This window comes from Lactuca virosa, chromosome 1 (genome assembly GCF_052849685.1).
Source record: "Lactuca virosa cultivar CGN04683 chromosome 1, Lactuca_virosa_CGN04683_v6, whole genome shotgun sequence".
Lineage (NCBI taxonomy): Eukaryota > Viridiplantae > Streptophyta > Magnoliopsida > Asterales > Asteraceae > Lactuca > Lactuca virosa.
In genome coordinates, this window is record NC_136426.1 from 216,520,109 (window position 1) to 216,592,197 (window position 72,089).

At 37.1% G+C, this 72,089-nt stretch overlaps 4 protein-coding genes across 4 annotated transcripts; 2 read left to right on the forward strand and 2 right to left on the reverse strand.

Moving 5' to 3' along the window:
- Positions 1 to 26,430: 26,430 nt before the first annotated feature.
- Positions 26,431 to 27,141, reverse strand: LOC145127403 (uncharacterized). The gene has a single exon (XM_079062609.1). The coding sequence runs from the start codon at positions 27,139 to 27,141 to the stop codon at positions 26,431 to 26,433; it is 711 nt and encodes a 236-aa protein (XP_078918735.1).
- A 1,350-nt stretch (positions 27,142 to 28,491) lies between these two features.
- On the reverse strand, positions 28,492 to 28,836 carry LOC145127411 (uncharacterized). Its single transcript, XM_079062615.1, has one exon. The coding sequence runs from the start codon at positions 28,834 to 28,836 to the stop codon at positions 28,492 to 28,494; it is 345 nt and encodes a 114-aa protein (XP_078918741.1).
- Positions 28,837 to 46,642: 17,806 nt separating this feature from the next.
- On the forward strand, positions 46,643 to 47,110 carry LOC145127417 (akuammiline synthase 2-like). Its single transcript, XM_079062622.1, has one exon. The coding sequence runs from the start codon at positions 46,643 to 46,645 to the stop codon at positions 47,108 to 47,110; it is 468 nt and encodes a 155-aa protein (XP_078918748.1).
- LOC145108659 (akuammiline synthase 1-like) lies at positions 46,651 to 48,191 on the forward strand. Its single transcript, XM_079045732.1, has one exon. It carries the CDS (start codon positions 47,111 to 47,113, stop codon positions 48,050 to 48,052), a length of 942 nt encoding a protein of 313 aa, XP_078901858.1. The 5' UTR covers positions 46,651 to 47,110; the 3' UTR covers positions 48,053 to 48,191.
- The last annotated feature ends 23,898 nt before the right edge of the window (positions 48,192 to 72,089 follow it).

Genomic DNA, 72,089 nt, shown 5'->3' on the forward strand with positions numbered 1-72,089 from the left:
TCAATATACGAACTTGATTGTTCGTATGAATCATTGCAAGAAGAACAATGAAGACGACAAGAAAGAGCTGAAGAAGATTATCTCCTGGTACACGGAGATTCGAAGAGTATTACCGTATTCCATCACACTTCTTACAAATTGAAGACTTCGACTATGATTACAAAGGGGGAGATTGTAAGGGTCGAATTGTTGTAATTAGTCGAAGTATGTTTTGGACTCTTCGAATATTTTCTGATGTATTTTACTAGGGCGCTTTTATTCGAAGCTTTAGAGTCAATGCCTTAGTATATTTTTTGTATGCTTTCAGTTCCCTATAAATAGGGTTATTTACTAGAGTTAGATAAGAACTTTTACAGACTTGTCTACTATTCTCTGTAAAGAATTTGAAAGCATAATAGAGCATAACAAGATCATATTTACATCGTGTGTTCAAATCTCATATTCTTACTTGAATTCATACTCTGATTAACTCATTACTCGATTCATTGATTCATCAGTGTGGTTAACCGGCACATTGAATTGGACTAGTAAGGATGGCAAAGGGTAGCTTAATGTTTATCATAAGGTCAATGGAGCGTGTTTGGTTAACCGGCACATTGATTAAGGTGATAAATGACATTGAGAAGTACCAAGTACATTTACATGGTTATTCACACCTTGTTTGTGATCCTCGGTATCCCAGTCAAAATCTGAAGGGCATAATCGAGATTTAAACATGACGTTGAATTGTTCAAGGAATCTCAAAGGATCTAGGAATTTCAATCCAATTAAAACTTAATAACTATTTCGTTTTTCATGGTAGAAATTGGTAAATCGTCATTTACCTACCTTCAAATATTTTGCAAGTTGGATTACGACATCCCTCTTCCAAGTTGTAAAATATTGCGTTGGGTCCTAGCCTTAATATTTCATTTTGGGTGTTATATTAAGGACTCTTTATCTAATCTAAACTTTATCTTTCTTTCTTTTCAGATGTCTTCCAACACTGCTTCTGGCTCAAACCCTACCGGCTCCTTCTCTCTAATGAACCTTTGTGGGAGAGTCATCTTTGATGGGACTAATTTCAATGATTGGATTAGGAACATCAGGATGGTCACTCGCTACGAAGACAAGGAATATGTCCTCGACAAGGAGCTTAAGGAAATCGATGAGTCTGCTGCTACTCCTCAGGAGATTACTGATTTCAGGGCACATGAGAAAGATGCCACCAAGACAGCTTGTGTCATGCTTGCCACCATGTCTCCTGAACTCCAAAAGTCCTATGAGGACTTCTAGCCTTTAGAGATGCACCAGGACCTGATGGAAAGATACCATCAGAGTACTCGTCAAGAGCGGTATGAAATCATCTACTCCGTGATTACAACAAAGATGAAGGATGGTGAACCCATCACGGGCCACTTGCAGAAAATGCAAAGGTTTGTAGATCGTCTTCTCAAATTGAATGTGAACTTTGATGAGGAGCTGGCTATAGATATTATTCTACACTCCTTACTTCCATGTTATGATCATTTCTGCATGACTTATCATATGAACAAGGAGGAAGTCACTCTGAGCAAGCTTCAGGGCCTTTTGAGGACTGCCGAAAGTGGTCTCAAAGATAAATCTGTTGTAACCACTCCTACTGCTAATGCCCCTGTTCTGGCAATTGGGCAAGGTAAGGGGAAGAAGAGGAAGGCTCCTTCCAAGAGCCGCAAGGGAAAGTCTCTTGATGGATCCTCTTCAAGTGGAACCAAAGGAGGTTCTGCTACTCCCTCGTCCATCCCAAAAGAAGCAGAGTGTTTCTATTGCCATGAAAAGGTGCACTGGAAGCGAACCTGCCCCAAGTACTTGCAGGATGTTAAGGATGGGAAGGTCAAACCCACCCATGCAGGTATTTATACTATTCTATCTAACAACTCATCACATTCTCTCTCTCGGGTTCTTGACACAGGTTGTGGAATTCACATTTGTTCTGATGTGCAAGGCCTAAAAAGAAGTAAGGATGTGGAGAACGGGAAGATAAACTTGATCATGGGGAATAAGAAGGTTTCACCTGTCACCAAGATTGGAGTTTACTCTTTATTGCTTAGTAGTGGGTTAGAAATAGATTTGAATAATTGTTGCTACTCGTCTGAAATGGCGAGAAATGTTATTTCCTTTCATGGTTTGTACAAACAAGGTTTCACATTTTCGTTTGATTATGAAATTGGTGCAATAAATGCTTATTATAATGGTGTTTTTTATTTTAGAGCATTACCTTGTAATTATGTATATGAAACTGTGATGGTTGTATACAACTTAGGAAATAATTTGTTTCATATCGATTCTTCTAATGATTTGGATAAGGCATCCTTGTGGCATTGTCGTCTTGGACATGTCAACAGGAAGCGCATACGCCAACTCCAGAAGGCTGGAGTCTTGGAGTCATTCGACTTAAGGTCGGATGACACTTGCGAGTCTTGTTGGCTTGAAAAAATGACTAAGTCATCCTTCACTGGTTCTTGTGAAAGGGGTGAGGGTTTGTTGGATCTCATACACACCGATGTGTGTGGGCCCTTCAGAACCACCACAAGGGATGCTAACTGCTTGTATATGACTTTTACTAATGATTACAACAGATATCGCTATATCTACTTAATCAAGCATAAGTCAGAAACCTTTGAGAAATTCAAAGTGTTTAAGCAAGAAGTGGAGACTCAGCTGGGCAGGAAGATAAAGATGCTCCGATCCGATCGGGGTGGTGAGTATCTTAGTATTGAATTCCAGGACTATCTTAAGGAGTGTGAAATTGTTTCACAGTTGACGCCACCTAGGACACCACAGCTTAATGGCGTGGCTGAGAGGCGCAACTGAACCTTGTTAGACATGGTTCGTTCCATGATGAGTCGAGCTTTGTTACCAATCTCATTCTGGGGGTATGCCTTGGAGACTACCGCCCATATCCTTAATCGAGTCCCAACTAAAAAGGTTGCCAAAACACCTCACGAGATGTGGACAGGGAAGGCTCCCTCGTTAGCACACATCAAGGTTTGGGATTGTGAGGCTTTCATGAGGCGCGAGACTCACGGCAAGCTCGAACCTCGGAGTGAGTGGTGTATATTCATCGGCTCCCGCAAAAATCCTTTGTTTATCTCTTCTACAGACCGAGTGACAATGTTGTCTTCGTTGCAAGGATAGTGGTTTTCTAAGAGAGGGAACTTATATTCCAAGGGGACAATGGGAGGCAAATTGATCTTGAAGAACTTCAAGAGTCAAGCGGTGAAGGAACCTCAAACACTAGCAATCAACCTGATGAGGGAACTCATGTTGATCCAATTGACAAGTATGTACCTCTAAGGCGCTCTAGTAGAGTTAGTGTTGCACCTGTGTTATATGGTTTTCATATAACATCTGAGGGTGATACATTTATCAGTGATAGCACACTGGTAAATCTGGATGAACCTAACAACTACAAGGAAGCCATGGCAGGCCCCGAGTCTGCTAAATGGAAAGAGGCTATGGACATCGAGATTCAGTCCATGTATGACAATCAAGTTTGGAACTTGGTTGACAATGTACCGGGTCGTAAGACAGTCGGGTGCAAATGGATCTTCAAGAAGAAGACCGACATGGATGGGAAAGTACACACTTACAAGGCGCAACTTTTTGCAAAGGGATTTACTCAAACTCCGGGAGTTGACTATGATGAGACCTTCTCACCAGTAGCGAAGATTGAGACTATTAGGGTTATGCTAGCCATTTCTGCATTTCATGACTATGAAATATGGCAAATGGATGTCAAAACCGCTTTCCTTAATGGGAAGTTGGCTGAGGATGTTTACATGAGTCATCCAGAGGGTTTTGTCGATGCTAAGTACCCTAATAAAGTGTGTAAGCTTGAGAAATCCATTTATGGATTGAAACAAGCATCTTGCAGATGGAATCTTTGTTTCTATGAGAAAGTCAAAGAGTTTGGCTTTTCGAGAAATGAGGATGAGTCATGTATATATGTCAGAGCTAGTAGGAGTATAGTTAGCTTTTTTGACTGTATGTGGAAGACATACTACTCATAGGAAATTACATCCCAACCTTGCAGGAGGTGAAATCCTGGCTTGAGAAGTGTTTGGCTATGAAGGACCTTGGAGAAGCTGCCTATATCCTAGGGATAAGGATATTGAGAGACAGGATTAAGAGACTAATTGGACTTAGTCAAAGTACCTATTTGGACAAAGTGTTGAAGAGGTTCAACATGCATAATTCCAAGAAAGGTGACCTACCGATCCAGAGCAATGCCAAACTGAGTAAAGCTCAAAGTCCGAGTACAGAGGCTGAGATAGCTGAGATGAGTCGATTACCATATGCTTCCGTTGTTGGCTCGATCATGTATGCTATGACTTGTACTCGCCCTGATGTGGCCTTTGCTTTGAGCATGGTCAACAGATATCAAGGGAATCCGGGCAAGGCTCACTGAACTGCGGTAAAAAACATTCTCAAGTACCTGTGGAGGACTAAGGACTGGGTCCTTACACTTGGTGGGAGTGATGACTTGAGAGTGGTGGGGTATAGTGACGCCAGCTTTCAAACCGACAGAGATAATTTCCGCTCTCAGTCGGGCTGGGTGTTTACCCTGAATGGAGGAGCAATAACTTGGAAAAGTTCCAAGCAGGAGACTGTAGCTGATTCAACGTGCGAATCAGAGTACATAGCAGCAAGCGAAGCGATGAAGGAGGCGATATGGCTGAAGAACTTCATCGGAGACCTTGGAGTTGTACCAACTATAAAGGAGCCTATGGAGATTTTCTGTGACAGCGATAGTGCGGTTGCCTTTGCAAAAGAACCAAGGGATCATGGTAGGTCCAAACACATCGACAGGAAATATCACTTCATAAGACACAAGATAGAAGGACTCCTAGTGAAAAAGAGGGTATCATCATATGAGAACCCGACAGATCTCCACACGAAGGGACTGAGTAGGGTTAAGCATTTACAGCATGCAAGGCGCATTGGGCTGAGGGATGATATTAGTTTTAATGATTAGATAGCTATTTCGAAACTTGTAATAGATAAACTGTAATTGACGTTTGATGCTTAAATAAAAGGTGTTTTTTATTTACTAGTATGGTATTGTCTCATGTCAATTGTTTTACTATTGTTTCATTTTTGCATGTTTTGACTTCCAGAATAATTGGATTATTCAAACCATCCAGAGTCGATCATACTTTGGAAGTAGGTATTGAATCAAGACTGTCATGAATTTGGCTTGTATATTGTCAGAAATAGTTAGACATTGATATGACATTCATGAGTGCTCATAAGGTTTGAGTATTGGATTCAACCCACGCTCACTTGTATCACTTCATGGAATTTATCTCGAGTGATCGTGAGATGATATTATCATATAATCTTCAAACCTAGATATATGAGTTGTTGACTATGAGTTGGTCGTACATTGATGGCACGAAACTACATCGGTAACTCGATGTTATAAAACGTCATATTATGTATGGTTCAGTAAATAGTTAGTGCAAGCATATACTATTAAAGTTTATCTGTTCCTTTTAGTCATTGGAGGATTAAAAGCGATATCTTGGGCCCCTCGATGATTTTGTTTTGACTTATGTGTCAGGCCCGGTCAGAACTAAATTGATGTGTTCGATTAAGTTCTATGCCAAACGAATCAGAAATCGGGAAACACACTGCTGGACAATAAGATTGACTGCATTCCATGTGTTGTCCGACTGATATCTTGAGAACAGAGGATTCTATGATCACTTATCTAAAATGGTACGTCTAAGTTCGATAAAGGTTTTTAAGAGCCACGATTGCTAGTCGGATCTTGAAGTTATACTATAGTTATTGGACTTATCCAAGTGGGAGACTGTTGGATAAGGTGTTTAAGTCCATAACTATATTTGGTATATACTTGACCCGAGAGTAGCATGGTCCATTTGGGTTGCACTTCGCGAGAACAATCTGAAGGATGGACTTTTGATAAGAGGATATTTATGATTTATTAATATATTATTAGTTCTAATATATTAATATGAAATCATATTATTTAATTAGTATTGATCAAGAATTAACTTGGAATTAATTTTGTGATCAAAATAGACTAATTAAATATAAGGGGTTGATTTGGTAAATCTTTCATTCTTATAAAGTGGGCTTATGAATCCATAGTTCTTTATGTTGGGCTAAACCCATGTGGTAACCCATGGATACTCCATGGAGGGTTAAAACCCATGGAGCATGAGGAATGTGGAAAGTCATGCACATTAGGGTTTGCATGGTGTAACCCTAATTAAGCCACACTATATAATAACCCCTCTAGCTTGCAAAATGGGCACCTAAGCATACACACAAGAGTGCTAGCCGAAACTGCGTACAAGTAATACTCTCTCAAGTTCATCCATTTGTTGGTGGTGATGTGTGGTTCCATTTGATGCATTCACATTATTGGTGCTAGGATCTTAAAGGCTTAAGGAATCAAGCTACAAGAAAAGGTATGTCATTCTACAAGATCTTTGTATTACATATACTTCATGGTATGCTAGTTAGGATGAAACGTTGGAAAAATGAAAGTTTGCATGTATAATAGAGAAACATAGATCCAGGGTTTATAGGGTTGCATGTACACCGTAGGAGTGTTAGAATTCTCAAAACCCATCAGGAAGTACGTAGGCCGTACTGGTGCAACAGTCGATATGCGAGGAGTAGATTGTGGATGCGAGACCTCGTACACTAGGCGTACGAGGATTACGTGGGGCGTACGAAGACTTAGTGGAAACCCCAATTTATGGTGTTGTACCCTATATAAGCACTTTAAGTCTTTAGGGATGGCCTCTTTACCAACCTCCAAGCCCCAAAAACCCTAGAAATCCTCCCTTGGCCTCCATTGTTGTGTTTTTGAGCTCATTGTGTGCATCTTGGTGTGTTGTGGTTCATATTCAAGAAGAAGGAGTTTGGTGCAAGGTTGTGAATCAAGGAAGAGTTTGTGGATCCTGATTCTCTACTTCATTTCCAGCTTGTTTGAGGTAAAAAGCTATGACCTTGCTCATTAGAAGCTTAGATTAAGTTTTTATGGGTTTTGGACACTTTTTGGCCCCGTGAATGAGATCTAGTTGTTTGGCACCACTCTAGGAGCTATGAGTTGCCACTCTTGGTGTTTCTGAGGTTCAAAGTCCATAAAGTTGGAACCTTTAGGGTTTATAATCACCCATGCATGATATTATGTCCAACTTAAGTTCTATATCTTGAAGTTAGGTCCTTTTTGGGGCATGCAAAGTCACCAAGTTAGTGACTTTATGGTTATGGACGTTTATTCGGGATTAGATCTGTGGTTTGGACTTCTGGTCTTAAGCATTAAGTGCTTAAAGAGGGTTTTGGCTTAATGGGTAAGTACATTGGACGTACAAGTCTGTACGCACGACATACAAGCCATTTAGCGTGTACGCTTAGCGTACAGATGAGTACGTCCCGCGTACTCAGCAGGATTGGACTTTGGTGTTTGGGCTTCAGTTTGGGCCATCTTTTGGGCTTAGTTGTTTTGGGCCCTGTTGGGCCATCAGGTTTTGAGCTGATAATTATTTCGAGAAGGCCTACAATGGGATGTGGGCCCAATTTGGAAAATTGGGCCATGTTTGGGCCTTGTGTGATTATTTGGTAATTGGGCCTTTTGGATTAAAGGTTTGGGCCTAAGTCTTGGTCCAAGCTAGGAGAAGGGGTAAAATGGTTATTTACCCTATTTATGGACTGATAGTGATGGATTGGAATCCAATTATTAATTGGATGTTACTTGATATTGTTAGCTCAGGGATTTGTTGGACCAGCAACCAAGGAGTTATCAGGGTGATTCGACAGTGCGAGTTAAGTCTCCTCACTAAGTTTAGCGGGTCGAAGGAACCAATGTCGACCCATGTTTCATATGTTAGGATGCTAGATGTCTTCATTACTCTTTCATGTAATATGTGATGGCATTTTTACCAGGCAGGTCCCGATGCTAGGTGGGGCCTGATGAGTATATTGTATGCTAGTTATCAGTATGTGTTTCTATGTTATCGGGCAAGGCCCGCTGCCAGGTGGGGCTCGATGATTGTATGGTATGCTATTGTTTTTATGATTATCGCATTTGTTAGTATGACTATATGTTTATATGATTATATGTATCAGGCGGAGCTCGATGTCAGGCGTGGCCTGGTGATTGACAGATCTGTAAACCAAGCGGGGCTCGATGTCAGGCGGGGCCCAAAGCCAAGTGGGACTCGATACCCGGCAGGGACCGATGGAGGGCGGGGGCCCGGTATGTGATTTATTATGTTTGGTATGTGGTATCTTGTGGAACTCACTAAGCTTTGTGCTTACGGTTTTCAGTTATGTTTCAGGTACTTCGAATTTCAAATGGAAGAGCCCAGGATGATTGCAGAGCAACCAAACCACCTCGTTCCGCATTTTCTTGATTTACTCTGATAAGAAATGGTGATTGATACAATTGTTTATTTGGATTTATATGATGATGTTTTGGGAATTCTAGTTTTATTAATTTAAAAATGAAATTTTTGGGTCTTATTTTTGGGACGTTACAAGTTGGTATCAGAGCCTTGGTTTGAGGGATTCGGGCACACTCTCGGGTGTGTCTAAACTCAAAATGAGGATTTGGTAAAGTTTTTCAAAAATGAAAGAAAAATGATTTAATAGGGGAAAAACAAGTTTTCTAATACAAGAAAGGGTGTGGTGCATGCAATCAACCGAGCTCAAGTAAGTTTCTCCCAAAATACCAATACATTTTATCTGGTATGATCTTATGTATGAATCTATGAATCGCATTCTAGTTAGGGCTAAGGATTTTTTCAGTTTTTTCATGGTAGAATGCTAGGAAAGATGCCTTTGTATGCCTGTTGTTTGAGCTTGTAGACTTGCATGCTAGTTCTGATCAGTCAGTGGTAGATTGGCCTTATATGTGATGCCTTGTAGCCTAGGAAGCATGGGATGCTAGATTGGGTATAATTTGTATGCATAAGGCAATTAGTAGTGGGAGTGGGAGCTCCTAGTATGAGTTGTAGTATGTGGGATTGGATGCTCGTGATTATTCTATGGATTGGAGTGCTACTGCATGAATATTGCTTGCTTTGTGCTTTCTGGAGCTCTTAGGTGATGGGAGTTAGCTACTAAGTGAATATGTTAAGTCATATGTGACAAAGGTTGAATAATCTAAGAGTCGTGGATTTGACCCTACTGTGCAGCTCTTGTTTGAGTCCAGCCGTTGTAGGGATGAGTCTGTTACTCGAAGGATTTTATATACTTTGTTGCATGTGATTGTATTCATGAGGTGGGTGACTGACATTATGAAGAGTTCTTCAGCAGCTGATGGCAGGGTGAGGTCGGGAACCTAGGAAAGCCTACGGATTGCTTCAGTAGGTTTTGTTGTGCTGGTTAGCGAGTGTTTGGTGTATGGATTAGAGAAGGTGGAATAAAGGATTCAAGATGATTCTTGAGGAAAGTATGGATAGGTGTGGAAGGTAGTATTGGGCCCGTACTACTGAAAGCACAGGATCCATACTCGAATCGGGGAGAGTCTTAGAGAATCTAGGAAGCTTGTGAGATGAGGATTCTTGGATATGTTATGATCTTTTGCATGTTTTTTTTGGTATGGTGTTGAGCATTTAGGAATGGGGTTCCAGTTATGGTTCCGGCTCAGGTGCAGGTACTGAGCCTATCGATGCCCGGATGCGGGAGTTCATCTCATTGGAGTTACTTGCAGTATTTTGGAATGGACCTTGGTGATCTTTGGTTCAGTCGAAGAAGGGATTTTGGAGCTCTGGGATGGTCGTCTTGGGCCATTCGGGCCGAGATTGTAGCAGGGAAGTTGGGCGCTCATCTGGAGCCCAAACCTTGTGGATCCCATAAATCCTTTACGAAGGAGGATCCTTTTGCTAGTTCTCGTCATATAGGATTAGAGGTGGGTTATGCACCATGTCCTCAGGAGGGTCGACTCCATGTTTGGATTTCCACGGAGGTTTCGCAAGCCTTACGTGAGGAGTTACCCGACATCATTGGGCGTGTCATTGATAAATTGGTCACCAGGTTCGAGGGTCGGACCTCGGCTATTCAGACGGTTAATAGGATGGTTGGGGTAACCCAGGAGGAGGGGGTCAGGATTCCAGCAGATGCTTCTGCGGGTATGTTATTTTTTGATTTCTTCTCGTTTATTGTCAGAATCTATATTGCTTTGGAATTTTGTTTTGGTTTGGGTAAGCTTTATCTCTGGTTTGGTTCTCTGCTATTGTCTAGGTTATATTATCAAGGATTGTTATATGCCATTCTACATGCCATAAATCAGTAGTGGGACGTATCTTGCTGAGAGGGTTTCAGCATGTTTGGTTGTTGTTCCAGGTCTTTGTCGGGATCAATTCAGGGGTATTGTTTGATAGTTCTATGATCGGATTAGCTGGTTAGTTCTCCAATGAAGTCAGCGTTCAGTCGTGTCATCATTTGTTCTGGTACGATCAACAGTTGTCCACGGAAGAACTTTTGGGTTTAATCACTACCATATCTAGGTAAGTAGCGATAGCAAGAGGATAGTGGTGGCAGTCGCATGAGTCGCTGGGTCTTTGGAAGTGCCAGGGGATATTTTTTATGGAAAGGATTGTAGATGGTTAGAATTCAATGATTCTCTGAGGATGGAAGTTAGGGTGAAGATTCGTCAGTTTAGAGCAAGGGTTATGGTTTTTAGTCTCCAGCATATGAACTTAAGGATTTGGTGTGGTATCATGGTAATCATTTGGGGTTATCGATATGTTGGAATCTCTGGGAATATCTATCTGAATTTCAGAAGTTAGGCGATCATTGAGTTTGCCTAGTAATGGAACGCTAGTATTGGTAGGCTCATATCATAGTCGGTTTCATGTTGTGCGAAGATAATATGGGTTGGGAATCCATCAAGTTTCATGGGATAGGAAAGCTTCGACGAGTCCAAGTGGGGGAGTATCGATTAGAATTTTTCCAAGAGTTGGATCGGGTGTGAAACTAGGGTAAGTTTCACATCCCAGACAGGAGGAGAGACGACCCAAGTGGCAGTCTGGATTGAAGTTGTGTAAGTTGAAATTTCAGGAAACTTCCAACAGCTGGTCGACGCCTTCTTTGTTATGCATAGCAGGCTTGTGGATGGATCCAGGTCGAGGGTTGTGTTAGAGTCTTGCTGCATGTTCTTGTATGATGAAGGATTTGGTGTTCGAAGCATGACCTGAACACCTGATTGCATGCAGTTGGATGCAGGTTTCGACTCAGGATGCGGGGGGTTGTGATGGTTTGGGTGTGGTAAGACCATGGGTGGTAACCATTGGTTAGAAGTGTTGTAAGATTGCGATGGGATCGTAACATTCACCTGTTTGAGGTCGACTATCGTTGGAGGTGGTCATGAGCGTAAAGAGGGATCAGTTTGTGCTTTGGGCACGACAAGCAAGACTGTCGAGGAGTATTTCTCTATTTTAGGTTGAGGAGCATTGGGGTCCGGGGCGGAGTCGGGCCTGTGTTGCTGTAGATGGGCGGGACCCGTGGGCGAGGCCCGCTCCATGGTATAGTTTGGGCGGGACCTGTGGGCGAGGCCCGTGTGTATATGGCAATACAGGTGGGACCTTGAAGAGACAGTTGGGTCAAGTAATTAGATCTTAGGTTTCATGATTGAATATGTGGTCAGTAAGTGACGCGGAGGGATGTTTAGACTGGGAACCTGGTGGCTGGACCAGGTGCGAGACTGGTAGTCTAAGCGATGGATTGGGAATTTGTATATCCCGGTTTAGTGAGGGGTTGCTATGAATCAGAAGGTTTCAGGTGAAATGCAAATGTAGACCTTTGGATCTCGGATTATGAGTCAAGTACCGGGTTAGTTTTGGGTGAGAACACGCGTTGGGAATCGCGACTGTTTATAAGCAGGATCTTTATTTCAGTAAGAATCAAATTAAGGAATTGGTATGTCAAGGGCATCAGTTGAAGTGTTCAGGGTTAAAGGGTGGTCTCAGTTTTGATCGTATATCAGGCTCTTGTGATGATGTTTTGGTTTAGTTCTTTCTGTGTGGGGGTCAGGAAAGTTTGGAATTTCAATATTTTTAGCGTCAGTGCGTTGGTTCGGCAGTTAAAGGAAGCAGTGTCTTGTTCAACACTATAAGGTTTATCTCCCATTTCTTCTCGCATTATTCATTGTGTTCATGGAAATGTTATCATCAGGATGAGTTTTCCCTCGAAGGAATATATGTCCCTTTGGTCAAGTGAAAGATTGTCGGAAACAACATATGATCTGTGGTTTTGTTTCTAGTGGGAACCTCATGTAATCAGAAGTTGAGTAGTCAGTTAGGAGATAAGTGGAATGGAATTAAAAACGGTTCAGTATGGGTGGTCTGTCAGGAGTCGGTCCAATTCAAAATTTCAAATTTTAGGTTGAGTAGACATGGTTATCTTGCATGGGATTATTTTAGGATGAGAAAGGATTTGTTCATCTTCGGGTTGGAGAGCCCTGCTAGGGTTGGTTTCGGTTGCCTTGGGAAGGTTGTGGTATGCTTTGCTAGGGTTATGGCTATGTTGCTCAAGTTGCCTGGCGTGTCGGGGATGGTAAGGAATGATTTCGAGGACGAAATCTAATTTAAGTGGGGGAGAGTTATAACGCCCTATTCCGAATCGTTTCCCATTTCGGGATGGTGATCAAAGATCGGGTATTAGAAGACTTAGGACCTTTGAGGAATTGAGATCTGGACTCATTGGGAGATGGGTGATGTAATTTAGATGATCCGGGTGTTCGGTTTGTGTTTTGGAGCCAAGGGGTATTTTGGTAATGTGTCAGCTCGGGGTTTTATGAAAATTGGATTTTTTTTCGGGAAATTCTATGAGTTGATTAAAGCATAGAGCTTCTCGTTACCTTTTCATGATAATATAAGGATCGTCGAAATAGGATTTATAATGAGGAAGTTATGGCCTTCGGAGTATATTAGGGTTTAAGGGAAACCCTAGTACGCGGGGCGTACCTTGGGAGTATGCAGGGCGTACTGGTGCGAGGGTCAGTATACGAGGCGTAGATCGTGGATGCGAGACCTCATACATTGGGCGTACGAGGATTACGCGGGGCGTACGAGGAGTTAGTGGAAACCCCAATTTATGGTGTTGTACCTTATATAAGCACTTTAAGTCTTTAGGGCTGGTCTCGTTACCGGCCTCCACAGACCCAAAACCCTAGAAATCGTCCCTTAGCATCCATTGTTGTGTTTTTGAGCTCATTGTGTGCATCTTGGTGTGTTTTTGTTCATATTCAAGAAGGAGTTTGGTGCAAGGTTGTGGATCAAGGAAGAGCATGTGGATCCTGATTTTCTACTTTATTTCCATCTTGTTTGAGGTAAGAAGCTATGACCTTGCTCATTAGAAGCATAGACCTAGTGTTTATGACACCACTCTAGGAGCTATGAGTTGCCACTATTAGTGTTTATGAGGTTCAAAGTCCATAAAGTTGGCACCTTTAGGGTTTAGAATCACCCATGCATGACATTATGTCCGAGTTAAGTGATATATCTTGAATTTCGGTCCTTTTTGGGGCATGCAACGTCACCAAGTCAGTGACTTTATGGTTATGGACGTTTATTGGGGATTACATCTATGGTTTGGACTTTTGGTCTTAAGCATTAAGTGCTTAAAGAGGGTTTTGGCTTAATGGGTGAGTACGTTGGGCATACAAGTCCATATGCATGACGTACAAGCCATTTAGCATGTACGCTTAGCGTACAGCTGAGTACGCCCCGCATACTCAGCAGTATTGGGCTTCGGTGTTTGGGCTTCGGTTTGGGCCATCTTTTGGGCTTAGTTGTTTTGGGCCCTGTTGGGCCATCAGGTTTTAGGCTGATAATTATTTCGAAAAGGCCTATTGTTGAGAGAAAAACTTTGAGACACACTTTAACAAATGTTAGAACAAGTATGATTGCAGAATAGTTTATCTCGAAGGATCTAAAAGCTCAACAATAATGTTAATAAGTTAGAGTTAGAAGGTTAGAAAGTCAGTTGCGGAAAAGTAAAGAAATGTAAATTACAACAATTGTTATATCAAGTATACACATAAGTTGATTCATAACGAGGAATGCATTCAGACCAAGTTAGTAAATGAGATCGAACTTAGTGATTATGTCATAAGTGACTTGCTCCGAAGAGAGATTGTATTCAGTTATGTTCTAGTGAATTTTGTGAGTAAGGAGAGATGTGTAATCAGATAGAGAGATAGAAAAGATAGCATTAAGAGTTGTATTGAGTAAGTGAGAATGAGCTCTATTTATAGAGTCTCAAGAATTACACTAGATCACGTCTCTAAGAGTAGCCATGCAAGGCATACTGGACAATAGAGAGTATTACAATAAAAGTAGACAAAGTAAAGTAATCTAGTAACTAAGTGTGACTGCGGTTGATGATGACTGCGGGTAAGGCTGCTGATGAAACCTTGATTGCGGATCCTTGTGGGCTGCGGTAGCTGAAGTTCAAGAGGGTCACTTTTCATGATTCAACACCTACAATGGGATTTGGGCCCAATTTGAAAGATTGGACCATGTTTGGCCCTTGTGTGATTATTTGGTAATTGGGCCTTTTGGATTAGAGGTTTGGGCCTAAGTCTTGGTCCAAACTAGGAGAAGAGGTAAAATGGTTATTTACCCTATTTATAGACTGACAGTGATCGATTGGAATCCAATTATTAATTGGATTTTATTTGATACTGTTAGCTCAGGGATTTGTCGGACCAGCAGCCAGGGAGTTATCAAATTGATTCGGCAGTGCGAGGTGAGTCTCCTCACAAAGTTTAGCGGGTCGAAGGCACCAATGTCGAACATGGTTCATATGTTAGGATGCTAGATGTCTGCGTGACTTTTTCATGTGTTATGTGATTTCATGTTTACGTCGAAAGGCCTGATGAGTATGTTGTATGCTACTTATCAGTATGTGTTTTTATGTTACCGGGCAAGGCTCGATGTCGGGCGGGGCTCGATGACTGTACGGTATGCTATTGTCTTTATGATTATCGTATGTGTTAGTATTCTTATATGTTTATATGATTATATGTATTGGGCGGGGCCCGATGTCAGGCAGGGCCTGGTGATTGACAGATCTGTAACCCGAGCGGGGCTCGATGCCGGACGGGGCCCGAAGCCGAGTGGAACTCGATAATGGGCGCGGCCCGATGGAGGGCGTGGGCCCAGTATGTGATTTATTATGTTTGGTATGTGGTATCTTGGGGAAATCACTAAGCTTTGTGCTTACGGCTTTCAGTTTTGTTTCGGGTACTTCGAATTTCAAATTGAAGAGCACAGGATGATTGCAGAGCACACACCACCTCGTTCCACATTTTCTTGATTTACTCTAATAAGAAATGGTGATTGATACAGTTGTTTATTTGTAGTTATATGATGATGCTTTGGGAATTCTGGTTTTATTAATTTAAAAATGAAATTTTTGGGTCTTATTTTTGGGACGTTATAGATAGAGGCTGAAGCCTTTGTTCAAGTATGAGACAAAGAAGTAGTCTCGTTTATCAAACGAAATACCCTGACCAGGTACGGGATCCCTGCTGAGATCATATGCGATAATGGATCTCATTTCATAAGCGAAAGGACTAAAGAATTTTGGGCGATTTAGGGGATTAAAATGATAATGTCCACACCTGTTCATCCATAAGCTAATGGACAAGTTGAATCCAACAATAAGATCATAGTCAGCAATTTAAAGAAAATGTTAGACAAGAAGAAGGGAAGATGGGTAAAGGAACTTCCTTTTTTCCTGTGGACAGATAGGACCACTTCAAAAACAGTCGTTGGCCAAACTCCATACTCCTTGGTGTTTGGGACGGAAGTTGTGATCCCTACTGAAGTCCTAACAACAAGATATCAACTTCAAGATCAAGAAAACAACGATACGATCCTATCCCAGTATCTTGACACTAACAATAAACTCACAGATCTTGCCAAGATCCGTATTGTTGCTCATGAACAAAGGATCACTAAAGCATATAACAAAAACATCTATGTCAGAAGGTTCCAGGTAAGAGATTTGGTACTTAGGAAAACGTTCCAAAATACCAAGGGTCCCAGTGCAGGCAAATTGGCACCTAAATGGGAAGGACCGTATCTCATTGATTCGAAAGCATGAAAGGGGACATATTGGCTAGCTACCCTTGAGGGTAACATATTGCCAAGATCCTGGAATGTCATCCATCTAAAAACATACTTCATGTAAGTTGTATCAATCACTTTCAAACAAACTCATGGTACACTCTCTCTACACTCTACTTTTATCTAATTCTTTTTATTCTTCTAAAAACCATTACTAACTTAAGCATCGGAGGGGCGTTAGCCAAGCTAAAGACCACCCTAAATTAACGTTTGTTGTGCGTAGGAAATCAAGGATCCTAACATACAAGGATCCTAACACTCAAAGATCCTAACACACAAGGATCCAAATATTCAATGATCCAAACATTATAGAATCTTAACATCCGAGGATCCTAGCACCTAAGGATCCCAATAGATACATCATTCTACGATCTTAACGATTGCAATGCGCAGAGTATCCTAGTAACTACGAATAGAGACTGATCATATCTCCTACGATTAAGGGTACTTAATCCCCTCTAAGGTTTAAATAGTTAATTACCTCTTTCATACGAGTTAAGGTTTCTACATCTCACTTGGGCACACGAAATCTTACTATGGGATGTGAATAAGGGGATCATTTCATACTGTAGTGACTTGGAAAACCTCTTATTTCTAAACATATGTCAATATTCTAACGTTTAAACATAAGGTTTATAAAATTGACGTGTTATCCTAAATTGGGATCTTCCCCAGTAATTTCCTAAGGTTTATAACACTAACGTGTTATCTCAAGATTGGGATCTTCCCTAGTAATTTCCTAAGGTTTATAACACTAACGTGTTATCTTAAGATTCAGATCTTCCCCAATAATTTCTTGAGGTTCATAGCACCGAAATGATTTGGAATTTTCCCCAGTTATTTCCTAAATTTTATAACACTAACGTATTATCTCAAATTGGGGTTTCCCGCAGTAAGTTTCCAAAATCTATAGCACTGATGTGTTGTATTAAGTTGGGATTTTCCCCAATGATTTACTAAGATACATGAACATAATCGTGTTTTCAAAAGATAGGCTTTTTCCCAAGAAACATCTAAGGCTTGTAGCATTATTATGTTGTAAGCAGGGATCCTCCCCAGTTGCATTTGAAGTTGGGATTATACCCAGTTACTTCTTAAAGAGGATTCACCTACATTCGCTAAGTAAAAGTTCAACAAGGATTTTTCATGATGTATCCTTCCATACGCAAATTCATAGAGTATGCCTAATTCATGGGATTTTGGACCCTAAGGAGCACTAGGTTCTATCTATCCTTATTTAACTATTTCGATTATAACTCGAGATTTATCTCTAAGGATCCTAACTGACCTAAGATCCTAAAATGATAGACTAACTAATGCAGGATATCAAGATTTTGAGATTTCTTGTAGGATCCTATCCATCTGAAGAAATCTTTTCACTACAACCACACAAATCTATCATAAAAGCTAACATATTAATACATCCATGGCATAAAATTAAAAAGAGATGCCCACCAACCCCAAAAAAATCAAAATACTTCCTTACATACCCAAAACATTAAAATTTATTTTTAACTAAAATCTAAGTTGCTGAATGACCACCACCTCCCTGAAAGACCTCCATCTTCTCTCCTCCTACTTTTGGCCGCAATGCAAGATCCTGATTGGCAACAACATGCTCGCCAATTAATTTTCCCAGGGCCTCATGCCATTCGACCACATTCTAGGATCCCGCATTCTCGAGATCCTCCGCAAGCTTTATTTTCGCCTCCCAAACAGTAACAACAGCACTCGCCTTCACTTCTGCAATGACCTCGCCCATCTCAGTCACATGCTTATCTTCTTTGTCAGCGTTTTCCTTGTTCAGGTTATACACCTTCTGCAAGAGCTCCTTGTTGATGTTGAAATATTTGATTAAAATATTGGGATCAGTCTCCATCATCTCCCAAAATAGACCATTGACCTTTCAAGCCTTATTTCTGGTCTTAGCTAATTGCCAGCCATTCTGTTCAATTCCATTTATTGTATTTTCCTTATTTAGTGTTTGTATAGTCTATATAATTCTTTACATAGGCTTGTTCATATACATAAGAAATATAAAGTTATTTTAATTTCTCTTCCATTCCTCTGATCATCATGGTTAACATGGTATCAGAGCAGTGTTTATGATAAAAAAAAAACCATTTGTGCTCATCATCTACCAGAACCAGAAGCAATGTCAGAAGAAGATAACAATAACCTAGCCATCCAAATAGCCAATCTCCTCAAAAATGGAGTTCAAATTCAAACCCAGAACCCAAAACCAAATCCCTCTGATAGCCTAAAAATTAGCCTCAATCTTACTAGCCAAAACTACCCTCTATGGGCTTGGATGATACGAGTCGCCATAGGAGGGAAATCGAAAACTCTTTTAAACCATCTCACCCAAAACCCACCAGAACCCAGTGATGATCAGTGGGAACAAGATGATGTTGATCCAAAATATTGAGTCGGTCCTTGCTAGTACCTTAACGGAGTTCCCGACAACGAAAACGCTATGGGATGCTCTTACGGTTACGTATAGCAGCGGCAAAAACAAACTTCAGACTTTCGATCTCCATGGCAAAGCAAACGAGTTCAAGCAAAATGGAAACCCGTTAGAAGAATTCTGGATTGTGATGCAGGGTATCTGGAGAGAAATTGAACGGCGAGATCCAAACCCGATGACGTGTTCTACCGACATCGCCACTTACAACAAAGCCAGGTAAGAAAACAAATTGCTTCAATTTCTCAATGCCCTTGATCGAAAGTATGATTCCCTTAAAAGTGAGATCCTCCGGTGGGATCCCTTGTCGTCGGCTGAAGCCGCTTATGCTGTTGTCCGAAAAGAAACAACACATCAAAGTATTTTCGGGAACATACAACAAGGGGTGGCATTGGGTCTGAACTCAACCGGTGATTCCGATGGGTTAGGGCTTGTTTCCAGAGGTATCCGATCAGACCAGAAATCCAATCTGGCATCATCCTGGGTCGATAAAAGCAGATTGAAATGCGAGCACTGTGGCATGACCAAGCATACGAAAGAACAGTGTTTCAAACTCGTGGGGTACCCGGAATGGTGGGCCGACAGACACAAAAAAGGGAGAGATGGCAAGGCCGTAGTTGCCGTGGGCAATCAAGGGACCACCTGCAGCGGCGACCACTCAAAACCCGCCGGAAATCAAGAGAGCACCGAAAAAGCAAACCATGGAGGGAATTGCTGTTTTGCGGCAATTAAACAAGAAGAACCAGGGGGTATTGCAGGTATAGGGTTTGAGAATTACACCTCAAACCCTTCACTCTCTCAACATTTTCATTCACAACCCTATAGTTCCAATATGACAGTCAGGTCAACAAATTCTTTTAATGTTGGGGAAGTTAACATGGCAAAAAAAAAATAAAAAAAATAAAGACTCATGGATATTTGATTGTGGTGCTACTGAAACAATGACTTTTGAAATTTCTGACATGTGATCAATGTCAAAACCACAAAAATCAAGAATTCATACTGCAAATGGAGAAGCTCTCCAAGTAGAAGGAGGAGGAACTATTCAAATTTCACCAAACATGAAATTAAAAAATTGTCTCTATGTTCCATCCTTATCTCATAAATTGCTATCGATCAGTCATGTTACCAAAGAACTAAATTGTGTTGTTCTAATGCATCCAACCTTCTGTATCTTACAGGACATCAGGACGGGGAAGATCATTGGGCGTGGTACTGAGCAACAAGGACTATACTATGTGGATGAAGTAACTTGATAAGGTACTGTAATGCTAGCTCATGGATCTACAGATAGGGAGGCTTGGTTATGGCACCAAAGATTGGGACACTCATCCAGTGGATACTTGCATCATTTATTTCCTGAATTATTCCCAACAAATAAAGTCTTAAATTGTGAGACATGTTTTTGGCTAAGAGTCATAGACACACCTTCAAATCAAATGATACTAAGGTTGATTTTCCTTTTTTATTGATCCATTCGGATGTGTGGGGTCCAACAAAAGTTGAGGGGGGACAAAATTTCCGTTATTTCGTTGCATTCATTGATGATTGCACCCGCATGACTTGGATTTACCACTTGAAAAATAAATCCGAAGTTTTTTCAAAATTCAAAAGTTTTTGTGTCATGATTAAAACCCAATTTAAAAGTGATATACAAATTCTTAGGTCCGATAATGGGGGGAATTTGTTAATACTTCCATGAAACGGTTTTGTCAAGAAAAGGGAATAATTCATCAAACCTCATGCGCTCACACCCCCGAACAAAACGGGGTATCTGAAAGAAAAAACCGCTTCCTCTTATAAATAACTTGTGTGCTCATGATTGAATCCCAAGTTCCAAAATCTTTTTGGCCTGAAGCTCTTTTCACTGCAACCTATCTTGTGAACTGTCTTCCAACAAGATCCCTTGACTTAAAAACCCCAATTCAAGCCATGTATAAATTTCACAAACCTCCTTCTACCCTTACCCTTGAACCTCGTGTCTTTGGTTGTTCTGTGTTTGTTCACATTCTAAAATCAGAACGTTCCAAACTTGATGCATGTGCTGAGAAATGTGTGTTTGTTGGTTATGGAGTCAATAAACAAGGTTGTCGATGTTACAATCCGAACAAACGTCATATGTACACCACGATGAATTGTGACTTTCTCGAAACTGAATATTTCTACAATACCTAACACACTGGTCAGGGGGAAAAGGAGTATGATGACACATTGGGTTGGATAAAATGGAAGCCATCATCAGTAGATATTAATCACGAAACCCAAACCATGTCACAATCCATGAGTCCAGAAGACAGTACCACTAACAATGATCCTCCCAACCTGGCGTCAGAGGTAAGTAATTCTCAAACTCAAGAGCATGTTGATTCTCCCATTATCTATGAGTCATCTACTAACTGTAAAACTCATGAGCATGTTGATACTCCTGACTTGCCTAACCATACGGCAGAACACGAGTCATCACAGGTTGAACAAGCCGGATATGTTCTACCCCCAAGATCCAACAGAGGAGTTCCTCCAAAAAGATACTCTCCCGAGAAGGAAGCTCGAAGTTCTAGATACCCGATGGCAAACGTGGCAGCCGGAAATTTATCACAAGAAGCCCAGGCTTTTGCCACATCTCTATGCTATGAAGAAATCCCAACTACAGTTGAACAAGCTCTTGAGTCTAAGGACTGGAGAAAGGCAATGAAAATTGAAATGGATGCACTAAATAAAAATGACACATGGGAAAAATGTACCCTTCCTCCTGGAAAAAAACAAGTAGGATGTCGTTGGGTCTTCACTATAAAGTATAAGCCGGATGGAACCATTGAAAGATACAAAGCCCGACTTGTAGCAAAGGGATACACTCAAACTTACGGAATTGACTATTCCGATACATTTTCTCCCGTGGCCAAAATCGACACAATCAGGGTCCTATTCTCTATAGCTGCAAATAAAGGTTGGCCTCTCCTTCAATTTGATGTAAAAAATGCCTTCTTGCATGGAGAACTTAAAGAAGAAGTCTATATGGAAGCCCCTCCCGGGTTCATGGGAGATTCTAAAGAAGTATGTCGCTTGAAGAAATCCTTATATGGATTAAATTAGCCATGAAAAAATATGGCTTCAAATAGAGTAACTCAGATCATACTCTGTTCGTTAAACGAAGGAATGGACTTGTAACATGTTTAATTATTTATGTTGATGATATGATAATCACAGGTAATGATGAGGAAGAGATGACAAGGTTAAAGATAAACCTATTCAAAGAATTCGAAATGAAGGACATGGGAAGACTTAAATATTTTCTTGGGATCGAAGTCCTGAGGTCCAGACAGGGGATTTTTATCTGCCAAAAGAAATACGTCCTTGACCTGCTGGCAGAAACATGGATAATTGATTGCAAACCTGTGGATACTCCTATGATGGTGAACCAAAAGCTCTATATGGAGGAAAAGGCTAAGTTGGCCGACAAGGGAAAATATCAATGGATAGTAGGGAAACTAATCTATCTCTCACATACCCGACCTGACATTGCTTATGCAGTGGGAGTTGTGAGCCAATTTATGCATCAACCTCAAGTTACCCATATGGAAGCCGTGTGGAGAATTATCAGATATCTCAAAGGGACACCTGGTCATGGAGTTCTGTTCAAGACAAATGGGCATCTAGAAACCCAAATATATACCGATGCGGACTGGGCATGAGATAAGGGAAATCGGAGATCAACATCTGGCTACTTTACCCTTGTTGGAGGGAATCTTGTTACTTGGAGGAGCAAGAAACAAAAGGTGGTGGCTCTTTCAAGTGCTGAAGCAGAATTTCGAGGAATAGCATGCGGTCTAGTAGAGATACCATGGATACGGAAACTCTTGACAGAAATCGGGTACCCTCCAACCCAATCCAACAAAATTATGTGCGATAACGAGGCAGCTATTCAATTTTCAGAGAATCCAGTCTAACATGATCGCACAAAACATGTTGAGGTAGACCGACACTTCATCAAAGAAAAACTTGAAACAGGGATAATTGAACTTCCGTTTGTCCGCTCAGAAGACCAACTAGCAGATATATTAACAAAGGCGGTCAATGGAAAAAATTTTAATCATTATCTTGGCAAGTTGAGTATCGAAAATCCCACTACTCAACTTTAGGGGGAATGTTGAAATATTTGATTAAAATATTGGGATCAGTCTCCATCATCTCCCAAAATAGACCATTGACCTTTCAAGCCTTATTTGTGGTCTTAGCTAATTGCCAGTCATTCTGTTCAATGTCATTTATTGTATTTTCCTTATTTAGTGTTTGTATAGTCTATATAATTTTGTACGTAGGCTTGTTCATATACCTAAGAAATATAAAGTTATTTTAATTCCTCTTCCATTCCTCTGATCATCATGGTTAACAGTTGATTCCCTCCTGCTCCTTCAAAGCATGATCTGTTTGAGCAAGCTTTGCCTTGAGATCCTCACCGGAACGAGAAATGTGGTCAGCGTCCTAAGAGGAACAATGGTAAGTAGAAAATAAAGTTAAATGAAAAAGGACACAAGAATGCTTATGGATTGGGAAACTGCATTGGGAATCGTTGCTGAGGTGTGTTCTGATCACACTGCTATGCTTCAGACGTCAAAAAGAGTTGATGACTATTACATCTATACCCTTATAAACAGGTTTCCTACATATGAGATTGATTTTGGGTGGGGGATTTTAAATACACCCGGAAAAAAAGTCAATACCACTTATTGAAAACTATTAATGGTAAATTTAATTAAAAAAATATTAAATATGTAATGATGGTATTTACTGAATGACAAATTAAGGGTTACGAATTTCAAAACTATTTTAATGTATTTGTTTAGAGTAAATTACAAAAATGGTCCTTGTGCTTTGGTTTTATTTTCAGTTTTGTTTCCTAATTTAAAAATTAATAGGTTGTATCCCTATAGTTTATGAATATTACACTTTTAGTCCTTGTTTCAAATAAAAACACTAACTTATTCTTCCTTATTCTTTTTTATTTTCTTTTAACAATTTATTATTATTATTATTATTATTATTATTATTATATAACAATTTTATTTGTTCTTTATTTTAATAGAGTTTGTATAGATTTCATATAAATTTTTGTTATTTTTTCAAATTATATATATATATATATATATATATATATATATATATATATATATATATATATATATATATATATATAGGAGTAGGATCAAATGAGAACACCTAAAAGGTTGAGAACGCGAGAACAGATCTGGACCATTTAAATACTTAGATCTAAGGTTATTATTAAAGGGACGATTTATGAAAAAATTTAAAACTAATGGTATTAAAGTGTAAGTTTTAAATGATCAGAAGGGCATAATAGGAATTGCAAGTGTACCTATTTCCTATAATGTCTCTCCCTTTCACCCCTTTCCTTTAATCTTTCTCGTATCTATATTCCCCCTTTCTCTTCTCTCTCTAGGGTTTCAAATAAAGTCGACTCCATCTTTCTCGTATCATCACCTCACGCTGCAGCCACCATTTTCGTCCATCACCGGTGTTACCAGAAGAGGCGCCACTAAGTCCAGATGAGGAGCCTGCCTTTCTCTCGATTCTTGGGCTAATCTCTCCATCTTCCACACGACACACAAACACACACACACACACACACACTGACTGTTTGCAGAGATGTCCGGTCGCCATGAAAAGGGCGTCAATGTTCAGGTCCTTCTTCGATGCAGGTACTGTGAATCTAATCCTCTATTTTCGCTTTTGTTTGTTCCTGATTTCGATTACGGTTTCGAGATTCCCTTTTTGATAATCTAATTCGTGTGTGGATCTATGATTGTTTGTTAGGCCTTTTAGTGATGACGAGTTAAGGAACAACGCGCCTCAGGTGGTAACGTGTAATGAGTATCAAAGAGAAGTTGCGGTTTCACAGAGTGTTGTTGGGATGCAAATCGATAGGGTTTTCATGTTTGACAAGGTACCTGATTTACTAGAACACTTAAACTGATTCTTATTCTTTTCTTTTGATTTAAGGAATTTACAAATTGCATTGCATTGTAAGTTTGTTTGAGGATGTTTACAAATTACAGACATGGTTCTGCGTTTTTATTTATTGTTTTGATGATGCATTAATCTTAACCCTGAAAGCAGTTTGATTATAAATCCACTAGCCAGTGAGTCATGTCATGTTAAACTAATTATCAATTATAGAATTTTAAAATTTAAACAAAGCAGTTGCTTTTTGAAGTACAATAACACGTCTTTGCAATTTGATTGTTCAATTCGTGTATGTTGCTTCCTTGCTCCACTATCTAAGTGTGATCAGTTTATATATTGATCATGATTTTTAAGTGTTAATCATTTATGATTTTCAGCTCTATTCAGTTTATTCATCAGTGTTAATACATGATTATAGTTATCATCATATATGATTTTAGTTATCATCATACATGAATAAATCTTTATTCATTACAAGGTTTATGGTAAAAACTAAAAAAGTTTTTTCCTTTCTCTGCCATCAAAAGACAAACATACATTCATTTGTGAATCAGTGAATATATATACACAACGTTATTATCTGATTTTTTTTAATTATCCTTGAACTTGATTTTGCAGGTGTGAACCCAAGAATAACAATGATCACATGTGCCCTTCTTTGTTTTTGTGTGTGCTGGTAGCAATAAGAAGAATCGCAGCAAACTAGATTTTTTATCTTCTTCAGTCATTTGTGATTACAACTAAAGTAGATTTTTTTATCTTTACATTTTCCTTTATTCATTAATGATTCCAGATGTATTGGTTTTCTATATTTGTAAATGTACTTTTATACGTTTATGATTACGACTGAATTGAGTCTTTATTTTTAGTTATTTTTTTTGGATGGTGTTTTACTCATTCCATCTTTTATTGTTATATACAATCCTTCACAATTAACATAATCAAACCAAATAAAACTGTTGAAAAAATTTAATTTAATGTATGTTTTCTTTCATTTATGAATACAAAAGAAAAAGTGTTTTTTCAATCTTTATACATATAATATCTGATGAATGATAACTTAAAAAAAATGACTTTTTTAACAAAAAGTTAATAAAAATTATTTTCGTTATATATTAACAAAAAAATAAAATAAAAATCCGGTAATCTATTATTTTAAATAACTGTAATTAATATTGCTAAAATTTAGGAGATTAAGATTTGTTATAATTCAAATTAAATATGCAATTACTAATATACCCTTGTAAAATGATTGGTCCAGAAGTGTTCTCGCGTTCTCAACCTTTTTGGTGTTCATTTGATCCTTTCCCTATATATATATATATATATATATATATATATATATATATATATATATATATATATATATATATATATATATATATATATCAAAATTACAAAAATGGTCCTTATGGTTTGCCAAAAGTCACAAAGCCAATCCCTGATAATTTTTTTTTTTTTACGAATATGGTATCTGTGGTTTCCAAAACTTGCATGAATGACCTTTTTGCTAACGTCGTATTATACATAATTTGATTTTTATTAGTAATTTTCATTCGTTAACCTAAAAAAAACTATTTTTACGTGTTTATTTTTATATATTTGTCGGTATAATTCGAGGTGGTTAACCTTTTCTTTTGTTATTTTTTTTTAAATTACATGGTTTTTTTATAAACTTTTCGGTTTAAATTCGAGTTTGTTTACGTTTCGAACAATAAAAAATAACGATCACAAACAATTAAATGAACAATAAAAAATATAATATGATATTTTTTCACAACTATAACAAATAAAATTATCATTTTCATTTACTACCGTTTCGTCAAACAATGTCATATTTTAATTTTATTAATTATCAGGGACATTAACTACATGAATATTACAATTATTACATGGTGCATTCGGTGGAATATATGAATTAAGTCGAGCATTATACAATATTTCCCATCCAGCAGCACGTTTTGATCTGTGGTGACGCCAAAGTGACAAAACTGTAGGCATTGGATGTAATTCTTGTAAATCAACTTTTACGTAATGGCCATTATAAACGAAGGCGATAACAATAGATATATGATGTGAAATATCTTGCGGACCATGCCAAAGTGGAAAACAGGTCGATGAACCTTGTTTGTCTAAAAAGTAGACAATTACACCATACGTATTAGCGATGAGAAATCCAGTATCCGACATGATCAACCAATATTCACTTTGTGTAGAACCAAATCCAGTGAAACTCAACGAGTGTTGTACGTTGTTTATGTCATCCTGAAAAATCATTGAATATCGTCCCCAATTTTCTAATAACTCGTTGTATAAGTCTGAGCGGATTTGACGCCAATAATTTTGACTATACCCGAGGGAGACAGCTATTGCCCGAAATCCATAATTTCCATCTCCCTCCACATCTTCAATGTTTGTAACGTATGGATGAAATTCATTTGGAATTTCACTCATAAGTGAATTTGAATAAAATGTTGAAGGTTGTTGAAACGAAAATGTATTGTGCCTCTCTGGTTCCTGGTTTAAATCAAACTGATTAGACCCATTATAATCTGACATAGACGTCGCAAAAATATGTCTACGAGGATATTGAGTCGTTGGATCTTGAGTAGGCGGAACAGTAGGTCTTGTTTGTGTACTCAATCACGGACGTCCACTTGGTACTTTGTTTTTGTGAGAAGTAGGTTCCCGAAGCAAAGTTGTTGATGGTGAAAAAATATCTTTTAACTTCCGCACCCAACTGAACTTACTAGATCTTGATTGTTTTTTCAACTGTGTGTTAGACGTTTGGCCTTCAACATCAACATCATCATCTTCTAGTCGGATGCATGGATCTAAATTAAATTTTTTCCAAAAGTTATGAATGGAATCAAGTGGTATTGGATTTTCATTTTTTAAATATACCGCTTGTTCGTGCGCACATAGTAGCCCGTGACTAGTACACAGTTGACATTCACAAATTTCAAGGAATTAGATTTGTTCAAATTCCTTGAAAATTATTTCAAGTGCATAAATTGAAACATTACCAACCAAATATCTGAAAATTGGATGGACGAAATGATGTCGTGCAATAATCATGCTCTGTCCTAAACTTGCTTTGATTGCATAGTCTTGAGACTGAACAACATCATGAATTCTTGGTAATACCGTCGCTAAATCTGATTGTGATGAGTCCAAGTATAATTTTACTTTGGTATGCTGACTCTCCACTCTATTGGTTGTGTAATTCCCAAAATGGAGAAATACGTCGGTCCAAACAGATACAAACTTTTCTTTATATTGTGTCAACCACGTTTTCTTCAAGTAAGTAATAACTTCTCAAACATAATACACTTACATCAGTTTTGAATATATATATATATATATATATATATATATATATATATATATATATATATATATATATATATATATATATATATAAACTAACAAATCTAAAAGATATGTTAAATAAATACCTTTATAGTCCACCAAAATGTTTTCGACTTGTAAGAGATTGGAATTGTATGCTTCCTCAGTTTCAGATTCAACTAATTTTTTCCAACCTTTATAAAAGGAGGTCCAACAACGACGATGCACTAAAAACGTTTTGTATTTTCTCTTAATGCTTGTATTGATATGCCATCTACAAAGTAATCCTTTAGCTTCTGGAAATACATTATTGCATGCGTTCATGCAAGCCAAGTCTTTATCCGTGACAATTACACGTGGAAACATGCAACTATCTATTGTTGATTTTAAACACTCTAGTGCCTAAGTGTAGTTGGATTCTGTTTCCTTATGCATGTAGACAAATGCTACGCAAAAGGTCTAATTAGTTGGAGTTACACCAACTATTTCAAGGAGGGGAATCTCGTACCTGTTTGTTTTGTATGTCGCATCCATCAACATAACACGTGGGAATGCACGCTACATCTCCAATGATCTTTGGTGAGCAAAAAACAAATCTTGAAGCTCGTTAGTTGACTTATCGGCACGACTGTAGTAAATATAGCCATTCTCAGCCAAGAAAGACATAACAACTTGCATTTGAGTTTTGCCACTATTCTCCTTCATCCTGAATTTTTGGCGTGCATTATATATAGTTGGAAGAATAGATAAATTTTCTACATTTTCCTTCTTTAATGTAGATAATATATCTTTTGGTTTCACATTTTTTCTTATCAAATCTTCCACTAATTGGGTTTCATCTACAGAAAGACGCCTTGGATATGGGTGACCTTCTAAATATAAGGCGGGCTCGTGATTATGCATTTCACATATGGCTTTTAATGACCAACAATTATCTTTTGATGAATATTTTCCTTTTAGTGCAAATGGACAATTAATTTTTTTGGTACCGGTATTTTTTGTGGATGTTTTTTTACTTTTGTATGTACCGCTGCGATCACATTGAAAAAAAATATATTTGAGTTAGCAGTGGATCTTTTTATTACAATAACGTAACCAAGTCCACGCCCCGTATTTTGCACCCAGTCTATTAGTTGCTGACAAGAATTAAATACCTAAAAAAAATTTATTAGATACAAGTAAACTTATTGATTAATAACAATATTAATAAATCTAAAACTTTATACCATGATAGGTTCAAATTTTCGATGTGTCACTGATGAAGTAAGTATTTTCATTATCGTCATCTTGAAATGCATTGTTTGTATGAATATCATTAGCCTAATCAATACATACAAATATAAATATGTGATATATAAAAACATAAATATATGAATAATAATACACGAACATACCTCGTAATTTAACTCATCAAACGATGGCAAATATTATGGCCAACTCATTTTCTTTTACTTAGCTTATCGTTTTTCAAACTATCGTACAATGAAAATGAAGTTTGGGACACATTCATTTATAGTGAAACTTTAGGCATGAAAAGGAATATTATATAAATTATAGGGTAAGTTAAAGGACCATAATGTAAGTATAGTTATATTATTTTGATTTGATTGTAGTGGTATTCATTTACACCGCACTAAAATAAAAATAGAGTATTTATTGTAAATGTAAGGTAATTTAAAGGACCATAAATGTAAATATAGCGCACTAAAATAATGATAGGGTATTTATTGTAAATGTATGGCAAGTTAAAGGACCATAAATGTAAGTATAGTTATATTATTTTGATTTGATTGTAGTGGTATTCATTTAAACCGCACTAAAATAAAGATAGAGTATGTATTGTAAATGTAAGGTAAGTTAAAGGACCATAAACGTAAATATAGTTATTAGTTTTGGCTAATACGAAATGGAATGATGGGGTCAATTGCACAGTGATGAAGATAAATGGAAGGGGTGGGGAGTGTTCTTATGGACAAACCCTTTGAAATTATTTCCCTTAAATTTTCAGCGTTTTTAGAAAGTTATAAGTTTAACCGTTAAAATTTTAAGTTTACATGTAGGAAAACTGTCAGAAAAGTCCTAAATTATCGTGTTTTTACAAATAATCATTTTTTTTTCTTTTAACAGGAAATGACATATTTTGACCAATTTCCGTCAAGCATCCTTATCGTAATCGGTTCGAAACCGCCAAGCGATTAATCGGCCGCCAAGGCCAATTTTTGCAACACTGATTAATATATATTAAATTGAAATATATATATATATATATATATATATATATATATATATATATATATATATTGAAAACAAAAAAACCCTAAAAATCATAAAAATGCATAAAAAAAATACCAAGACATCACAAAACTTTTTTTTGAATTTTTTTATCAAAAAATCGCAACATTTTTTACAATTTCGCTGAAAAAAAAATAAAAAATTTTTATTTTTATTTTTTTATTTTTTTATTTTTGAAAAAAAAAATTTCAAAATTTTTTTTCAACGATTTTGATCTAAAAGTTGCGATTTTTTGATAAAAAAATTCAAAAAAATGTTTTGTGATCTCTAAGTATTTTTCTTATGCATTTTAATGATTTTTAGGGTTTTTTTAGAGTTTTTTGTTTTCCATAAAACCTAAACCTATATATATATATATATATATATATATATATATATATATATATATATATATTGAAATATTAATAAATATTAAATTAAAGTAATAAGCGTTGAAAGTAATTTTTCAAATAAAAAAGGATATTAATTGAAAATAAGTTTTAACTAGAAGGGGTGAAGATGTAAAAATTATTTAATACACATTTGAAAAAGTTATTGTCTCGATTTATTCGAAATGTGAGAATTATGACGTCCGTCCAATCAATTAGGGTTACTTAAAATAAGTCAAAGTGGTATTGACCTTTACTCGGGTGTGTTTAACAACACCCATTTTGGGTGAGGTAAACCCATAAAAAGTAACTGTTGGTGGGGTTGTGAAGAATCTTATTATAATGATGAATACTCCCAATGGGGATGGCATCGATGCACTCGTGCCTTTGGATAGACAAGACATGAATATAATTCAAAACGATCCTGAACTGTTGGCCTTTTGCTAATTCAAAACAACGCAACGGCAAAGCTTGGAGTAAATATCAGTTACGGAATTTGATCCAGTCTATGTAAAGTTTGCATAAATTTTTATTAGACAACAATCGGGTATTTAATAATATTTTTTGTGTCGGGTATTTAATAATATTTTTTGTGTTTGAATTTCATAAATAGTAATAAAAATATGGTGTGTGATTGGAAAGATTTGATGCAACGTGTAATGCAAAAAAAAGAAATATTTAATTAAAATAGTAATTTTTTTTCTAAATCTTGTTTAAGATTTGAAATTAAAAGTATTCTTTGAACTAATACTTGATAAATGTAATTAAAATAATGAAGAAATTTGTTGGAAATTGGTTTTTTCAAGTTAACGTGGTTATAGATCGTGCAAATCGGTGTTCTCAAGTCAACGTGTTTACGTGCTTATGGTGTTCTCAAGACAAATTGATGTTGCAAATTGTTGGTTTCAGGTCTAACGGTTTCTTCCTGTATCTACAAAACTCTATTATTTAACAATATTTAAGATAATTCCCTCGACGCAAAGGTTTTTCCTCGGTATCAAATCTTCCAATACTCAAACACTTCTTGACTGGAGTTTTTTTGTTTCAAGAAATCAAAAAAATTACGTTTTTAAATTATTCTGTGGTATATTTAATGAACATTTTTGCGTGGATTTTAATCAGCTCTAACATATAATGAAAAGCATCCATCGGGAACGAAGGATTTGAAGAAATATTCTCAGGTATTTTTACCTTAAACACTTCTACAACAAACAAATTAAGAATGATTGCAGCAAAAACAGACAATTAACCAATATTCAATGAACTTCTTGCATCAGCAAGTTGTATTAAAAGCTCAAAAACAGATAAATTCATCCAAACGTAGCCATGATACCAATTCCATATTTTATATGCTTAAAATCCTTTTCAGCTCTAATATAAAATGTCTTTAATTTCAATTCATCAAATCCATTTATCTTTTCAGAATTCTAACACTTCAAAATTGTCTGATTCAATTTTTTGTTTGATGGACTATGATACTCATTAGTCTTAATCTTGATTCTGTAGAAATTGATATTCCGTTTGGATTTAAAATCCACTCTGTTTGACCTAACTAGTCAATCCTTGCTTATATGACTTTAAAAAACTATGAATTTATCTTGAACCTAGAGAACACTAAGCAATGTCAGTTATTCCAATGACTTTATGTGTTGATGAATGGAAACTACATTAAATCATTAATCATGCATACATAGTCCCACACAAAAAAAAAAAAATAAACCAAGACCAATACCCCAAACATAGACAATGATTTGCAAGTAAATGGCATTTAAATCTTTTAACAAGAAAAACAAACAAAAATAATAATACCACACCCTTTAAAAATATAAACACCAACAAAACCATAAGAATTCCATTTGCAGGTATAAATAAAACGTGAATCTTACAATCGAGTAAAACATGAATACACTGAAACCATACGTTTTTATCAAAATTTTAAATTCTGATTGACGATAAGAAATGAAAGTAGAATATTAGGGTTTTAAATTCGATTTGCATAAAATCAAAATGAAAAAAAAAAAGCATGAAATACTTGCTAGGCAGCCAACCAGCATAACTTTGGAACTTGGTCTTTGACGGAGGTATGCTCGACTGCTGGTACAAAAATTTCCATGGGAATGGGGAATTAAGAATGTTTACCCTATTTCCTAGTATTAGAGGGACAAATTATATATATATATATATATATATATATATATATATATATATATATATATATATATATATATATATATATATATATATATATATATTGGTCTTTGACGGAGGTATGCTCGACTGCTGGTACAAAAATTTCCTTGGGAATGGGGAATTAAGAATGTTTACCCTATTTCCTAGTATTAGAGGGACAAATTATATATATATATATATATATATATATATATATATATATATATATATATATATTGGTCTTTGACGGAGGTATGCTCGACTGCTGGTACAAAAATTTCCTTGGGAATGGGGAATTAAGAATGTTTACCCTATTTCCTAGTATTAGAGAGAAATTATATATATATATATATATATATATATATATATATATAAACCTTACTATTTTTAAAAATAGATTTAAGACGTCCAAATGTTTAAGTTAATAATACAACAAACCATCAATAAATTACAAAATATAATACATTAAGTACAAGTGTAAAATACATATTGAAACATTAAAACATACATCCTTATCTTACCCAATATAAAGGATTTAAATTTAAAAAAAAATGTATTTTTTTTACTAGAATGAATCAACATAACTTTTGAAATTTAAATATAAAGTTTCCTTACGTGACCCATATATCATTATCATCCGGTTGCTTTCTTCTGTGGAAAATATTGATCATCACCGGCAGCAACCTGCCACGACCTTCAAGATTGTTCAATCATTTGGTAAGATTATGATCATTACAATCATCTTTTCAGAAAAAATCAAAATCAATTATATAAAATGATGATCAAACATTGTTTTTATTTCCAGAAAAATGTTTTGCCTGCAAAACAAAACAATACTAGGTTCGTCTCTTTTTAATCACCATTAGCCGCTAATATTCTTTTCCCTTCAATCAACCGTCACCACCTCCGCCACCAGTGTACCATCCTCGGCCACCAGTAAACGAAAACACTATCCGCACAAACCCTAATCCATATGTCTTCCATTCCATTACAGTTTTCGTATCCACATCTGTGCATAAGGGTTCATCATGGGTTTTCTTCTCCTCACTATCGCTCTTTATTCTGCCTTTTCCGTCTTTCTTACTTCCTTCCTCTATAAGAAAAGCCCTAATCTGCGAGTAAGGTAAAACCCATATGTTTTTTTTCGATTTATTTTTCCATTTCTTCATCCGTGTTTCTTCCTTTTGGTAAGAAGCTCTCTTGCATCAGTTGTATGTGTTGTTTTGGAAGATCCTTCAGATTTCAAAGATTGCAAGTAATAGGAAAATGTCAATTCTGGAACTCATATGAATTCAGTATGGCAGGGGTTAGGCTAATCCATAAGAACACTTTTTTTTCATATTCAGGTTAACTAATGCGGTTTATGGTGAAGTCATAGAGGATTGAAAGAAAAAAGGATGCAATTGTTTGACTACAAGTAAATATGAGGTTTAAATGTTATTTGTAAATATAAGGTTCAATTTTTATTCTAAAAACTACGTGATGATGGATCTACTAACATGGGTAGTTATTTCCTTTTGAAATTAGTATTGTTATACATACATATATGCAATTACATCGTTATACATGGAAGTGCTTATTTTTTGTTTTAGGTGGCTGATACTAAATTAAGTGATTTTATTTTATTTTTTAATTTTTTTTTTTGCGACGAGATAATTACATGAAAGTGCCTATTTGTTATTCTTTTTATTGTTGTTGGTGTAGGTACTTGACATACTTGCTCCGTGAATGCCATGATGTTGTAAGATAAGTGTACAGGAAGTCAGGAACCCCTCTGATTTTTTTATGAAAAAAATATATGATCTTGTCTCAACCAGGTTGCCGATGGTTAGGATTTGTTCTTTTATCTATTAGTATTATTTTTTGGTTATAGTCTCTCATACTATCCGTTAACCCCTTTGACAGGGCAACTTCTACAAACACTAATGTCTTTAGATATAAAATCATGTTTAACAGAAAGATTTGGTTTTCTTGATTATACATTTCATTGTATGTGTTTGGTTGGGGTGGGGGACTGATTTAGAGATATTTGCTATATTGGTTGTGTTCCATTCAAGATTTTTATCTTTGGAGTTTTGTTTAAAATTCTTTGCTTTACTATTTTCCATTCTGATTTTTTATGTAATAGAATTGACTTTTTAACAATTTTTTGTTATAGGAAGAATTGGTACTATTTTCCCTCACCCAGTTCATTATTTCTATAATTTCAATTTTCTATCTATTTGGAAAATACCATTTTAAGTTTTTAACCTAATTATATGATGATTGGGCTATCATTTTTCCTTGTGTAGGTAAATTTTTGGATGGGTTGTTAGGTGTTAGCATCAACATGACATGTTCTTAAGGTTATTTCCATAAAAAAAATTAAGGTTAGTTTCATGATGATTGGGTTTTTTCATTTATGATGCCAAGCCCACATGCCAATCATGTAGGAATTAAGATGCCAAATCCGATGTCATGTTAGCTTGTATGTGAGATGCAGCAAACAATTAATTGGTTAAATATTAACCGATCATTATGTGTTATGTAACCTATTTTACATTCTTGGATGGATTTTTGTTTTCTGAATTGTTGTGTTTAGTTTCAGGAATGAAAATGTGGATAGTGGTGAAAAGGAAAAGATCGGTGCAAAGCTTGAGGTATTCGAGGGAGGCAACAGGCACATGTCCGGGCAACACGTTAAGAGTCAATGGATCTTCCATTTTCGGTAAATAAGTAATCAACTTGAAATTGGGTTTTTGTAAAATTGTATTAGATTTATGCATATTTATTGGTGTTGTGATTCTGGTTCTCATCGAACTGGATTGTTTTAATTTTAACTGAGATAATAACTATGTTGATATTCTGAGCCTGTTCAACAACCGTCTACTCTTCCCTTAGGTTTGTTGTTGTTTTTCTTTTTTAATATTTATATTTGTTTTTTATGTACATTACACAATTTTGTGTTTTAATAAGCATTTATTCTTCTTGTTTATATGTGTAACGCCCGCAGATCCGGGCTAGTCAATTTAGAAATAATAGGGGTCGAAAACGACTTTTCGACAAAAGATTATTTAGAATAAATAATCTTAACCAAGTTGTAGAATATGTCTCAAGGGTTCCGTACATATAAAGAACTCCGAAATCCGAGTTATAACGAAGAAGTTATGGCCCGTTGAAGTTTTTCGGCAAAACCGGCACAGCACCGGGAGACGTAAATAGTGAATTTAAGATAGAAGACTTTTTGGCCTTAGTAATCTAAACCAAAGTTGTAGTATATGTTAAACCGAGAAAATCCATAAAAAGAACGCCCAAATCTGACTTCGTATGAGGAAGTTATGATTTTTCAAAGTTTCGGCTTAGCAGTGTACAGCCCGAAACTCAAATTTTAGTTCGAGCAGTTTTTGGCTTACGCGACCTAAATGAGAGTTGAAGATCTCATTAATAAGAACTCAACGGTAAAAAGACAGACGAAAACGGAGTCCATATGAAGGAGTTACGAATTCTTCGCGGTCATTTAGCAGTCTAATCTCCTCCTACTGTTAAATTTAAGATCGGTCGAGAATTAGCCGACGGAGTCTAAATGAAAGTTGTAGATCTTGTTTTTACCTACGCGTGGAAAAAAAGAACGTCAAAAACGGAGCTTGTATGCGAGAGTTATGATTTTTCTAAGTCGGGAGGCTGTTGTGCGAAATCGGGTGGCGTGGCGCAATCCTGGCCATTGCTTCCTCCCCAAGGCTAGCCACCAGATGGTGACACCTGGCCTGGAACTCGACGAGTTGGAGGCCAACTCGACGAGCTTTTGGCATTTCCAGCCTATAAAAAGGGAGCCGGGGCACCCTCATTTCTCACACCTTCCAACTTCTCTTTCTCTCTCTACACTCTCTCTCTAAGCTCCCTAAGCCCCCCCCCCCCCCCTAAAGTCTAGGTAAACCCCCTAGCACCCAAAGGAAGCCCCGAGGCTCCCGGAGTCCCGAGAAAAAGGGTCTTTCGGCTCGGAAACGCTGCTCCAGTGAAGCCCGGTTTTGAGAAAAACCCGTTGTAAGTGAGCTACGCCTAACCTATCTTTAGTATAGCTTATGTTTTAATATAGTAATGTTATTAGGACCTTATAATAAGTAATTGAGCTATTATTATGGGTTATATAAGTATCGTTTAACGCCTATATAATAGTAATAATAGCTAGACTATTAATTAGTCTCGGCGAATAATAGACTAAACTCTAGTGGTAATAATACTAGGTTTCGTCGAAAGAAATTATTTTTAAGAAGCGAAGCGCTGTCTGAGTTCGGATTCGCCACCTTTTCAAGTGAGTGCATAGTTACTTTCATCTTACACATATATATGAAGTATTTTATAAAAATTACGTGCTATGTGTGCATATTATCTGTATACTTGCTATCTATGTTGGATGAACGATTTTATACATGTTTTAAATGATTTAAACTGTATATATATATCTACGAGAATATGTTGGGTAAAACATGGGTAGATGTAATAGATGGAATATGAGTTGGATGATGAGTTGAGAGGTGTTATAGACCACGAGGTGAGTGTGAGAGGTGGACGATGTGAGAAGCCTTTCCCAAATGATGGCCCCGTCATCTAGCAGAGTATGGATGACAACCACGGACTATTCTAGACAGTCCAGTGGAACACTGGCAGGCTCGCAACCTGTAGGTGTTGTGAACGATGTGTTCACCGGTGTACTCTAAAAAAAACCCATTGACATGTATTGCGAGTGGACTCTCGAAAACGATACTGTCAATAAACGAGATAACCCTAGCAGCTGTGCTCGAAGGAAAATACTGGCAGCTGCGCCTCATATAGAATATCACAATTATGGCAGTTGTGCCTAAGTGATAGAACTAGCAGCTGTGCTTGACAGCTGTGTCATTGACAACGATGGACTTCGTACCTATTCCTTAGGATAATCCTTAGGAATGAATGAATGAGAAATAACTGATTCTTAGGGTAGACCCTTAAGAGTAAAGAAGATAATGGGGATGGGTAATTGGGTTAACTGTTTGATGATTAAACATAATAATTATATTATTGTGGGTTGAAAACCCTATGTACTCACCAGGTTTCCCAAGCTGACCCACTCAGTTTATTTATATCACAGGTGTTGATATGAAGTCACATTACACTGAGAGATTAAGGAGATATAGATCACTAGTGATAATGAATGTAAGTTCTGTTTATGCTTATGTTTTTGTATTAACGATGACATCCCAATGTTTTAAAATGAATAAAAATACATTTCTTCGGAAATGCTTTGATAACGCATTTATCATGTTTTCTGGGAACAAATTCCGCAAGATTTTTATTAAAAGAAGTATTCTGATTTTTATAAAGAATAAACAAAATCGGTCTTTTCAGGCCGTGAAAATGGGGATGTTACAGTTGGTATCAGAGCATTAGTTTAAGCGAACTAGGAAGATGGATTTATTTCTAGACTTAAACTTAGAATGCTAAGCAATGATTGTGAGGAGTGTGTCTAATAAATTTAGGTAATACACCTGAATAGACACAAGCACTAGCTTATTTAGGGAAAATACCTAACATGCTTTTATGTGCTAAATGATTTATGATATGCATTATATGATAGGATCTATGGTCTATTGCCGAGCGGGTCTGGAAACTTTACATGTTCAGACTTCTAAACGTTTAATTACGGTATTAGAACTGGCATGTAACTTTTCGGAGTAATAAGGAGATTTACACGTCGATCGTAAATAAAATCTTCTCTATCTTAATTCTCGTCACTGCACGCCAAACATCCGACTTGGTGTATAGATTGACATGATGAGCACTCGAAGCGGATTTGGAAGCAGTAACCCGCAGACCGAACCACAAGTGATTGAGCGTGTGCCAGATGTAGCAGCTGCACCCAAGACGATCACGATGACAGGGGTACAAGCAATGATGCAGATGATGTTGGATCGTCAGATGGAAGAGACAAGACGATTACTTCAACAAAGTAAGGACGAACTTACTGTGCCAGTACGCCAGACACCTACTCTTGAGGCAGCCATTTGGGTAGAGGTTGGCAAAAAGAGGAAATTTGAGGGAACTGCAAGGTCCAACAGGAACAACATGTTCTCACAGTCTGGAGGAGGAAGAGGTAAAGCAAAATGGTGTAACAAGTATGGAAGGAAACACAACGGGGGATGCCATAAGGAAGTGACCTGCTTCAAATGTGGGAATAGTGGTCACTATGCCCCCAAGTGCTTAACCAAGGAGGAAGTTTGCCTTAAGTGTAGTGGAAAGGGACACTTCAAGCAGGATTGTCCGATAAGGGCTACAATGCCAAATGTACCGCTGAAGCACTATAAGAGATACGACGAGTAAGTGACTTGATACAAATGTGGAAAGAAAGGGCATTACGCCAGCAAGTGCACATCCAAAAAGAGGGTGTGCTACGGATGTAACAAAGAAGGGCATTTATCTAGGGACTGCCCGAAGAAAAATGAAGCAGCAAGAGCGGATGCACCTCTGAAGCCAAGAAGCATCCTTAACGAAGCATCTAACAATACAAGGAATCAGGAGTAAGGACATATATCCGAGGAGCAAGTCACAAAGTAGTCATAGTACTATGTGGTGTAGCCTATTAGAAGCATAGTATAGGGTGAACTCGAACACCTATGTAATAGTTTCAAGAAATAATAAAGCCTTCGTTTTGTTATCTGGTGTGTTAAACTGTTATGTGATTTTCTTGTATGGTAACTTGGGGACTGCCAGACAATACTTGGGACGAGTATGAGTAGGTGTGAAAGGTAGTAGATGCATATACTACCGGAAGCACAGGACTCACGCTTGGATCAGGGAAGGTCACAAGGTTACCAAGAAGCTAGTAATTGATACCGTTTTATTCAAATATGTCGTTACTATCGTTTCAGTAATGACTAAGAAGATTGTTGTTATTCCGACCCTAGTGGTCATATCGAATTGAGTCCAACTACGATGAGTATGTTACGTGGTTCAGAGAACCAAGTTCGACGTAGCATCTGACTTAAGCCAGAAGATTGAAGTGAAAGATAATCGAAGCGATCAATAGAAGTATCGCGCTCGTTGTTAAAGGAGTTGATAGCTAAAAGTGTTACATGTTGAGATGTGATTATAACACATTAGAACATGAAGGAAGGTATATTCCATTCTGGAATTTGACTCTAAGAGACCTGAGTCTAAACGTGCATCACATGATGATAGGTCATAATTTGGAGTCTAACCGGAGATAGAGAGCAGGTGCACGATCGAGTACTGCTTGCAGTCAATAAGTCTAAGAGATAGACTCGAAGGAATATAGAAGTTATAATTATTACCTAGGATGAAGATATGACATATGGAGTCATTATACGATCCCTGTTTCTTTGATGATTCCGGGACGTAATCATCCTAAGGGGGAGATAATTGTAACGCCCGCAGATTCGGGCTAGTCAATTTAGAAATAATAGGGGTCGAAAAGGACTTTTCAACAAAAGATTATTTAGAATAAATAATCTTAACCAAGTTGTAGAATATGTCTCAAGGGTTCCGTACATATAAAGAACGTCGAAATCCGAGTTATAACGAAGAAGTTATGGCCCGTCGAAGTTTTTCGGCAAAACCGGCATGGCACCAGGAGACGTAAATAGTGAATTTAAGATAGAAGAATTTTTGGCCTTAGTAATCTAAACCAAAGTTGTAGTATATGTTAAACCGAGAAAATCCATAAAAAGAACGCCCAAATCTGACTTCGTATGAGGAAGTTATGGTTTTTCAAAGTTTCGGCTTAGCAGTGTACAACCCGAAACTCGAATTTTAGTTCGAGCAGTTTTTGGCTTACGCAACCTAAATGAGAGTTGAATATCTCATTAATAGGAACTCAACGGTAAAAAGACAGACGAAAACGGAGTCCGTATGAAGGAGTTACGAATTCTTCGCGGTCATTTAGCAGTCTAATCTCCTCCTACTGTTAAATTTAAGATCGGTCGAGAATTAGCCGACGGAGTCTAAATGAAAGTTGTAGATCTTGTTTTTACCTACGTGTGGAAAAAAAGAACGTCAAAAACGGAGCTTGTATGCGAGAGTTATGATTTTTCTAAGTCGGGAGGCTGTTGTGCGAAATCGGGTGACGTGGCGCAATCCTGACCATTGCTTCCTCCCCAAGGCTAGCCACCAGATGGTGACACCTGGCCTGGAACTCGATGAGTTGGAGGCCAACTAGACGAGTTTTTGGCATTTCCAGCCTATAAAAAGGGAGCCGGGGCACCCTCATTTCTCACACCTTCCAACTTCTCTTTCTCTCTCTACACTCTCTCTCTAAGCTCCCTAAGCCCCCCTAAAGTCTAGGTAAACCCCCTACCACCCGAAGGAAGCCCTGAGGCTCCCGGAGTCCCGAGAAAAAGGGTTTTTCGGCTCGGAAACGCTGCTCCAGCGAAGCACGGTTTTGAGAAAAACCCGCTGTAAGTGAGTTACGCCTAACCTATCTTTAGTATAGCTTATGTTTTAATATAGTAATGTTATTAGGACCTTATAATAAGTACTTGGGCTATTATTATGGGTTATATAAGTATCGTTTAACGCTTATATAATAGTAATAATAGCTAGACTATTAATTAGTCTCGGCGAATAATAGACTAAACTCTAGTGGTAATAATACTAGGTTTCGTCGAAGGAAATTATTTTGACGAAGCGAAGCGCTGTCTGAGTTCGGATTCACCACCTTTTCAAGTGAGTGCATAGTTACTTTCATCTTACACATATATATGAAGTATTTTATAAAAATTACGTGCTATGTGTGCATATTATCTGTATACTTGCTATCTATGCTGGATGAACGATTTTATACATGTTTTAAATGATTTAAACTGTATATATATATCTACGAGAATATGTTGGGTAAAACATGGGTAGATGTAATAGATGGAATATGAGTTGGATGATGAGTTGAGAGGTGTTATAGACCACGAGGTGAGTGTGAGAGGTGGACGATGTGAGAAGCCTTTCCCAAATGATGGCCCCGTCATCTAGCAGAGTATGAATGACAACCACGTACTATTCTAGACAGTCCAGTGGAACACTGGCAGGCTCGCAACCTGTAGGTGTTGTGAACGATGTGTTCACCGGTGTACTCTAAAAAAAACCCATTGACATGTATTATGAGTGGACTCTCGAAAACGATACTGTCAATAAACGAGATAACCCTAGCAGCTGTGCTCGAAGGACAATACTGGCAGCTGCGCCTCATATAGAATATCACAATTATGGCAGCTGCGCCTAAGTGATAGAACTAGCAGCTGTGCTTGACAGCTGTGTCATTGACAACGATGGACTTCGTACCTATTCCTTAGGATAATCCTTAGGAATGAATGAATGAGAAATAGTTGATTCTTAGGGTAGACCCTTAAGAGTAAAGAAGATAATGGGGATGGATAATTGGGTTAACTATTTGATGATTAAACATAATAATTATATTATTGTGGGTTGAAAACCCTATGTACTTACCATGTTTCCCAACCTGACCCACTCAGTTTATTTATATCACAGGTGTTGATATGAAGTCACATTACACTGAGAGATTAAGGAGATATAGATCACTAGTGATAATGAATGTAACTTCTGTTTATGCTTATGTTTCTGTATTAACGATGACATCCCAAATGTTTTAAAATGAATAAAAATACATTTCTTCGGAAATGCTTTGATAACGTATTTATCATGTTTTTCTGGGAACAAATTCCGCAAGATTTTTATTAAAAGAAGTACTCTGATTTTTATAAAGCATAAACAAAATCGGTCTTTTCTGGCCGTGAAAATGGGGATGTCACAATATGTTAGGTTCCATTTTTATATTTTTTTATTCATTGTACTTCAAGTTCCCACGACGTAGCGTTTGGAGGTGACGACGTGGCGACTAGGGACGGTGTCCGACTGTTTTGTCTTTTAGTGCCACGATGTGACCAATGGGTGGCCTCGACGTGAAGTCCTGGTCAGGTTAACTTTTTGTCAATTTTGGGGTTTTAGGGTGTAGACTGAGAGGGTACTTCTTTATTGTTGTTAGGTGTATCATATTACTTGTCTACCAGGTGTGTGAGTTGTTGTGTGTTTGCTGTTATTTGTGAGGTGAGTCGTCTTATTATACTTGCATGTGTGGTAGTATATGTTGACCATCTGGGTCTTATTTATTGATTACTGCTATATGTGAACTGATTTGTTGATAACTTGTGGATTGCAGATAGTCTCGAGGGTTACTAATAACTCGTGAGGTGTGTTGTTAATCCACAGGACGTGTTGTTAGCCCACTGAGACTGTTGATAGTCCTCAAGGTTGCGTATAACACATAGTTGTCTATATTGTGTGTTATATGTGACACTCAGGACTGCTAATAGCTCCAGGGATGTTGAAAACCCATATGTGATTATTATGTTGTGTTCTATGAGATATTTTGGAAAGTTACTAAGCTTTTTGCTTATAGTTGTGGATTAAATATTTTACAGGTATTTATCGGGTTGCGAAGGCAGGAGTGTACAAACATCAGTAGATTTATGATTTGACTTTCCACAATGTCTTCTTTATAACTTTGATTCATGAATAATAGTTTATGAACTGAATGTAACTTTTTTAAAATAGATGTTTTATTATCTTAAAATGAAAATTTTGACCTGGGATTTTTGGGATGTTACAATTAAATTTTTAATATTTCGTAGCAGTTTTTTTTTTATATTTTTGTAATGTTTGTTATGTATTTGGAATGAACGGTTTTATAAAAACTAACACTACAAACAAAATGACATTTAGTGACATAGAAAAAGTGTCACTAAAGGCCCATGTGGCAATCAGCAACACAAAAAAAAAAGTGTCACTAAAAACGCTGCCACTAAAAGCCTTTAGTGGCACTTTTTGGTTGTGTCGCTGCTGCCTTTTACGCTTTAGTGGCACTATTTTGTTATACCACTACAACAACTTTTGGGTTTTAGTGACACTTTTTTTATGTCACTATATATTTACTAAAATAAATATCATTTTCCTTCTTTTGGGGCATATATTTTTCCCACAAAAAAATTATGTTTAAAATTAGATCTAATTTCTTTTTAATTTAAACAAATTATAAAATAATGAAAAGACAATTAACATAATAAATGATAAAACACAGTATCAATACTTACATTAAAACTGAACTTGAACTTATATAACAACAACATAAAGATAAGTAAATCTTATAAATGCCAGTTCACGAATAGGTAACTAGGGATATACATATCGAATATAATAGTATCTGTCACCTTTCTAATGATAACATTAAAAAGTAACAAGCAGGTTCACAATGCCTTTGAAAATGCTTTCTCATGCCACATTATATATAACTAACAAAGCTCTGTAAAAGGTAAGGAAAGAGACCACCTGCAACAAGAGATAGTACAAATGTATAATCTTAAATTTTGAATTAAAAGAATGATAATAAAAAAAAAAAAAAAAAAAAAAAGATAATCTTGTAAAGGATTACCTTAACTTGAGATAGCCGGCACCATATGTTAGAAATTGAGACTAGGAAAATTGACTTTCATGAAACGCCTGATCATGATGATAAAACAAAGGAGATAATAGTTTAATGTTATTTTCTGAACCTTTTAAGATATGAAATTGTGTACATGATTAAATATTTCAATATAAAAATATGAAGAATAAAATTCATGATCTTGACCACCAAACTTTTTATTTATTTTTTATTTAGAATTATATTTATTAATTATAAAAATTATTGATATAATAGTTATTTCTTTACCACTACTAATTTAAAGGGTAAATGGTCATTTATTTTATGTTAGATGGTGTGTTCGGTCAAATTAATTGGGTTTAAGGTAATGTAGAAAATTAACCCCTTATAGATAGAGATGTATAAACCTTAGATGCATCTGAAGATTCTGGAATCACAATAGTGACTAATGAAGAAGAAAATGAACAAGATTTTCCTTTAAAGCATTTTGTCCTCTGCTCAACCAGGTAACTAATGAGATGGAAAAGAACAATCATAACTGCAACATAATAAAAAAGATCATTACAATACAGAAAAGGAAAAAAAAGTAAACAAATATCATAATATTTACTCGATCGGTAGTATCCACAGAAAACAATACATTCCCTTGCATCTAGTGTTTAATATAGCATCCAAGATTTCTAATCAAATAAAAAACCCATAAAAATTGGAAATGATGTAGATATCCCTATTTTGTCCCTCTTTGTTCTGCATCTTGGGCTGCAAATTCACACCACAAAAATTGAAAGAAAAGCAGAACTCAGAGACATAAAATTCCAAAAAAAAAGGGAGGGATTACTTTCAATGAATATACGGACTTGTTTCTTTTGAGACAATCATCAAATTACATAGATACATATAATCAAACACTTACAGTGCATCAAAAGCTAGATGAGCGGTGAGAGAGGGATAGTATGAAGGAGTGAAACCTTCCTTGTTCTCGATCTTTAGTGAAATTTGAATCGTCGTTAGCAACTTCGAATCAGATATAGCCAGTTGTGTTTCTAGGTCAGGTTCGTTAACCGCGGCCCAAAACAAATATCGATTGAGAAAAAGATGGATCTCTTTCGCGTGTTTTACATTGGAAACCCCCTTACAATCTCACCTCCATCTTCCCTGTCAATCTTTCTTGTTTATTGCAGTACTAGTTTATAACCCGTGAGAACCACGGTTATAAAATTAATAAAACTATTGTACTAAAAAATCATAATTATTAATCAATTATTTTAAATAAATTATTACTTAAGAGATATTTTTTTAGTTATATAAAATTGTAATCGTTGATTTAAATAAATACGTAAAGTTATATCACCTTATAATTTATAGTAATTTTATTTTATTTTTTAATCTAATGTTATTAATTTAATATAATTAGGGTGAAAAAATTTTAATTTTGAAATTTAAAATAAAGAATCATTTATTAAGTTAATGTAATTAGAGTGGAAAATTTAAAATTTGAAATTTGAAATTGATAATTAATAGGTTGACAAATAGCATGATAGATGACATATAATATTAATGAGTAGTTCTAATAATATGATATTTTTCAATAGAAAAATAAAATATTCATTTATTAGAATAGGAATACGATCTCAAAAAACTAAACTAACTAGGGCAAGGAAAGCAATGAAAGTTGAGGTGGGAACTTTGAATAAAATCTTAAATTTTGGGGGTAGGCGGAAAGCTTTTAATTTTAGGAATAAGAACCGGTAAATGAAAATCAAAATTTTGCCAAAAGCTTTTTATTTTGGGAATAAGAAGCGGCAAATGAAATTTAGAATCTTTTCATACCAAAAGGAAAATAATGCCGCTAAAAATCTTATATAATGTCATTAAAAGATTATGCTACTAAAAACTTGTGCCACCAAATGTAAATTTAGTTTGTAGTATAAGAAAAAAAAAACTACAATTAGTGGTGATGGATAACATTAGTGTCGACGCATAGTATTAGCGGCTACGTATAGCATTAGGAGAGACAATTTGAATATTAGTGACGAGCCAACAGCCGCGACACTTTAGCGACGACATTCTGGTCCTTTGGCGGCGACCTCCGTTGCCACTAAAGGTCATTATTCTTGTAGTAACGACCCAAGCCACCACTGTTTTTACTCTTTTATCTTTTATTTTTATTTTTGTTTTATTTACAAACACGTGGTTTTTGCTTCCACATAAGGAAAATTATGCATGTCCTTTTGAATTTAAAACCCAGAGAAGATTCTAAACACCGTAACTCTCACATGGAAGGCCTTTAAATAATATATGATTTGGTCAAACATGTTTTATAATTTCTTCTGTAAATATTATTGTTAATAATAGCATAACATTATATTATATATATGAAGATGATTTTATATTCGTTTGTATTCTCAATTTTTGGCTATAAATGAATGATATACAGCAATGGCCAGGTAGTAGTAATAAAAATATCTTGATCATAATGGTGAGCAAGCTCTTAAGATTTGGCAGAAGACAACTTCACACCATTGTCTCTAGGGATATCATCAAACCCTCTTCTCCAACCCCTTCTCACCTCAAAACATATAATCTTTCGTTGTTTGATCAACTTGCTGTGAATGCATACATGCCGGTTGTAGCATTCTACCCAAGCTCTAGCTTTTTTCAAAGTCCCCATGATAAAACCCTTGAGCTGAAGAACTCCTTGTCACGTACCTTAAATCAGTATTATCCATTTGCTGGTAGGCTGGCCAAATCTTGCCCAACATACGTTGACTGCAGTGACGATGGAGTTGAGTTCATTGAAGCAAACAACGACAGTCCACTCTCGGACTTCCTCCACCATTCAGACCATGAAGATCTAGATCAACTCTTTCCAGATGATCTGATATGGTAAATGTCAAACCACAAAGGTCATAATGATGAAAACGAAAGCACTTCACCCTTGTCCGTTCAAGTCAACCATTTTTCATGCGGAGGAGTAGCCGTTGCAGTATCTCTGTCGCACAGGATTGCAGATGCAAGCAGTGTTTTTAATTTCCTCAATCACTGGGCTACAGTGACACGATCTCGTTCAGCAGAGCATCATGATCTATCGCACATGAATCCGCATTTTCTTTCCTACAAGACTAGAGACGTTAATTTTCCTAAAAATATGCCTGATAGATCACAAGGTGACTATGTCACAAGGAGTTTTGTGTTTCCTAACACAAAGATAAACGACCTCAAAGCCAAGATCACAAGCATGAGCATGGAATCTGGAGAACCGATCATGAACCCTACACGAGCCGAAGCCTTCACATGGCTAATTCATAAGTGCGCAGTGGCAGCAGCTTCTAAAACCAACTCAGGGATTTTGAAGCCAACAGGAGTGGGTCAAATAATGAGCATTAGAAATAATTTAGCAGAGCCGTTGCCTGAAACAAGCATAGGAAATCTTTATCTGTTGATGGAGTTTCCAACAAGGGATGAAAGTGAACTAACACCACATAATATCATTGGTGAACTCAGGAAAAGAAAGAAGGGATTTCGAAGTATAAAGAATATGGAAACTGCATTGGGAATCGTTGCTGAGGTGTGTTCTGATCACACTGCTATGATTCAGACGTCAAAAAGACTTGATGACTATTACATATATACCCTTATAAACAGGTTTCCTACATATGGGATTGATTTTGGGTGGGGTAAGCCCATAAAAGTAACTGTTGGTGGGGTTGTAAAGAATCTTATTATTATGATGAATACTCCCAATGGGGATGGCATCGATGTCCTCGTGTCTTTGGATAGACAAGACATGAAGATAATTCAAAACGATCCTGACCTGTTAGCCTTTTGCTAATTCAAACAACGCAATGGCAAAGCTGGAGTAAATATCATTAATGCAATTTGATGTGTGGTAGCCATTAAAAAAAAAGTTATGCATAGTTTTTTTATTGGAGAACAACTGGGTATTCAATGATATTTTTTGTGTTTAAATTTCATAGATAGTAATAAAAAAATATGGTGTCTGATTGGAAAGATTCGAGGTGTGATCCAAGAAAAAATATATTTAATGAAAATAGTGTCTATTAAAATTTTTCTGTTAAGATTTAAAATTAAAAGTATTCTTTGAACTAGTACTAGGTAAATTATGATATTTTAAAATAATGAAGAAATTTGTTGACAAATTGGTGCTGTCAAGTGGACGTGGTTATCGTGCTTATCTTGTTTTCAAGTCAACGTGCTTATTTATGGTGTTCTAAAGGCAAATTATAATTCTAAAGTCAACGGGTTGCTAAGTGAGGGCAGTAGTTTAAGAGTGATCGGTGTGGGCAACGACTGAAACCGTTTTGCTGAGGTGGAGGCCCCTCAACACCGGTATAACGCCACCAACACCGCCCCCCTTTGGTTTCCCGTTGCTGCTCGTTGACAGATTAACATCCCCTCAACGCCCGTTTTTCTTTCTTCTTCCTCTGTTTTTCTACTTTCCTCCTCCTCAACGTCGGTTCTAAAAGTGAACATCCCCCCCCCCCCCCCTAGATGTTATGGAAGAAGATGATGATCTGGCAGGCAGAACGTGGGTATGGACGTGACCCATACCCATCAGTCTAATACATTGAATGAAAATTAGGTATGTCACATCATTTAAATTTTTTACTGAACTATGTATTATGAATGCTCTTAGTTATCCCGATCTGTGTGCTTTATTTCTATATAATCCAAGCCATTAATCGTTTATACAATCAAACATTGATGCTTAGCTTTCATTAGGGCAATAGTGGCGACTAACTGTCGCCACTAATGCTAAAAAAAAACGCGAGACTTTCCCTCCGGATTTTCCATATCACCGCTAATACATTTTCGCCGCCAATAACCAGCTTCCGCTATTGCCACTTAACTTGTCGCCGTCATTACCTCTAAATCACTTTATCTCGCTTTTCCCTTTCACTTTTCGCGATTACGAGCTTTAGATCATGCACGTTGACCGATAATCATTCATGTCGCCGCCATTTTGGTACCGTTGGCAAAGCTATGGGACGAACACCACTACCACCGGTAAACTCTCTACTTATAATTCTCTATGTCCCATTTACAACCTAACTTTTCACTCTCTCTGGCGGTAGAATCCACCACCACCGAGCTCTGTTGTCGGACATCCACCACAACTATACCATCAAACTCCTCTTTTGTTGTCAGACTCCTCCTTTGCACCTAGGTAATATGTTTTTTCCCCTATTTTTTTAATATCTATGTTTTACATGGAAGTTTAAATATGGAATTGTGTTATATATTGCAATAAACATAAGTAAATTTGGTGATATGGTTGCTTCAATCTATTCATGTTGCTATGTTAAATATTGTTTGCGAACTTGATGTTGTGATAGAAATTAAAAATAAAGAAAAAAATTAAAAAAAAAACGTAGATTACTTGTAATATGACATTTAGATCATGGGCAATACACCTCTTGGGCTAAAATTGTTTGAATACTTATGTAGTTTATATCTGTAAGATAGTGTTGAGTATATGGGTTGCGCCATTGGGCTTAGTTAGTTCGGTCCATATGTATTCACGGTTTGGGCCTGTCCAGCCGTGTTTTGATTTTAGGGTTTAGTATATATAGTGCATGCATGCATTATATTAATTACGCTTCTTGAATATTTCCTTAGACAAGTATTGTAACCCTAGCACCCTCTAAAGTAGAAGCTCTTCATCGAGCTCTTCTGAGGTGTTGCTGTTTTAATCATTCGACACTCGTTTGATTCATTGTGGTGTTCATCGTTTTCTATTACTTGTTATTGTCTTATTGATATCTGTTTGAATCTATCGATCTTAGAGAATATTATTCTCATCAATTGGTATCAGAGCAGGAGGCTGTGTAAATCATACGCATCTCTTCTGTTTGAAGAATTCTCTTAGGGTTTCCGCTTTTATTGGATCTGTTAAGCCGTCATTCCTTCATTGACGTTGTTCATAGATCTCGATATTACCCTATTCAATCTTTACAAGTCTGATTCTTATCAGATATATGAAAAAGGTCATTATGTCTCACGAAGATTCACAAACCAATCCGATCAATATCTCCGATAGCATTGGATCTACAACCAGAATCCCGATTCTATACACTCAAGATTATGAAGTTTGGACGCATCACTTTGAGGACTACGTCGTTGGTTCCGATGACAATGGTTATCTTATCTGGGAAGCAATAACACTGGGTCCTTTTGTTTATTCTGGTACAAATAGAACTATTAAGACTCAAAATGAGTACAACAAACTCTTAACTGATGTGGAGAAGATTCCTCAAGACGAAAAAGATAAGTTGCTGTGTAATGTTAAAGCCATGAGAATGATCCGATTTGCTTTACAGTCTGATACTTTTCGTTTGGTAAGCCCATGCACCACGGAAAAAGAGATCTGGGATAGACTTAAAGAGTTGTATTCCACTGATGAAGACCTAGAACATTCTATCCAAACTCTATTGCTCCCTGAGTTCGGTGCTTTTCAACAAAAGCCAGATGAAAAACTTATTCAGGCATTCGATCGTTTCAACCATCTTTTGAGCAAGATGATCAAGAACGGTATTGGAAGAGAAGTGATCGAACAGAATGTCACATTATGAATGGTTTAAGACCCGAATGGATGGCTGTGGTATCAACTGTGAAGGCTCACGAACAATTTAAAACCTATTCATTGGCAAAGATGGTAGGTATTCTCAAGTCTCATGAAAGTGTTGTGACAAAGGAAGCGAAAGTGGTGTCTGGTATGAGATCCCTGGCCCTTCTCTCTAAGGAGAAGAATGTGGCAGAAGATGAAGAAGAGTCAGAGATGTCAGATTGTGATCTGACAAGCGAAGAGTATGCAATGATGGTTTCCAACCCAAGCGGTTTGCTCGCAAAAAGTTTCCTATTGCCAAGAACCGAAACTGGCAGGGAAGCTATACCTCAGAAAAGGCGAAAGAGGAGATCAAAAATACTCCTCAGAAAAAAGAAGAGAAGAAAGAGAGCAAACTGGTAGGAGACACCGGATACGATTGCAACTTCTGCCATGGTAAAAACCACTTTGCCAAAGATTGTATGTTAAGAAAGCTATCGGAGAAGAAGGAGGGTGAAGATGATGAAGCATACTATATGCGTAAGCTGGAGGAGATAAAGATGAAGAAAGCCTCTAACAGTTCAATGAATGCTTTGATTGTGCAGGAGAACATTGTGGATGACGAGTTCGGTGGCGTAGAAGTCTGGTCTACAGACTCTGAAGATGAAGAAGTACGTAAACCCATACATGGCAAGGCATTTGTGGCGAAAGAAAAGCGTACTGAGTTTGTTGGGGGATGCTTGATGGTGACAGCTGGAGTGTCACAAATGAGGGGCTACACAACCGAATGTGAGTATGATGAGGAGAATCAGAAGGAAGATAAGTGTTTTGCTGACAAACCTGTGAGCGAGAGGATCAACGACTGCGATCAGTTGATCAAGAAGGTACAATCCATTCTCGAATGACTTAAAATACCTGTAACAAACTATGAAAAGGAATTAAACGATTTGAAACTCAAAATTTCAAGTTTAAGTGGTAGTCTAATGCAAACACGCCTCACAAATGCTAACCTAACCGACCAAATTAGCAGGGTGACATCCAAGAATGAGGAGCGAAGGATGTGGATAGAGAAGACGAAGTTAGAGTTAGTTAGGACGAGAGATGAAGTTATTTATTTGCAACGTGATAACTTGAAACTTATGAAACAAAGAAACATTTTTTGCATGATTGCTAAACGTTTATATACTAATATTACTCAATTGCATTTAGACTGTGAAATCGGCAAAAAGATTCACAAAATGATTTTGCCCTTCCTGGAGTTAAAGGAGCACGAAGTTGATATTGATGGTTATAACTGTGAATTTATTGTTTCTTCAGATAAAATCTCTGACGCCTACAGGGTTGGTCTGGACAAAATCGAGTCCTTTATCAAGTCCAAAGACCATAAGGACATGCTTAAAAATCTTTTGGACGAGAATGATAAATTGAAAATCAAGACCGAAACCATACAGAAATTTGACTCATTGAATGCCAAGTTAAGTTCAGAAAACAAAATAAATGTTGAGAACACTTCTGAATTTGACGAGGACAGTGATATGAGTGAAATTTCTGTAGAGGATGTGGTTGACTGTTCAGAATTTGTCAAAAGCGAAACCGAACCTACCAAAGGTCTTATATCTGAGAATTCGGTTGAGTTCGCTCGGATGTCCCAAGATAAATCCAAAGTTCTGAAACCGAAAGCAGTGGTTTATCAAAAGGTACAAACTGTACCAAATCAGGTATACACCACGTCAGGGGTTACTCAGAAACACACAGCCGAACTGACAGCCATAGTAAATGAAGATAACGCAGGTGGTTGTGATAATTATTTTTTGGTCTGCTCCAATCGAAAATGCAGATGAGACTTTCGGTTTATCAGAGAGAACCTCATGGAGGGTTAAAGGCAGATACGTGGCAAAACCACTCAACAAGCCTACAAGCTTTGATGTACCGAGCATAAGTGGTACCAAAGAAATCCCAAGCGAACCAATGACGGCTGCAAGCGAAACTTCTTCACTGAAGAGTGAAACTCATGATGAGAGACCAAAGCCAAGAGAAAACATACACAAGTCTCAAAAGTAGCTTGCTGAACAAAAACGCCAGCGAAACAAAAGATATCAAAAGAATCTCAATGAAAGGAAGCAGTTTTGGAACTCCCAAAACTCCAATTATGTTCGCACAGAAAAGAAGTCAAATCTCAAGGCGAAAGCTGGATCAAAGGATAATTCTGATCCATGCACTCACTGCTAATCCTACAGTCAAGTGAACCGAAAGCCTAGTTTCGGTCCCAATCCTTGCAGCGACAAGAACCGAAAGACTAGTTTCGGTCCCAAGACTAGCCTTGATAAGAACCGAAAGACAAGTTTCGGTCCTAAATTCCATCCTCCTCATTCTCGACCAAAGCAGAATCCTAACAAGGATGTCAAGGATAGCAAGGGAAAAGGGAAGCTCGTCTCTGAAGACAAAACACAAACAAAGAAGACGTCAGATAACCCTAGGAAACACGAAAACAAATTTGTTAAGAATCAAAACAAAAATCCTCAATCTGATTTAAACAAACTCAAGGTCTTTACCATCAAAAGGAAAGACGCAACCACACTAACAAAAAGAACTTATATGGTTGATCTTTCCATTGCTATTCCCTGTTCTGTAAAAGGCTCACGTGGACCCAAGCAACTTTGGGTTCCTAAATCTGCTTGATTTTTGCAGGTTATAAGTGACGAGCAGTTCGACGACCAATGGTACATTGATAGTGGCTGCTCACGTCACATGACAGGAAGGAGGGAAGAGCTAAGGGAGTTTCGGGCTCTTAAGGATGGTGGATGTGTCAAATATGGGAATAATTCATATGGCACGATCAAAGGCTACGGAATGATCACAAACGGAGAATTCTCAGTCCGTAAGGTAGCATATGTAGAGGGATTGCAGCACAATCTCATCAGTGTCTCTCAACTGGTTGTGGGAACTGGCTTGAAGGTTTCGTTCGATGATGAAGGTTCGGAGATTGTTGAAAAGAAGACGAAGGCTGTCCTGTTAAAATCTAAGCGAAAAGGCGAAATGTATCCTCTAAATCTTAACCCAATTTGAGGAAAGCCATTTGTATGCCTTTTAACGAAAGCACACTCTGACGAAAGTTGGCTATGGCACTGAAGGCTCTCACATCTCATCTTTAAGGATATTAACAAGTTGGTTATCGGTGATCATGTACGAGGACTTCCACTTCTTAAATTTGATAAGGAACACTTGTGCGCAGCATGCGAGATGGGAAAGCAAAGCCGAAAGAGTCATCCCATAATTGTCAACACAAAGATCATCGAACCTCTTGAGCTTCTTCACATCGATCTATGTGGTCCTTCGGCCATAGAAAGCATCGGTGGTAGTAAGTACATTTTAGTTATTGTTGATGACTTTTCACGTTTCACCTGGGTTTTCTTTCTTAAACAGAAATCAGAGGCAACTCCAAAGCTCAAAGCATTTATAAATCAAGTGGAACTTCAATTGCGAAAGGTGGTTAGAAATGTCCGAAGTGACAATGGGCTCAAATTCAAAAACCAAGAGTTTGAAGAATTTCTCGCTGAAAAGGGAGTGTCTCACAACTTCTCTACTCCCTATACTCCACATCAAAATAGCGTAGTTGAAAGGCGAAACCGTTCGTTGTGTGAAGCATCCCGAACCATGCTCAGTTTCGCTTCTCTACCTTTGTACTTCTGGGCTGATGCAATTGCTGCTGCGTGCTATACCCAGAACCAAACCTTCCTCAACAACAGATTTTCCATCACTCCATACGAAATCTTGAATAATCGCAAGCCAAATGTCAAGTTCTTCCATGTGTTCGATTCAAGGTGCTTTATTTTCAACTCCAAAGAGAACCGAAACAAGTTCGATGTAAAGGAAGATGAAGGGATTTTTCTTGGTTACTCACTAACTTCAAAGGCATACGGGTTCTGAATAAATGTTCAAAGAAACTTGAAGAAACCTACTATGTCACCTTTGATGATGATTATGTGAAGAAACTGCAATCCAGCAAAGTACCAACGGAGGAAATCTTTCCAAAATCAGGTCAAGTCTCGGTTTCAATTTCCAATCTATTTGAAGAATACATGTTGCTCTTTGATGAACCAGAGAGAGCAATTCATTCTGAGGCAAAAGAAGCTGACAACAAGATCGCCAACTTGAATAAAATTATCGATGAAGCAGCAAAAGAAATGGAAAGCGAACATCAAGGACCAACCGAACAGCCAGGTTAAAGCGAACCTCACAGTCCAAGCGAACCTCAAAGCTCAGGCGAACCTCAAGTTCACGGCGAACCCCAAAGCTTGAGTGATCCTTCTCTTAGATGTTCTACATTCTAGGGGGAGAGTTCATCTACACCAAGGCGACCTGACTTACCATTCCAGGGGGAGAACCCATCTCCAACAATGACCCATGAAAGTCCAATCGAGGGGGAGAATTCTGAACCAGATGTTGAGCTTGTTTCGTCATTCGAGGGGGAGAAAAACAATACAAATGACGAAGATTCCCAATCAGAATTCGAAGAAGAAATAAATGTTGAATTGGATCCTGCCTATGATCCAAACTACCCTCCTCTCACAAAATGGACAAAAGATCATCCAAAAACTCAAGTAATCGGTGAAACATCTGAAGGAGTTCTTACTCGGTCTCAAATAAAAGCAAAGCAAACTGCTTTGTTCTCTCAAGTAGAATTTTGCATGTTTAATTCGTTCGTCTCGAAAATAGAATAAAAAACGGTTAATATTGCACTCGAGCACTCCGATTGGGTACAGGAAATGCAAGACGAATTCCACGAGTTTGAGCGAAATCGAGTCTGGAGACTGATTCCCACACCAAAGGATGCATCTGTGGTTGGATTGAAATGGGTATTCAGGAACAAGATGGATAAAGAGGGAAATGTAATTCGCAACAAGACAAGGCTGGTTGTCAAGGGATATTATCAGGAAGAAGGTATAGATTAAGAAGAAACCTTTGCTCCTGTAGCAAGGTTAGAATCCGTTCGGATCTTTCTGGCATATGTTGCACATAAAAACTTTGAAGTATTTCAAATGGATGTCAAGTGTGCCTTCCTGAATGGAGAACTAGAGGAGACTGTATATGTTGAGCAACCACCGGGTTTCGTGAACAAAAGGTACCCTGATCATTGCTATATTATGGATAAAGTCGTCTATGGTTTGAAGCAAGCTCCTAGAGCCTGGTATGAAACCCTTACTCGATTTCTAAAAATGTCCAAGTTTAAACAAGGTTCGGTTGTGTGACATCCTCAATTTCACGGCCAGAAAAGACCGATTTGTTTATGCTTTGTTTTCAAAATCAGAGTAATCTTTTAAAGAAAACAGTTGCGAAATTTTTTCCCAAAACAAAAATATGATAAGAATTTATCAAAGCATTCCTTTAAAGAAATGTATTTTCATTATATAACAAAATATCGGGATGTCATGTTCAATACAGACCAAAAGCATAAACAGAACAAAATAGACCTTACAACAGTTATTTATAACTACGGGCCTATAATCCTTATCTCTCGTTACGTCAGCCAACTTATGCTCTTGTGCCACAACCTGTAATACAAAGAAAACTGAGTGGGTCAGGCTTGGGAGCCTGGTGAGCATATAGGGTTTTCAACCCACAATATTATATCTTATATATATATATATATATATATATATATATATATATATATATATATATATATATATATTCAATTATCAAACGATCATTCCAATTACCCATCCCCATTATCTTCCTTACTCTTAAGGGTCTACCCTAAGAGTTATCTATTCGTTCACTCCGTATTAGGCACTAAGACAATAGCTGGCAGGATTCTTTATTAGGCACTAAGACAATAGCTGCCATGATTCTTTATTTGGCACTAAGACAATAGCTGCCAAGGTTCTTTCGTAAAGCACTAATTCCATAGCTGCTATGGCTCATTCATCGGGTACTAAATCCATAGCTACCAGTGTAGGTACTAAGTCCATAGCTACCAACGTTTATCTAACATGTACTAAGTCCATAGCTATCATCGTCTATCTAACAGTACTAAATCCATAGCTATCATCGTCTATCTATCAGTACTAAATCCATAGCTACCACCGTTCGTCTATACGGTACTAAATCCATAGCTACCAAGGTTCATCTATACAGTACTAAATCCATAGCTACCGAGGTTTATCTTTACAGTATTAAATCCATAGCTACCAGTGTAGGTACTAAGTCCATAGCTACCAACGTTTGTCTATACGATACTAAATCCATAGCTACCAAGGTTCGTCTTTCGTCTCATCCTCAAACTCATCCGTCATCACACACCAACTAATTCGTCTACCCATGTTCTACCCAACATATTTGTAGATATAACATACATATACAGTTTAACTCATTTAAAACCTATATAAAACATCCATTCCACGCTTATTTCAAATAAACAACAATATATAAACACATAACACGTATTTCATAGCAAATACTTAATACTTATATGTTAGAAGAAAGTAACTATACACTCACTCATAACATAGATATAATACATTCAACCAATACTTGTACTAAGATCGTGTTTATGAAAGGGACTATACACATGATACCTTATCGAATGAACACGTAGTTCAAAAATACATAATCCGTACTCCCGGATCTTAAATTTGCCTCATTACCTAATCCATATTCCCAGATCTAAAACTAACCTCTTGATCTGATCCATACTCTCGGATTTAAAACTAACCTCCTGATCTGATCCATACTCTCAGATCTAAAACTAACCTCCTGATCTAATCCATACATCCAGATCTAAAACAAGTTTATCTCTTTATCCTTTTATCTCATGGTCCAACCCATCTTTTATCACCTACCAACAACCTCATCTACCCATGTTGTACCTAACATATTTTTTAGATACAAAATACATATATAGTTTAACTCATTAAAACTTATATAATTCATCCATTCCATAATCATCTCAAATAAACAACAATATATTATACATATAGCACGTATTTCATAGCAAATACTTAATATTTATGTGTTAGAAGAAAGTGACTACACACTCACTTGATCAGAAGATGATCGGGCAGCACTACGGCTTGTAGAAGTAGTATCCTTCGGTGAAACTGTGATCTCTTCACACACCGGACTTCTCGCGGGCAGAGTTTCGGCTCGGAAACTCTTTTCTTCTCGGGATCTTCGGGCTTCGGGACTCGCTTCGGGTCTCGGGATGATACCGGGGCTTCGGGGGGTTAAAAGAGGGCTTAGAGAGAGTATCGGGAGTGAGAGAGAAGAGACGGAGCAACCAAAATCGGCTGACCCTTGATTTCTATTTATAGGGCCATTTCTCTGGATTCACGTCGTGAATCTCAAATATTCACGTCGTGAGTTCAATAGTCATCAGGTGCGTCATCGCCACTTGCGTCTGTCAGGCTCCAGAAGTCATAAATACTGAGTTCACGTCGTGAACACTGTATTCACGTCGTGAACTCTGACAGTTTTGGGGTTTCGCGCCCCGAACTTCAGAAATTCATAACTTTCGCATAAGAACTCCGTTTTCGACGTTCTTTATATCCACGCATAGGTGAGATTATGCTCTACAACTCTCGTTTAGACTTCATCGGCTAATTTTGACTTTATTTTTATTATATTATTTTTAGTAGGCCGGGACAGGAAAACTCCGTTAGAAATCCATAACTTCTTCGTCTGACGTCCGTTTTCGTCTGTCTTTTTACCATTGGACTATTATCGATGAGATCTTCGATTCTCGTTTAGATCGTTTCGGCTAGAAATCACTCGATCTCATATTCGAACTTCGGGCTGCATACTGCTAATGCTGAAACTTCGAAAAATCATAACTTCCTCATACGAAGTCAGATTTAGACGTTCTTTTTATGCACGCTCTCGGTTTAACGTATTCTACGACTTTCATTTAGATCGCTAAGGCCAAATATCGCTCTAACGTAAATTCACTATTTACATCGCGCTGTGTCGTGCCGGTTCTGTCGCGAAACTTCGACAGGTCATAACTTCTTCGTTATAACTCGGATTTAGGCGTTCTTTATATGTACGGAATCCTTGTAACATATACTATACCTTAGTTAAGATTAATCCTTCTAAATAATCTTCCATCAAAAAGTCATTTTTGATGCTTATCGTCTCTAAATTGACTAGCCCGGATCTACGGGCGTTACAATTATCTCCCCCTTAGGATGATTACGTCCTGGAATCATCAACGAAAATAGGACTTGTATAATGATTCCATACGCTATCTCTTCATCCTAGGTAATAACCGTAACTTCTATGTTTCCTCAAAAGAGTATTTAACTCTATGGCTTTCTTGACCGCAGACGATGCCCAATCTTGCATCTGCTTATCGTATTATGTTGTACTTTCAATCGTAACCTTCGAGTTACCAAATAAGTCCTTATTGTGGACTCCTTCTTCTTCTTAGGATAAATACTTTCCTCTATCTATTGTAACAGATCGATGGGTCGTGATCTATTGACCTCTCATCGCACGATGCGAGGCTTAGACTCGGTCTTTTTAAAGTTAAATTCCAGAATGAAATATACCTTCCTTCATATTCTAATGTGGTATAATCACATTTCAACATGTAGCATTTCTACCTGCAAACTTCTTTCAACAACGAGCGCAATACTATCGATCACATTAATTTCAACGTTCTGACTTAAGTCAGATGTTACATCTAACTTGGTCCTCTAGACCACGTAACATACTCATCGCAGTCGAACTCAAATTTATATGACCTCTAGGGTCGGAATAACAACCATCTAACTAATCATTACCGAAACAAGGGTAATGACATACTCGAATCACCAGCTTCTTGGTAACCTTGTGACTTTCCCTGATCCAAGTGCGAGTCCTGTGCTTCCGGTAGTATATGCATCTACTACCTTTCACACCTACTCATACTCGTCCCAAGTATTGTCTCGCAATCCCCAAGTCCTAAAATCACAAAACAATTTAACACATACGAATGTGTCCAAATAATCATAAACAATTTCCCTAGACTCTACTAGGAATTCTTCATTGCGTATCTTCAATCATCAATTCTACTTCAACTCGATTGGTGATGGAAATACCGGGTGATGAGACAACCTCAAGAATTACACCAATCTCTCCATCATCCTGCCAATCGAAGGTGTACTTCAGACATACCGTACTCCTCTAAACGTATTGTTATTTCATAAGACATACTCTAAAGGCAAGATACCACTCTTACGATATCTTCTGATAGGTGTCATCCACTATCATAAGCCTTTTTCATTTCCTCCATTTACTCAATTTCTCTACGAGTCTTCACCATGACCCTTTGTACACCCAAGCAGACATTCGGTGTACCAAGCGAGAATTTTTTTAAGATAAGAAAGCTTTAATTACGATAAACGTATAAATCTCCTTATCACCCCCAAAACGTTTACATGCTAGTTCTAATATCGTAGTCATACGCTTAGAATCCTACACACATAAGGTTTCCAGATCCGGTCGGCAATAGACCATAGATCCGAACAAATAATAGCATCAATTTAGCTATCACACAAAACAATTAGCACATAAAAGCATTTTAGGCATCATTCCTAAAATAAACTAGTGCTTGTGTCCATTTAGGTGTACTACCTAACATATTTTAGACACACTCCTCACGATCAATACTTAGCATTCTAAGTTTAAGTGAAGAAATTTCCTACAAATTCCTAGTTCGCTTAAACTAATGCTCTGATACCAACTGTGACATCCCCAATTTCACGGCCAGAAAAGACCGATTTGTTTATGCTTTGTTTTCAAAATCAGAGTAATCTTTTAAAGAAAACAGTTGCGGAATTTGTTCCCAAAACAAAAATATGATAAGAATTTATCAAAGCATTCCTTTAAAGAAATGTATTTTCATTATATAACAAAATCTCGGGATGTCATGTTCAATACATACCAAAAGCATAAACAGAACAAAATAGACCTTACAACAGTTATTTATAACTACGGGTCTATAATCCTTATCTCTCGTTACGTCAGCCAACTTATGCTCTTGTGCCACAACCTGTAATACAAAGAAAACTGAGTGGGTCAGGCTTGGGAGCCTGGTGAGCATATAGGGTTTTCAACCCACAATATTATATCTTTTATATATATATATATATATATATATATATATATATATATATATATATATATATATATATTCAATCATCAAACGATCATTCCAATTACCCATCCCCACTATCCCCCTTACTCTTAAGGGTCTACCCTAAGAGTTATCTATTCGTTCACTCCGTATTAGGCACTAAGACAATAGCTGCCAAGATTCTTTATTAGGCACTAAGACAATAGCTGCCAGGATTCTTTATTTGGCACTAAGACAATAGCTGCCAAGGTTCTTTCGTAAAGCACTAATTCCATAGCTGCTATGGCTCATTCATCGGGTACTAAATCCATAGCTACCAGTGTAGGTACTAAGTCCATAGCTACCAACGTTTATCTAACAGGTACTAAGTCCATAGCTATCATCGTTTATCTAACAGTACTAAATCCATAGCTATCATCGTCTATCTATCAGTACTAAATCCATAGCTACCAGCGTTCGTCTATACGGTACTAATTCCATAGCTACCAAGGTTCATCTATACAGTACTAAATCCATAGCTACCGAGGTTTATCTTTACAGTACTAAATCCATAGCTACCAGTGTAGGTACTAAGTCCATAGCTACCAGTGTAGGTACTAAGTCCATAGCTACCAACATTTCTCTATACGGTACTAAATCCATAGCTACCAAGGTTTGTCTTTCGTCTCATCCTCAAACTCATCCGTCATCACACACCAACTAATTCTTCTACCCATGTTCTACCCAACATATTTGTAGATATAACATACATATACAGTTTAACTCATTTAAAACCTATATAAAACATCCATTCCACGCTTATTTCAAATAAACAACAATATATAAACACATAACACGTATTTCGTAGCAAATACTTAATACTTATATGTTAGAAGAAAGTAACTATACACTCACTCATAACATAGATATAATACATTCAACCAATACTTGTACTAAGATCGTGTTTATGAAAGGGACTATACACATGATACCTTATCGAATGAACACGTAGTTCAAAAATACATAATCCGTACTCCCAGATCTTAAATTTGCCTCATTACCTAATCCATATTCCCGGATCTAAAACTAACCTCTTGATCTGATCCATACTCTCGGATCTAAAACTAACCTCTTGATCTGATCCATACATCCAGATCTAAAACAAGTTTATCTCTTTATCCTTTTATCTCATGGTCCAACCCATCTTTTATCACCTACCAACAACCTCATCTACCCATGTTCTACCCAACATATTTTTAGATACAAAATACATATATAGTTTAACTCATTAAAACTTAAATAATTCATCCATTCCACAATCATCTCAAATAAACAACAATATATTATACACATAGCACGTATTTCATAGCAAATACTTAATATTTATGTGTTAGAAGAAAGTGACTACACACTCACTTGATCAGAAGATGATCGGGCAGCACGACGGCTTGTAGAAGTAGTATCCTTTTGTGAAACTATGATCTCTTCACACACCGGACTTCTCGCGGGCAGAGCTTCGGCTCGGAAACTCTTTTCTTCTCGGGATCTTCGGGCTTCGGGACTCGCTTCGGGTCTCGGGATGATACCGGGGCTTCGGGGGGTTAAAAGAGGGCTTAGAGAGAGTATCGGGAGTGAGAGAGAAGAGACGGAGCAACCAAAATCGGCTGACCCTTGATTTCTATTTATAGGGCCATTTTTCTGGATTCACGTCGTGAATCTCAAATATTCACGTCGTGAGTTCAATAGTCATCAGGTGCGTCATCGCCACTTGCGTCTGTCAGGCTCCAGAAGTCATAAATACTGAGTTCACGTCGTGAACACTGTATTCACGTCGTGAACTGTGACAGTTTTGGGGTTTCGTGCCCGGAACTTCAGAAATTCATTACTTTCGCATACGAACTCCATTTTTGACGTTCTTTATATCCACGCGTAGGTGAGATTATGCTCTACAACTCTCGTTTAGACTTCATCGGCTAATTTTGAGTTTATTTTTATTATATTTTTATTATATTATTTTTAGTAGGCCGGGACAGGAAAACTCCGTTAGAAATCCATAACTTCTTCGTCTGACGTCCGTTTTCGTCTGTCTTTTTACCGTTGGACTATTATCAATGAGATCTTCGATTCTCGTTTAGATCGTTTCGGCTAGAAATCACTCGATCTCATATTCGAACTTCGGGCTGCATACTGCTAATGCTGAAACTTCGAAAAATCATAACTTCCTCATACGAAGTCAGATTTAGACGTTCTTTTTATGCACGCTCTCGGTTTAACGTATTCTACGACTTTCATTTAGATCGCTAAGGCCAAATATCGCTCTAACGTAAATTCACTATTTACATCGCGCTGTGTCGTGCCGGTTCTGTCGCGAAACTTCGACAGGTCATAACTTCTTCGTTATAACTCGGATTTAGGCGTTCTTTATATGTACGGAATCCTTGTAACATATACTATACCTTAGTTAAGATTAATCCTTCTAAATAATCTTCCATCAAAAAGTCATTTTTGATGCTTATCGTCTCTAAATTGACTAGCCCGGATCTACGAGCGTTACAGTTTGACCCAACCTTCTTTCGCAAGAAAGTAGGTGACCACTTAATGATCGTAAAAATTTATGTCGATGATATCATCTTCGGTTCCACGAATCCCAGCCTCACATCTGAATTCAGGAAGTTGATAGAGACTAAGTTTGAGATGAGTTTAATGGGTCCAATTAACTTTTTCCTTGGCTTGAACATTGGACAGGGACCCGAAGGCATATTTATTAATCAGGAGGCGTACACGAAGACACTACTGGCTAAGTTTGGCATGATGGGAGATTCCAAAGTAAAGGTTCCTATGGCATTTGGAACGAAGTTAACACCATCTTTGGAGAAACCGGTTGTAGATATGATCCTCTATCGGCAAATGATAGGGTCTCTAATGTATATAACAGCTAGTAGACCAGATATTATGTTTTCTGTTTGTTATTGTGCCAGGTTCCAAGCTAATCCACGCGAACCTGATATGGTGGCTGTTAAGAACATCTTCGGATATTTGAAGCGAACCTCATCTTCGAGTCTATGGTATCCTACTAAATCAGGATTTTTCGTTCAAGCATTCTCTGATGCTGATCTTGGAGGATGTGGTTTGGACCGAAAGAGCACTACAGGCGGATGTCAATTCCTCGATGGTAAACTCGTCAGCTGGCAGTCCAAGAAACAAACATGTGTTTCACTCTCTACAGCCGAAGCTGAATATATTGCTGCAGCATCTTGTACTTCACATGTCATTTGGATACAAAGCCAACTTAGAGACTATGGCCTAAACATGAAGAAGATTCCACTTTATTGTGACTCAGAAAGCGCTATTCGGATATGTCACAATCCAATGCAACACTCCAAAACGAAACATATAGCACTGAGATACCATTTCATCAAAGATCACGTTGAAGATGGTAATGTGGAAATCCACTTTGTTAGATCTGCTGATCAACTTGCTGACATCTTCACGAAAGCCTTACCTGAAGTAAGTTTTAATAAAATTCTGCAAGGCTTAGGAATGATGGAATCTGAATCATTACCGAAAGAGACTATGGCCTAAACATGAAGAAGATTCCACTTTATTGTGACTCAGAAAGCGCTATTCGGATATGTCACAATCCAGTGCAACACTCCAAAACGAAACATATAGCACTGAGATACCATTTCATCAAAGATCACGTTGAAGATGGTAATGTGGAAATCCACTTTGTTAGATCTGCTGATCAACTTGCTGACATCTTCACGAAAGCCTTACCTGAAGTAAGTTTTAATAAAATTCTCCAAGGCTTAGGAATGATGGAATCTGAATCATTACTGAAACTACTTTCGCCTCATTAAAATTGATCAAGCGAAATAGAGCGAACGCTCGGTCTATTTCGGCTCCAGATTTTTCGGGAACCGAAATGGACCGAACGTGAAATAGAGCGAACGCTCGGTCTATTTCGGCTCCTGATTTTTCGGGAACCGAAATGAACCGAACGCTCGGTCCATTTCGCTTCACTACTTTTAGGTGAAGTTTCGGTTGTATAGTTTGTACACTATGTATATTTTTTCTCAATTCATTTCTTCTCATAAAACTCAAAAATATTTTCCTTTCTGTTTTTAATTCTTTTTCAGAAATTTCATAAAACTCAAAAATATTTTCCTTTCTGTTTTTAATTCTTTTTTAGAAAATTCATAAAACTCAAAAATATTTTCCTTTCTGTTTTTAATTCTTTTTTCAGAAAATTCATAAAACTCAAAAATATTTTCCTTTCTGTTTTTATTTCTTTTTCAGAAAATTTATAAAATCCAATTTTTTTTGTTTTTGTTGCTTTTCATTAAAATCAAAAATTCCAAAAATATCACTGAAAGGTATCATCGATCATTCAAATGATGGAGCTGGGACAGGTATACATTTCTTTATCTTAGTACTAGCTAAGTGTCCCTAGAAGCATGCTGCTGTATGTATACCAAAGCCTCAAAGACTTCAAGTGAAGCCTTACTGATTTGATATACACAAATCAGATCTTCCCAATCAGGCTGATAAAATCACTTATGTCATGAGCTACCTTACTGGTCTCACATTGAGTTAAGAGTTGTCTGCTCGGTCCTTACTATATAGCAGAGGTACTTTCGGTTCTTTAACCTCCTTATCACTCTTCTCCATCTCATTTCAGTTCATAATCGTAACCCTTGAGACTCTCAGAATTTACCATTGAGGTTTATGGTTACACAACATCTGTGTTAATGATCTTAGCTTCGTTTCACCACGTGCTAAGTGAAACCCAAAATCCAACACCAATAACGAATTGACGGTGAATAATCAAATGTTCTAGTTTTCACCCACGTTTTAACGAAACTACTTTAGTGGAAGGTACCAAGAAATCTCCTTTTAATTTTTGTGCGATCTTAATGAAATTGTCTGACACCCCGACTTTTCTTCCCATAAGATCCAGTTTATATTTTTGTTTTTGAGATTTCTACAATTATCACCAAGTCACTGAATATATTACCTAACCTACTTGTTTAATAGGCCACACTGGTCCCATAAGTACTTCATCCAACTTTCGGTCTTTTGTCAAGTACTGAAGTTCGGTTGAAGCTGAGCCACCCCTTATAGCTTAAATTTGAAAAGATGCCTTTCAATGTTTCTTAATAAACATTTGATTGTATTTCAACAGGAAACCACACAAACACTTCCAAGTCTCTCTTGACTTTAAAGGAAGCGATTTGTGCCCGAGATCCATAGTTTCGTGTCTAAATAGACATCACTTAAATCCCACAAATACTTTGCTTTACTTTTTTTCGATTGGCACACTCTTTCACGAAGATCATTATGATTTTCCCAATTCTTGTTCGTGGTACTAATGGCAATTTTTCAGATTTGATGCTTCGGTTGTAAATGCTATGGTGGTATACAATGTAAAGGCGCGAATGTTGCCAGCCTTATATGAAGCGAAAGGGTTTGTCACAGTTTGAAAAGGAATTTGAAAAGTTTTCGAAGTTGAAACGGCGGTAACAAGATAAGATTTCAAACTGGGTTATTGGATAAGATTTGCAACGGGCACTTGAATTTGAAACGGTTCCTAACATCATGCCTGATGACGTCTTCCTAGGGAAACACAGCTGTCAAATCGTGCTTTTTCAGGCGCCGATTTAGAAGATTGTCGAATCATTACTGTGGATTCTTTCTCTCTCGTGGAGATGGTGTATAAGGTTTTCTCACACCCCTTGTACTACTTTACCAATTCACAACTCTCTCAAGAACACACCGGCAAATTTCTACTATTCATCTTCTTCTTCACACCTGCAACAATGGCTGAATCTTCATCTGTTTATGAACAAACTGCCCAGTCCTCTCTTCTCACCATTAAACCAAATCAAAACCTCATCATTGATCTTTCACCTTTCCAGTATGATCCCTACATGCTGCAAGTGGTTGAATGCCTCAAATATTAGAGAATGATTATAATCCATGTCTCAGTCCATATGATATCTAGAATGGAGGAATATATGATCCCTTATCTAATGGACACGTCATTGACTAGGTCAGAGTTCGACAACGGCTTTTAAGAGCTACGATTGCTAGTCGGGTCTTGGAGTCATACTTGCAATAATAGTTTTAGACTTATCCAAGTGGGAGACTATTGGATTAGATGTCTAAGCCCATAACTATTATTGGTATGTACTTGACCCGATAGTAGCATGGTCCATTTGGGTTGCATATCATCAGGACAAATTGTTAGGATGGATTCTTGAGAGAAGGTTATATATGATTTATTAATATATTATAAGTGATAATATAAAATCATATGTTTTAATTCGTATTGATCAACAATTAATTTGGAATTAATTTAGTGATCAAAAGAGACTAATTATATCTATGGGGACTAATTATGATAATTAGTTATATTTATATGTGTTGGGCTTATGATCCATGTTGGACCAAGTTTATGTATGGTTACATAAAGAGTTGGGCCACATGAACCATGGATCATAAACCCATGGGTATGGATTTGGGTTATACCCATGACCCTTGAAATCCAACATATAAATACATGCTCTTAACCTAAAAAACGCCTACATGCTTGTTCTTAGAGTTAATGGGTGTTTTTGGGTGCATGGAATTCTCTCTCAAGTTCCACCTTTGTCCTAGGTGTGTTGTGACTTCATTTGAGGCTTCCACAATATTGGGGCTAAGCTCTTAAGGCCAAATACATCAAGACTTCAAGCTACATAAAAGGTATGTTACTCTAACTAGTATCTTATATGGTTTATGTCAAATGCATGCTAGTTATAGGTTTAATGCCTTGGAAACCATTTGCATGTATAATTAGTGAAAACATAGATCCAAGGTATTTAGGGTTGTATGCTCACCATAGGATGTTGTAGTATGCAAAACCCAATAGTCAAAACATGCAAAGTGAAACACAAGAATAATCGAATCCAATATGGTCTCAAACTTGTGAGTATAAATAAAACACTTATTATTTAATCACCATATTGATTACACATTATTCATTGTATAATGTTTCGAGTAATCAACTTAATAGTTGAATTGAAACAATAGTTATCCCATGCTCCAAGCATGCACACTATGTTTACCTATGGTCCTTACTTTGTAAAATAGATCAATTGAACACACTTCCAATGACATTCATTTCATAATTCCTAATCCTTATTGTAAGTGCAAGAATACCAAATTCTTGCCACTATTAGAATATGTTAGATTTTAACATTTTATGCAATGATCCTTTCATAATGTCATAGCACCAAAGTCAGCAAGACTTTGCCAATGAAATTACAAAGTGCTCTATTGGAGATTGTTACAAGACAACTCCATAGATATGAAGTCTCACACTCAAAGTACATTCCTTTGAACATCCTTCTTGCATAAAAGTTTCTAACCTACATAGATTCTAAATGTCCAACTCCCATTATGGAAACATTTCCATAGTTTCCATATGACAACTCATTCTTAATGGAATCCTATCTATTCATAATAATGCCAATATGTTCCATTCAATACTATACCTCCAACTGCCCACAAGCGACCAATCCTTGGCGAACCTTAGATCGTCCTTGACAGTTGTTTAACTATTTTAGTCATATCCGGTTCTGGTCCTTTTTTCCTCATAATGCCCTAGGCATATGGAAAATCAGAACAGTTGAATATTACCGCATATGTAATCGATCCTATACCCTAAGCGTATGGGATACGATACATAATGTCTTACATAAAACATGATACCAGTCTCTTGCTATAATATTGCCATATATAGGATTCCCTTATGTTGAATCTTTTCAACATAACATTAATATAAGTCTTTTGACTAAATTCGATTAAAATTTCTCGATATAAGCTTTTAGATTTGAAATGAAGTATAAATTTATCTCCCTTAATTATAGGAAAACAAATTTTTAACCTCTGCAACTTTGCGAATTGAAACTTTTGTTTTCTATAATTAATATTTCTAGCTTGCAACACATAATAATCATGCTCCCACTAACATGATAATTATATTCTTACCAACATAACACTTAGGCTCCCACTAGCTTTGACATGTATTCAGAAATCAGCTGGACTTTTGGAAGAGACTACTTATTGACTTCCAAAGTTCATATTTCTGATACGAAACGCTTTGATAAGCTTTTATCTAAGATCATACACCTTTTAGAAAGCTCATATGTGCATCTAAACAATTTTAGAACTCAAAACAATAAGTATTAAATGTTAAAACTATTTTCCATATCTCACAATTCGAACTATGAAGAGGGATGCCGTAATCATAATCGAATTTTAGAATGCAAATATCACAATTGCTAACTCTTCAAAATCCCCTTAGTGAAAGCGTTTCCTCACAATCATTTTCATGAAGCGGAGAGAAACCTTATGACACTTAGATTTTTATGTGTATGTGTTCCTATCCATGTGATTTTGTCATAATCATAATCACAAGACAATGTTTGTGACAAATCTAAACTCATATGGACTGAACTTGTTCAATCTTAATTTCTTGCCACCTGACAGCACAAGGGCCTACCATATCTTCCAAGTTGTTTAGCAGCTCACCCATACAGATCAATGTACTTTCATTGATCAAGGTGCTTTGCCTTTATGCATTTAAATGAGAACTCATAGAACTCACATGCATAGTTAACTCAACTGGAATGGCACAGAAACAAGAATATGTCAACACGATAGGTTATAAACCTCAAGTCGTGTGCTAGTGATAGACAATGGGTTTACTCTTGATAAGTTCTTGAAAGTTTTCAAGATCTTTAAGACTCCCACTGACCTCTTGACATATAAGATTCTCTTGTCAAGAAACATTCCTTGACAAACAAATATTCAAGAGTTAGTGCGGATTCTTTTCAAGACAAAACACTTCACATAATTGGTCCTAGTTGGTCTTTGTCTTATACAAGACATCACAACTTACCAATGCAAATGTGCAAAAGTAATAAACATTTCTTACTCCACATTTGTTTAGTGTTATAAACCTAATTATGTCACTCAAGTCATAATTTTGGATTATGACTCTAAGACTCGATTTTGGAACGAAGTATAACTCATTTTTCTTGATTTAACCATTTCAACAATTCTTGATTCCTCTTCTTAGCCATACTAGTGCACTAAGGTGTCCTTAGAGGATCAATTTTGATATGGTTCATAATCACTAAGATGATCATAAAACATGATACTCAAGCACTCTCCCATCTTTTTAGATTGGAGAAACTTCTCTCTTTCTGCCTAATTGATTCTTCTTATTCGTTCTGCTATTCATTGTAATTTTCCAATGATTCAGAATTAGACTTAATATTGTAAGTATAACCATGTTCACTAAACTTTTAGTAAATCATAACGAATAGTTTTATCGTTCTTTGTGGTGGACTTGACTAGCGCACATCAATGTGTACTAAATCCCAGTCCCTTACTTGACTCTTTGTCAAGGACTTAGTCTTAATTTCCAAAAGATGAAAGTTTCATTCATCATACAATACAAGTCACATGATTCCAAGTTTCTGTCCAATTGAAACTTGGGTGATAAGACTCTTTCCTTATTTAGTAAATTTCTGACAGAACCAAAAATAACATAACTAAGAATCACATCCACTTTCATTATTGCTAATAATAGAAACATACAAACATCAATTTTCACAAATGCCATTTCAAGGAAAATATAAATAAGACAAAAAAAAATTTATTTTATTTATAAAAACGCGGAAAACTTGTCCTTACAATGCAATTACAAATGAAAACTATTTAAATATTCCTAAGCAATCTATCATAACTCCTAAGTAGTAGCTAAAAAATCGGATCATCGAACCATGTGATCGAAATCCATCTCTTCGCGATCAGACTCATCTCACTCTTCCTTTAAGCTTCCTTTCTTTTCTTCGATCCTACAAAATATAAAAATGCAATCTTATTACATCATGTATTAAAAATCTACAAATAGGAACTTAATAGACTTGGATAGTGGATTTTACCTGAAGTAGAGTCATACAGCTTGACTCTCCCATCTCTTAGATCTCTCAGGTAGTTAGGGCAACTTCGTAACCAATGCCCCTTCTCTTGGCAGTAGAAACACACATACTCTTTGGGAATGGCACAAGGGACAATCTTAGAATTTGCCTTTCTCTTATGGTCGAACTTTTGACCATGGCAGATTTCTTTCCCTTAGGAGAAGAAATCCTTTCTGGACTATCGTTGACATTGCCTATATCTATGGAAGTTTGGGAGGTTGATCCACCAGTCAAATTTGCTTTACCAGTGCGCCAAATCATTTCTGATTCAGCAACAATAAGCAAATAGGTAAGATCAATAAGGGTCACATCGTGGTATTTCATATAGTAATCATCAATGAACTCACTATATTACTTAGGAAGTGATTGAAGAACCAAGTCAACAACCAAATTCCTTGAGGTTTCGACACCCAACATTCCCAACTTCTCAATGTGTAACTTCAACCCTAGGACGTGAGCACATATAGACTTTCCATCTTCATGTTTGCTTGCCAAAAGGGTTTGAGTGGCCTTGAACTTTTCAAGTCTTCAAACATGTGGGTCACGGAGAATTATTGGAGGAGGTGGAGGAAGTGAAGCATGATTTCCATTTCCACGATCTAATCGTGGAACGTCATCTTCGTGTGGAAAGCTTTTTCCAAGGGATTTAGGAAGACCATAGTTGTTAGATTTTGACATCTACAAAATAGGAGAAATTCAAGTTAGTTGATTCAATCCTTAATATAACATCCAAATGAAATATTAAGGCTAGGACCCAACACAATATTCTACAACTCAGAAGAGGGATGTCGTAATCCAGTTGCAGAATATTTGAAGGTAGGTAAATGACGATTTACCAATTTCCACCATGAAAAACGAAAATGAAAATTAGGTTTTAAATGAATTTAAACTCCTAGATCTTTTGAGATTCCTTGAACTTTTCAATGGCATGTTTAATCTCGATTATGCCCTTCATGTTTGCGACTGGGATGCCGAGGATCACAAACAAGGTGTGGATAACCATGCAAATTAGCTTGGTACTCTCAAAGATGTATATCACCTAATCAATGTGTCGGTTAACCGCACACGCTCTATTGATCTATGCTAATCTACGAGCTACCCATTTCCATCCTTCATTGGTCCCATATTAGTGTGTCGGTTAACCACATACGCTCTACTAACGACCAACAAGGTG

Coding starts and splice junctions, on each gene's coding strand:
- LOC145127403 (XM_079062609.1), bottom strand. CDS start 27,141: ATGTCAGATTATAATGGGTCTAATCAGTTTGATTTAAACCAGGAACCA.
- LOC145127411 (XM_079062615.1), bottom strand. CDS start 28,836: ATGCATAATCACGAGCCCGCCTTATATTTAGAAGGTCACCCATATCCA.
- LOC145127417 (XM_079062622.1), top strand. CDS start 46,643: ATGAATGATATACAGCAATGGCCAGGTAGTAGTAATAAAAATATCTTG.
- LOC145108659 (XM_079045732.1), top strand. CDS start 47,111: ATGTCAAACCACAAAGGTCATAATGATGAAAACGAAAGCACTTCACCC.